At 35.1% G+C, this 72,089-nt stretch overlaps 2 protein-coding genes and 1 non-coding gene across 10 annotated transcripts; 2 read left to right on the forward strand and 1 right to left on the reverse strand.

Moving 5' to 3' along the window:
• The first annotated feature begins 36,324 nt into the window (after positions 1-36,324).
• LOC141724687 (phosphoinositide phospholipase C 2-like) lies at positions 36,325-46,392 on the forward strand. 8 transcript variants are annotated; one of them, XM_074526923.1, is made up of 10 exons: positions 36,326-36,731; positions 37,053-37,060; positions 39,905-40,107; positions 44,084-44,219; positions 44,344-44,589; positions 44,676-44,914; positions 45,032-45,149; positions 45,361-45,513; positions 45,608-45,694; positions 45,934-46,391. In XM_074526923.1, exons 1-10 carry the CDS (start codon positions 36,431-36,433, stop codon positions 46,225-46,227), a joined length of 1,785 nt encoding a protein of 594 aa, XP_074383024.1. In that variant the 5' UTR covers positions 36,326-36,430; the 3' UTR covers positions 46,228-46,391. The 8 variants fall into 8 exon arrangements, with proteins under 8 accessions (XP_074383025.1, XP_074383024.1, XP_074383019.1 ...); XM_074526924.1 differs by lacking the exon at positions 37,053-37,060 and having other exon boundaries at positions 36,325-36,719; positions 39,900-40,107; positions 44,679-44,914; positions 45,934-46,392; XM_074526919.1 differs by lacking the exon at positions 37,053-37,060 and having other exon boundaries at positions 36,588-36,727; positions 40,006-40,162; positions 45,934-46,382.
• Positions 46,393-46,401: 9 nt separating this feature from the next.
• LOC141724689 (rhodanese-like domain-containing protein 10) lies at positions 46,402-49,951 on the reverse strand. Its single transcript, XM_074526925.1, has 2 exons — positions 49,456-49,951; positions 46,402-46,672 (listed from the first exon to the last, which is right to left on the reverse strand). Exons 1-2 carry the CDS (start codon positions 49,896-49,898, stop codon positions 46,471-46,473), a joined length of 645 nt encoding a protein of 214 aa, XP_074383026.1. The 5' UTR covers positions 49,899-49,951; the 3' UTR covers positions 46,402-46,470.
• Positions 49,952-62,553: 12,602 nt separating this feature from the next.
• LOC141663058 (small nucleolar RNA R71) lies at positions 62,554-62,660 on the forward strand. The gene has a single exon (XR_012551144.1). It is a non-coding gene; the product is annotated as a small nucleolar RNA R71 (small nucleolar RNA).
• The last annotated feature ends 9,429 nt before the right edge of the window (positions 62,661-72,089 follow it).

The raw sequence follows: 72,089 nt of genomic DNA on the forward strand, positions 1-72,089 counted from the left end.
TGCTTGGCTTCATGAGCACCAGTAGACTTTCCTTGTCCTGAAGAAACAGATCTTTTAGAATGTTGAGGTTGTTGAGAAGTAGGAACAATTGGAACATTGGCAACCGGATTTTTATCACCATCAGTATCTTTATCCTTCAACTGAATAGAGTCAGGTGTACATTTTGTGGCAACTATCTTCTCCCCCTTTTTGGCATCAGTATTTGAAAGAAGAGAAAACATGGCATCCAGTTTATCAACCATAGAACATACTTTATCTTCCAAAGAAGAAAATCAAGAATCCATGTTTTATTGAGATTGAACAACAGCTTTAATGGCATTTTTCACACTTATGAGTTCAGCTGAAGAAAGTGGATTAATCATGAATGCATCAATCTTGTCCTTTAAACTAGCATGAGATTTTTTTTCATATCAGCAAGTTCAGAATGAATCCATTTCATATAAATAGTAGAAGCCTTAAGATGCAATTTCAGATCAGGATTGTGAATTTCATCATAGGCCCTGTGAATATGTTGCATACCAACAACATATGAGATAGAAGTATTTGCATTTCTCCATTTAAAATCCCATTCAGTCTTTCGAAAGTGCTCAGCATCAGCATTGAAATAAGAAGGATTTTCACTGAAATGGGAAGAAGAACCAATATTGGACTTCTTAGATACATCAATAGCAGTCTTAAGTCGAGCTGTGTCAGAACCATCATTATCACTATCATCATCAGAAGCAGAACTAGACAGACCCTCAGAAGAATTTGCAGAACTAGGCAGAATTATTTTGCCTTTAGAAGAATCCTTAGCAATAGGTGTCTGTTCCTGATGAGATCCTGAAACATAAACAAGGTAACACCTAAATCTCTCTTTTATTTTCAAGTGATCTCATCACTTCTTACACAATATATTACTTTTGAGAGTAATATTTTTCTCACAGAAGAAAGTTTATAAGTAAAGAAACACTTATAAAATTCTTTTCTCAAAGTTACCTCTCATTTTTCCAGTACAGGAGACTGCCCCTCAAAAATTTTATTTTCTCTCATAATATTTTCACACAGTCTCACAAAAAAGCACAATCACACATTTTTCAAAGAAATAAGAGATGGCTGAGAGGAGTAGTATGCTTGTCATATAAATAGAGGTAACCTCAAACAAGAGACTATTTATAATCATACAAATATGAGAAACAATGTAAGAGAATAAATAATACTTGAAGGTGAGTCCTCAAGTGGAAGTTATAATAATGGAGGAACAAACAACACATCAGGAAGTTTTAGCAAACGAGTCAGCAGCAAGAGATCATCAGTATTAGTTGTTGCAGTGGAAGGATGAACAACATCAGGATTTAATGTAGCATAAGGATTTGACTTGTCAGGAGGATGAGATAGGCCAACATTAGTACTTTGAACTGATGGTTCTTGTGGGGCCTGAGGAACATGAGCTGCTTCAGTAAGTGTTGGTGAAGGCTCTTGTGTACTCTCCTAAAAAATAGGATCATTGATAACTGCATTCACCTTTGACAATACATCCTGATGATCCTACTTTTCCTTCAGTAGTTGCTCAGAATCAGCAAGAAGATCACCTTGAGAAAAATCAACAATGATTTGTGCAGCCTCTTGGTCTGCATCTTCCCTTTGAGAAGATGGTTCTTGTGTGACTGGATGTGTCTCAGTTGCTAAATCCCTTTGAGACTTAGGTTCTTCTGGACTGACATCCATAGCAGAGGACTGAGCCTTTTTCTTCTTTCTGATGTACCTAACCACGTCGTTAGCTCTTTTTTTCAACTTGCTCTTGGCAGCTGTCTTGGGCACAACAGTTTCTTTGATCACTGGAATATTTTTTATCAAAGCACTAGCATTACTAGTTGGCTTCTTTTCATCCCTTTTAATGTGATCAGTGATAGCTTTTTCAGAGATTTGAAACACAGAGAGTAATTCATCATTATCAAATTTAGCATTAGAGCATAGAAAATTGAAAATCAATTTAAAAAATCTAGTATAACCTATAACTCCTGATGTATCTGCTCTTCTAGTAATTATGAATTGAAGTATAGTATTACCATAGTCAAAATTACCAGAGTAAAGGAGAGAGTACCCAATTTTTAGAGAAGTAGATGGAAGAGCATCAAAATTTGTTATTTTATTCAAGAAATACATGCTGATGCAGTCAAAGAAGAAATTCCATTCTCTCTTCAGTTTTGTCCTTGTTAGTTTGCCAATGGTTGTGATTTCACCTTTATAGCTCAAGGTCCTTAGCATATCAAACAGCTGCTCAGTTGCATAGTTATCTGGAGCACCATCACAAGCAGGCAATCTCAAGGCTTGAACCAGGACATCAGCATCATCCTCATACCTGCGTCCCTTATATTCAAAAAAAAAGTAGTGTTTGTTTCATTAACCAGATTTGTATTCCATACCTACATTACAGCCCTGTATGACACCTTGGTAGGATTTGTAAGAGCATACCCAATTGGACATTGGAGTCAGAAATCCTGAATATCATAAAAAGATTTTGGAAACTGCTAATGTGTAAGCAGAGCCAAATAGTTATTGGTGCCAAAGGTGTTTCCATGAATGATAGTGGTTTGGCTGATGAATGGTGAAACTTCAGAAGATGACATGATGTGTGTATGAGTTGAGTAAGGATATGGGTATGATGTGGATAGTGAGGTTGTGTGTATGATGATTTGTGGCACTGAAGTTCTTGTGAGTATATAGGTTTGCAAAGTTGAATTGTGTAGAACACACACACACGAAGAAGGAAGCTTAGTGAATTAGACTTCTGACAGATGGCAATTACTGAGTAATAGGATTTAAAAGTGGAGTAAAGTGCCGAATTAACAACAAAATACGCATAACTTTTTCAAGAAATTACTGTGTGAATTTGTTCAACAGATAATCCACTATTAATCAATAATTAAGTAAGATATTCAATTGCAGTACTAAGCAACTTAAAAATTATGTAACAATAATATTCTAAATTAGAATATGATGACCTGTCGTCAGTATTTGGAACCGCTTATCTGTCATGATTTGACAATCTCAGGATTTATCGATTCAAATTCATCCAGTATTTGTCAAAAATGCAAACTCATTAGAATACCACAATTTAATCTCAACAACCATCAAAATATACATAATACGTGTATGATTTAGAGATTAATAGGCTACAATCAAGAACAATCACATGCACACACAACTAAATAACAGAGATTAAATCTTGTAAACAAAAATTTCATTAATAGATCAAAAGATTACATTTCATGAAATTTTGATTACATGCATGAGAGATTACAAGAGTATCCTAGTCTAGTAGATAAGAACTTCAATAGCCTTGGTCTAAGAAGCCTGACAAAGCTGATGGTGAACAGTAACAGGCAGAGGATTTTTGTACTTCTTCTTGCTTTCAATAAAGAGAATGGCTAGACGAATAATCCTCTCTTACTGACGAAGGATACGGAGATGAAGCTCTCTTTAAAAGCCCAGAAAGTGAGTTTTGGTTACTTCTGGGAGTTGAGCCCAAATGTCATTTGGAATGGCAGTGATATGCCAGGAAGTTTGTACTCCAGCATAAAAGAGTGTCACATTATTTGTGTCATAGTTGTAAAACCAACCGAAGTTCGCCATTGTTTGGGAGTGAAGGAGATGAAAAATGAATGTGATTAGAGAGTTTTGTGTTTGGGAAGATGTGATTAGACTAGCTGATGAATGGTGGTTTAAATAACCAAGAGAGAGAGAGAATATGAAAGGACTAAGGGTTTGGTTAATAATTAACTGGGGAGTTAATTGAATGATTTAACCAAAAAAATTTAAATGATACGCGTCTCCCTAGACTGATTTGTAATTATGACAAAGATATATGTATACATGCACACTTTAGCAAATAAATTACTTAATTGAACATGCATATAGAGAAATACATCATTAATTCTCAAAATAGTATCTTTAAAAATATTCAGGACATCATCATGATTTGATGAATTTATATCAGGATTTGATCAAATAAAATAAAGGTAATTTTCTGTCCCAACTAACCATACCAAGTTCATTGAAAAGCTTTGTAAATGTTGCTTCAGGTAATGGCTTTGTGAAGATATCAGCCAGCTGTTGATTAGTAGGAACAAAATGAAGCTCAATTGTCCCTTTCATGACATGCTCTCTTATAAAGTGATATCTGATACTGATATGTTTAGTAAGAGAGTGTTGCACTGGATAACTTGTCATGGAAATAGCACTTTGATTATCACAATAAATAGGAATTTTAGAAAATGATAATCCATAGTCCATGAGCTGGTTCCTCATCCATAATAACCGAGCACAGCAGCTTCCAGCTACAATATATTCAGCTTCAGCAGTTGAAGTAGAAATGGATTTCTGCTTTTTACTGAACCATGAAACTATTCTACCTCCTAAAAACTAACAACTTCCAGAGGTTCTCTTCCTGTCTATCTTGCATCCAGCAAAATCAACATCTGAATATCCATATAATCCAAAATCAGATTCTCTTACATACCATAGACCAAGTGATGCAGTGCCCTTGAGATATCTAAAGATTCTCTTGACTGCAATAAGATGTGGCTCCCTAGGATTTGCCTGAAATCTTGCACACAAACAGGTGGAAAACATAATGTCTAGCCTACTAGCCGTTAGGTACAAGAGGGAACCAATCATACCTCTGTAGTTTATGATATCAACTGCTATACCTTCATGAAGGTCAAGCTTTATAGCAGTTGCCATTGGAGTAGTTGCAGTTGCACTTTCTTGCATATTAAATCTTTTCAACAGATTCTTTGTGTACTTGGACTAATTAATGTAGATGCCATTATCAGTCTGCTTAATTTGCAATCCCAAGAAATAGCTCATCTCTCCCACCATACTCATTTGATATCTTGATTGCATTAACTTTGAGAACTTATCACACATTTTTTGATTAGTTGATCCAAAAATGATATCATCCACATAAATTTGAACTAAAAGCAGAGTTTTACCTCTATTCAGATAAATTAAAGTTTTATCTATTGTACCTCTTTTGAATCCACTTTCAAGTGGAAACTGAGCAAAGGTCTCACACCATCCTCTAGGTGCTTGCTTTAGTTCATAAAGTATTTTATCAAGTCTATAAACATAGTCAGGATGCTTAAGATCCACAAAACCCGGTGGTTGTTCAACATAGACTTCTTCTTCAAGTTCTCCATTAGGAAATGCACTCTTGACATCTATTTGAAAGATGTTAAATTTCTTGTTTGTAGCCTATGCCAAGAAAATTTTGTTTGCGTCCAGTCTAGCAACATGAGCAAATGTTTCATAGTCAATTCCTTCTTGTTGGGAATATTCTTTAGCCACTAACCTTGCCTTATTTCTGACAATGGTTCTATCAGAATCAGTTTTATTTCTGAAGACCCACTTTGTACCTACAATTGACCTGTTCTTAGGTCTAGGCACCAGCTTCCATACTTCATTCCTTTCAAATTTATTTAACTCTTTTTGCATAGCAATAACCCAATCTTCATCCTTAAGTGCATCTTCTATTTTTTTTGGCTCTTCCTTTGAAAGTAGATTGTGATACAGACATTCATTTTGAGTTGCACTCCTTGTCTTTACACCTTCATCGGGATTTCCAATGATCAGATCAGGAGTATGATCTTTGGTCCATTTTCTGGCATTAGGAAATATCCTTCTTGAGCTAGATGCTCCTCCTAAATTATGTGCCTCATCAAATGCATTTGAGACTCCCCATGAATCAGTGTTGTTAACTTCTGATGAAGAATTAGGACTTGACTCATGTTCTCCTGATGTTGAATCAGTATTAGATTCTGAGTGATCATATTGAGAAGAATCTTGAGTTGACTTTTCAGTGTTAGTACTATTAGTTGAACCTTGTTGTTGCCCCCCTCAACATCTGCAAGTTCATTAGTACAATGTTCATCTTCAAAATCTGAAGGAGTATCAGGATTTCGATCATCAGTAATTGATAATCCATTAGAGTTTGATTTAGATTCTAACAGTGCATTTTCATTTGCAAAGATCAAACTTTCATGAACGTCTTCTTCAAAACCAGAAATCTTCTTATCATCAAAAGATACATTGATAGAGATAACTACATTATTTATTCTCATATTGAAAACCTTGTATACTCTTGATGGTGAGTAACCAACAAAGATTTCTTCATCAGTTTTTGATTCAAATTTTCCTAGCTGATTAGTATGAGTTCTCAGAACAAAGCACTTACATCCAAATACATGGAGATGTTTGAGACTGGGCTTCTTTTCTTTCAGCATCTGATAAGGAGTAACACCATGTCTGTTTATCAGTGTGATATTTTGAGTATAACATGTTGTGTTTACTGGTTCAACCCAAAAGTAAGTGGGTAGTTTGGCTTCTTCTAGCAGAGTCTTGCCAGCTTCAATCATGATTCTGTTCTTTCTCTCAACAATACCATTTTGTTGAGTTTTGTTGAGGTATGCCAGGAGCTGAGAATTATTGTTGTATGCCTTTGTACTTACAGAATTCCTCCATTTTTGAGTTCTTGAACTCAGTGCCATTATCACTTCTCAGTATTTTCACTTTGAAGTTGGATCCATTCTCAATTTGCCTTACATGATCCAGAAGAATTTTTGGAGTTTCATCCTTCCTGTGTAGAAAATAAACCCAAGTGTATATAGTGAAATCATCAACAATTACAAGTGTGTACCTTTTCTTGTTGATAGACATTATGTTCACTGGTCCAAAGAGATCCAAATGTGACATATGATATGGTTCAGTGATAGAGAATTATGTTTTACTTTTGAAGGATACTCATCTTTGCTTGGACTTTTGGCAAGCATCACAAAGACCATCAGATGAGTATAGCATATTTGGTAATCCTCTTACTAGCTCCTTCTTGGCAAGTTCATTGATTGAATTGAAGTTGAGATGTGAGAGCTTCTTGTGCCAATTCCAGCTCTCATCTACTGATGCCTTAGAGATAAGGCAAGTAGCTTCTTGCTCAAGACTTTCATGCATCCTTGCTTCATACATGTTACCATGTCTGTATCCCATTAAGATAACTTTCTTTGTCTTGTTATGAACAACTTCACAGTGAGAGCCATAGAACACCACATGATAACCTCTGTCAGTGATTTGACTGATGCTTAGTAGATTGTGCTTTAGTCCTTCCACCAAAGCTACATTCTCTATTACTACTTTTCCAATTACCAAGTTGCCATATCTCAGAGTGTGTCCTATATTTCCATCCCCATAAGATACATCTGGGCCAGCCTTCCTCTCAAATTCTGACAGCATAAATTTATTTCCAGTCATGTGTCCTGAACATCCACTATCCAAGACACGAGTATTTTTCTTGTTACCCTGCAATCAGAGGAGTGATTAATTAGATGAATTTTTAAGGACTCACACTTGTTGGGTCCTTATTTTGGACAACTTAAGTTTCTGTGATTCAGAGTTATTTCTGATAGTTTTTTCTTTATCAGAATTTGTCTTATCAGAAGTAGATTTAGTAGAACTGGCAACATTAATCAAATAAGCAGTTTTATTGAATTTTGGCAAAGGTTCATAGAAATTATGATACAGCTTATGGTAAGAACTACAATTGTAAATTGAATGCCAACTACTACCACAATAAAAACAAGGATTTTGTGGTTTGTAAAATACAGATCTACCCCTAACATCAGACTTAGGAATAACAGTTTTCTTTTTCTTACTCATCCCGCAATCAATAGAAAGATTATTAGTAGTACCATAATTAAAACAAGTTTTTCTAGAAGCATTGGGAACAAACTTATAGTTAGATTCCTTAGAAATACCTTGCTTATCATTCATGTTTCTTTTTGGACTTTTTACTTGAGGTTTGTCAGTAACCTTGGGTAATTTCTTTTTCAATTGTCTTTTAGACAAAAGTCCTATGTTCTTTTCTTTCATAACAGTCTTAATGGTCTCCTTGTTTTCCTCTCTTTGAGTTTTATCATTTACTACCTTTTCTTGGGATGCTGAGGTTGAACCCTTCTCAAAAGTAAATTTGGGTTCATCAACTTTTGAAGAGATAAACTTAACAGGAGTCTTAAGGGTAATTTTATTTTCAATGTCAACATCCTTAATTCCATCTACATAGCCAAGACATTCTCTTCAGTTTTTCTTACAAATTATCACATGAACCTTTCTTCCTGAATCGGTCCAGGCTTTAAGGGTTTTCCTCTCATTTTCTAACATATTATACTTAGCTTCTAGTATCTTTGTTGTAAACTTTCTCACATTCATTTTGAATTTCAATCTGATTTACTAAGTCAAACTTTAACTGATCATTCCTAGATTTTAAGACTTCATTTTCAGTTAACAGTCTATTATTCTCTAGAATCTTATTCTTAAAATTTCCATGGAGAGACTTAAGAATAAATTTCAATTCAGATATATCTTCAGTATCAAGAGAGAAGAAAGAAGTTGATACCTTAGAATCAGAGGAAGCATGAGTATCAAAACTAGCCATCAGTGCATAAGATGTTTCTTCATTTTCAGAATCAATAGAATCCATCCAATCCTTGCTTGATGTAATCAAGGCTTTGTTCTTCCCTTTGTCATTCTTTGTCTTTTTACATTCTGTAGCAAAGTGACCAGGTTCATCACAGTTGTAGCACTTGATCTTTGATCTGTCGACTTTTCCAGCTTTAAACTCCTTTCCTTCTCTTCTTCCAGACGACTTCCTTTCTACTCCAGTAAACTTCTTCCTGAAGCTTCTTTTCTTCTAAGACTTCCTGAACTGCATCCTCTTGAAGCCCTCAACTAATAATGCAGCTATCTGCACGATATCAGAATCTGTCATGTTCTCATTAGTTTCAGAATTAGTATAATCATCAGGATTTGATGATAAATCATCAGTATCTGATTCTGGCAGATAGTTCTTTTTCCTTGCAGCTTCAACTGACCTGTCTTTTGAAGCTTTAGCATTCACTTTCAAAGCAACTGATTTTCCCTTGTTGCTTTTCCTCTCTTTCCTTTGCTGAACTTCCCAATCATGAGTTCTCAGCATGCCATAGATTTCATCCAGAGTGACTATTTCCAAATCATACTGATGTCGTATGATTGAAGTATGAGTCTCCCATTCCTCATTCAACGCTCTCAGAAACTTGGTGTTTGAATCTTCCAGATCGTACACCTTTCCCACCAAAGATAGGTTGTTAAGCAGAGTGAGAAACCTATCATAGATGCTAGTGAGACTTTCATCAGACTTGGCTTCAATATGTTCATATTCTTGAATTAGAACAGCTCTTCTGTTCTTCTTGATGAACATGGTTCCTTGACATTGAGTATCAAGGGAATCACAGATCTCTTTGGTAGTCTTGTAGGCTATAACCCAGTTTAACATCACAGAGTCAAGACTGTTATGCAAAATGTTTCTTACCTTTGCATCCTTCAACACAACAGCTTTCTCTTCTGGTGTCCACTCACTCTTCTCCTTCAACTGAAGGTGTTCAACAACAGTAGGAGTTGAAGGTACCAATTTTGTTAGCTTGTAAGGTCCATCATTGATTACGTCGAGGTAGTCTGGATCTATAGCTTCCAAGTGCATGAGCATATTCACCTTCCATGTAGGATATTCAGTCTTTTTTAGAATGGGGATTTTGATACTTTCATACTTGTTCAGAGACATGTTTAGATCGATTCTGATAGTAAATTATCAGTTCGCTCTGATACCAATTGTTGCCCAGTAATACTATAATTGTTTAAGGGGGGTTGGATACAATTGTATAAATATTTCGAACAAGTATAAAAATATAACATTTCTTTATTTTTTTGATAAAAATTTTTACAAACTCTCTCAAGAAATACTGATATTCTTGAGAGCTTCTAGGTCGTACAATACTCGAGTTAATCACTATGTGATGACCTAAACTGTGTTTATATAACACACAGTTGCTATACATCAATCTAAGATATGCATTATCAATTACTAACAGAAAATGATACATATCTTTAACTGAATACATAAAGTCCTATTACTCATAACGTAATAAATATCCATCCCTCAAATAAGGAACATAATCAATCTTCACAGTCGACCGTCTTCAGATGCTGATGATATGTAAATACTGATGATGCATCAAATCCTGACGACACATCAAATACTGATGACATCTAAAATACAGTCAGATCCTGAGCTTCTTTTGATCATTGAGAATCAGCACGTAATGGTTGTTTTTTCTTCTGCTTCTTTTCTAATGAGATCCTTTAAGTAATCAAGAATTTCAAGTTCTTCTATAATAGGTGTCCCACTTAGAGCTTCTACAAGTTTGAGTCTGTCTGCCTTTGGATAACCACCGTCTAGTAAATCAATCCTAAATCTTGTGAATGTGCCTGCTTTGATGTTTAGAAATTTTCCATCTTTAGAGATTCTGCTCATTATTCTGGCCTTGAGTTTGTCTGATATTTTAATGAACATTTCAATTTCCTCATCATATTTTCTTTTTCTTTCCTCATACTCAGCCTCATTCCTTTTTCTTATTTCCTCTCTTTCAATCAACCACTCAGCCAAAACTGATCTCCATGCTCTTGTAGAAGTATCTTTATCTTTTAGCAGACTTATCACTCCCTTGATTTCTGTGGGAGAGAGAGAGAGTCCATTAAGGCATAACCAAGGAATTGTGAAAGACCCATCTTTAAAGTAAATTTTTACTTTCCTTAGAGATACAACCCAGACTCTAACTTTTTCCTCAGCTAGTTGTTGAAAATAATTTTCATCTGAGATGCACCAATTTAAAGGTAGAAAGTTATTTTGCTTGAAACAGTTCCAGATGACCCTTTCAGTGACTTGTACTTTTTCAGCATCCCTAGACTTCTTAGGTTTCCTCCCAACAGTTTTGTAGTGAATTTTGAGTGAAGGCTTGTCTAAAGGTAAGTTTGTGATTTTCTTGAGAGATGTTTGGTTCGAGGTCATTGGTGTTTTTAGGAAGGTGTTTGCAGTTTGTTTGTATAGAAACTTTGGCTTAGAGGTTAGAGGTGGTTTGATGATTGAGGATATTGGCTTTGAAGGTTGATGTTGGTAAGACTGCGTAGCTGTATGAATAGTTACGTGATAACTCAACATGATAACAACACTAGAACAGGACAGGTTAATAATACTACGTCTACACAAGAAATCAGGAAGAAAGAAGACAAGGAAAATACAAAGAATTAGAAGATTAGAAGAAGGCCTAAACTCTGTCTACAGGTCACTGAAAGAAATTCATTAATATGATCATGTCTCAGTGAAGAACAAAGGTTAAAGACTTTCAGGGTTTCAGAAATGTTGAAGATTCAGTATACAAGTGCTACCGGAAGATTTCAGTGTATTGGCATTAATTGAAGATAGACAGTGTTCGAAGTATATGAATCTGAAAAATTGAAGACATGGTATAGACAGAGGTTAATGAAGATGTTGTCTAAAGTACCATAAAGGATTCTAGTGAAAGTACCGATATTTATTGACAGTCAGTGTCTGAAGCGATAAAGTTGTTGCAAGCTTAACAATTTAATCAAGGCTATAATACGAAGACCTGAATCGGGGTTAGTCATCTGTGAACCAGACCAGTTGCACTAGGCGTCAACAGCTCGTGAAAGGAATCTGGGTATTATTTATAGAAGGATTGTTAAGTTGAGGAACGTACTTGGATTGAACAATTATGTGTTAAAGTACGAGAAGAGGTGCACGGGATATACTGCTAAATAGCTCAGGGGACTGGCGAAGCTCAAAGTTTAATTGTTAAATTAAATAAATTTATGTAGTGGACTTTAATATAATTTATTTAATAAACTTAAAATGATTTATCTTATAAACTTTAAATAAGTTTATTTTATAAATCTAAATTATTTTATTTATATAAGTCATATTTAAGTTTAGTTTATAAATTAATTTAGTTACAATTTAAACTTAAAAAGAAAAAAAAAAGAAAAAGGAAAACAAAAAAAAAAGAGAAAAAGAAAATACAAAAAGAAAATAAAAAGAAAAGAAATAGAAAAAGGAAAAACAAAAGGAAAAGAAAATAGAAAACAAAATAAAAAAAATCAAAAAAAAGGAAAAGAAAAGATAACCAGGGGTGACAATGGTCGCCACAGGTGTTAGTAATTTTGTTAATTACATTAGTTGTACTATAGTGCTACCCTACACCTGTCGCCACAGAGAAGCTACAAAATAAACAAGGAAAATTAACTCCCTGTATCAGCCTGGTCGCCACAGAGGTTTTGTTAAGGTTATATCGCCACAGAGCAAAACTAATTCCTCATGTACACCTGTCGCCATAGAGTTCTATTCTCTCCTCAACCACACAATTTTATTGGATAAAGTCTACACTTTGCAGCCGAAAGAAGCAACCATTCATTTTTTTGGGGATTAATTTCTGTTCATCTTCTCTCCCAAAAGAGAAGTGAAAATGGCAGCAATGATTTACAAAGAAGTTCAAGCTTCTTGAATATTCGTTTAACTTCTCACTGGAGTAATGTTATAATGCCCGATTTAACTTTTGTATATTCTTAGGGGCATTATAATCGTTACCCGGTAATTAAATCCTAGTACAAATAAAAGCTAGATCACTGTATAGGATTTGATTTGTAAATCATAGTAGAAGCTAGGAACTTTGTTGTTCTTAGATTGTAGCCGATTAATTTATTTACCGGAGTGTAGCAACACCTTCGCGGATTTATATATGAATATATACTTCCCAGAATATCTTGTGTTCCTTGTTTTAATCGTTCCAAACACTATTCCTCTCAAGAACACGAAACCACTAACCGAGCACTAAATCTTTTATCCGCTAAAGATTCGAAAGAATTTTTAATTTAGTGATTATCGTCTTTAACCCCCCCTCCTTCTACGATAATTCGAGACCTAACAATTGGTATCAGAGCCTACTGATTGGCACACAAATCAGGATCATTAAAATTAATTCATTTTATAAATTTAATTTTAAAAATAAGTTTATTCTATAAGGTGATTGTTTTTCTGGCTCCTGTTCGAAAGATTCGAACAGGATTTACGACCTCGACCTTGATCCCGGTCTATTAGGACGAGTTAATTTTATCGGGGTTAGATTTGGGCCTGGCCTTTTCCAAATTCTATTTGGGCTTTGAATTGGGCCTTTTCTAATCCGACTTCGATTTGGGCCTAGGCTTTTCCTAATTCAACTTGGATTTGGGCATGGGCTTTTCCTAATCCAACTTGGATTTAGGCCTAGGCTTTTTCCTAATCCAACTTAGATTTGGGCCTAAAACCTGATTTGAACTTTCGAGAACATACCGCTTTCCTCCGAAAACTTTTAATATTCCTTTTAGAAGGTTCCGGAAGTTGGGCTTTCCACTCTTGGGCCTTGATTTGATGGTCCTTTTGTCCCTTCATCTTCACTTCCTTCCTTATATAAAGGAGTGAGTAGAGTCAGTCACTCCTCACTTCTCATTTCTAAATTCTCTTTCTCTCTTCTTCTCTCAAAGACCTTGGAGGTAAAAAGGTATAACTGTAGGTTGGAGTTTTCGAGCCTCGAAGCCTTCGCTTTTAGCAACCCAGTCCCCTTTTTCCAGCATTATTTCAGGTAAATACCCTCTTTTCTTACTTTTATTTTCATGCACACTTTTGTATAAAGTTTGTGTTTTAAAATTGTTTTATTTTCCACCTTTTTTCAGATGGCAGATAAGAGAATTACCCGTTTGGCCAAGATGAATGTGGCCAAAAAGTTGAACAAATTCCTCATCCGGTCACGGTACACCTCTTTGATTGATATAATCAATACACGAGGGGACGAGTACCCGTCCAACGCACACCTGGATGCGTTTGACCACGTCAATACTTTCCGGGCTCCAAAGGAGCTAGACAAGATGAAATCATTCTTCAAGATCAAGGAGCCGTTCAAACTAGTTCCCGCAGGTCCGGCCGACAGGGCTTGCCACAGGAAAAAGGATGCCTTATGCGTCTTTAGAGACACCTTAAGGGCAGGTAATAGACTTCCTTTCCACCCTTTCATTCCAGTTTTACTCGCAGATATGGGCATCAGCCCTTTCCAACTTCCTCCTAACTCTTGGAGGTTGATACTATGCTATTTATTACAATATGCCAAGCATGATGTTCCTCCTACGGTCGCCGTGTTTAGAAAGATATTCCAGTTCAAAAATAGCCCCGACAAGAATCCGGGGTGGGTTTCTTTGAACCAGCGCCCCACTGTCCCTCACAGAGGGAAGTCCATCCCTGAAAATAACTTGGGGTGGAAAAAAGAGTTTCTTTATGTCCTCTGGGAAGGCGGCGACTAGGGGACTCTCTTTCGCTCCTCCTTTGGGCAAGTTGTGGATGGGAGCCCGAACGACATTATTTTGACTGAGGAGGAGACCAGGGCTTTCAACCTCCTTACCTAGGACAATGGGGCGTCACATTCCTGGGACCTCATTAGAGAGATAGTTCTTGTTGAACGCGGTCTTTCTCCTGTTTCTAAACAAGGTATGTTTCCTTCACTTTAATTGTTTTATGTTGCCCTTACCTTTTATTATCTTTCCAATCCCTTTTCCTTTAATTTGTGCAGTGGCTGAGAAGATCGAAGAGGCTACCAAGCCTAAGGACCTGGAAACAACCAGGATAAAGCGCGCTGGAAAGGTCTTCAAGGACCCGCGCCTTGGGGATCACTTCCCAGAGTTCCTTCTTCAAGAAAAGGAAGGAGACGAGGAAGGCCCCAGCCAACCCTTGTGTACAAAACAGAAACCAGGGGCCTTATTCCAGCCTGCCTGGGGAATCCGGGGAATGGACTCGATTGTTGGTAATACAAAACTCGCCAAGGAATGGTCCATCCATTCTATTTCCCCTGTAGACTATCATGATCTTGTCCTCCAACAGGACTTGGAGGCTAATGAGCTTTTCGGTGCTCAGGCCCTAGCGACGGTACATCTTTTTCCTTTTGTTACCTCTTTCCTTATTTCTTACTTTCTCTTTATCTCTTGTAGGCTAACGTCCATTTCCAAGGGGCGCTTCACCAAGCTAAGGCTTGGAAGGTTGGCCTAGAGGATACGACCAAGAAATTGGAATAGGCCAACCAAGAAATTGAACATCTCAAGGCCCAACTTGCCTCCTCAACCTCTGACTTGGAAACTGCTCGGGCTGAGATTGTGATTCTCAAAAATCAAAAAGACAAATCCTTTGACGCCTGGATGGACACTAAAGAGTTTCAAGACTTGATGATGGAGCACAACGCCCTCCTCATCCAGTTAGTTATAAGGAAGGCTGGGATGCTGCCATAGAGGCTATCCAGGACGAGTTTCCTGAGATTCTTGAGAAAGCTCCCTTCCCATGTCCTGTAAAGGTCCCAACACTTGGAGGTGTTTCTAACAAGCTAGCGGATCTTATTAAGGAGGGTACTTCTGCGTCCCCAAGCAAAGCGCCATCAGGTTGTCAGGGCCAAGGTCAGAAGAGGAAGGAGCCTAAGTCCAACTCTGGAGAGGAGGAATCTTCTTCTGAGGAAGAGGCCGAGCCTAATATAAAGAAGGCCAGGGTGGAAGAGGCTCCAAAACCAGCATCCCCAAAGGCATCTGAGGCGTCTGAGGGTAGTTCTGAGGAGACCTCTGCGGAGACTTCTGAAGAAACTTTCGAGGGGCCAACTCAGGAGACGTCTGAGGAGACTTCAGATAGTGGCTTCCAAGAATCTGAGGCTTCTAAGGTCTAACTCCCTTGCCTTATGTATTTTACTTTTCTTCAGACATTTTTAGACTTTGTAATTGACTTTGGATGTTTTTACTTATTTTTCTAATAATTCAATTTCAAGTATTATCATAGTTCAACCTTTCGAGTTTCCGAACTCTACTTTATAACTTGGTTTTGTCTTTCATAAACTAACAATCCAACAAGCTAGATCAAACTGAACGTTTTTCATTATAACTTGGTATTTTCAACACCTTACACGAGATGGGTTCAACCCTGATAAAACTAAAATATATCTACTATCGAATTTATAAAAATCCTAAGCAAGAAAAGCTTTAAGGTGCTTTTAAACCTACTTGTCATCTCGACAAGTGAGAATCATGCTCGATTATTTTACACATAGTAAACCTTCAGGTTCTGTGCATGCCAGGTTCTTGGGACTTCAAAACCATCTATAGTCTCCAGCTTGTAGGTTCCTCTTCCTTGAACACTTTTGACCTTCTATGGCCCTTCCCAATTTGGGGCAAGTTTTCCTTTCTGCCCAACACCGGAAGCTTCTACCTTCCTCAGAACCAAGTCACCTTGCTTGAAGAACCTTTCTTTAACCCTTAGGTTGTAGTAGTTAGAAGCCATTTTCTGATATTCCACTATCTTCGTATGTGCCTCGTCTCGTACTTCATCAATTAGATCCAAGGCTAATCTTTGCCCCTCCTCATTTTCCTCGGCATTAAAAGCTTGGATCCTAGGAGACGAATGTGATACCACAGGAACAACCGCTTCTGCCATATATTCCAATATGAAGGGAGTCGCTCCAGTTGTGACTTTACAAGTAGTTCTATAGACCCATAGTATTGGGAGTATTTTATCCACCCAATTATCTCTTAATTTCTCGATCCTCTTTTTCAGTCCATCTAGGATTATACGATTTACCACTTCCGCTTTCCCATTGACCTGCGGGTGAGCTACGGAGGTAAATCGTAACTCAATCTCATTCTCCTCACAATACTTTTTGAATTCCTCATTGTTGAACTGTGTTCCATTATCGGTAACCAAGATTCGGGGAATTCCATATCGGCACATGATATTTTCTCACAGGAATTGTGCAACCTGCTTAGTTGTGATCTTAGCCAAAGGCTTAGCTTCGATCCACTTAGTGAAATAGTCTATGGCTATAATTAAGAATTTTCTTTATGTCGTGGCCATGGGGAAAGGCCCAAGTATATCCATTCCCCACATAGAAAAGGGGATGGGAGAGTTGATGGAAGTCAGCATCTCAGGGGGTTGTCGAACAACCGGTGCATGTTTCTGGCAACGATCATACTTTTTCACATAATCTTTGGCATCGGCCATCATCTCCGGCCAATAAAAGCCTAAGCGGGTTATCTTATGAGCCAGTGCTTTACCCCCCAGGTGTTGCCCACAGATACCTTCATGTACTTCTTCAAGAGCCGAGTGCGCCTCATCGGGCCTGAGACATCTTAAGTAAGGAACCACATCTTTTGTACATAATCCCATCGTTCAAAGAGTATCTCATAGCTCGAACAACCAACTTTCGTGCTTCAGTCACATCATTTGGTAGCCACCCAGTTTGAATTTGGGCCTTAATGGGATCTATCCATGACTTCTCAAGCCCTATAGGAGCTACAAGCTTAACATCAATGCTCCGTGTTTTCAAAACACGGAAGTATACACTTCCTGAACTTTCCTCTATTTCTGATGAAGCAAACTTTGACAATGCATCCGCCTAGCATTTTCCTCCCTTGGGATGTGCTCAACATGGCATTCATCAAATTGAGTCATCACATCCCTTACTAGGTGTACATACTTAGCCATTGTATCATCCCTTGCCTCAAACTCTCCCTTGACCTGGGATATGACCAACTTCGAGTCTCCACAGACTTTTAAGTTCTTGACTCTCAGTGTTCCTGCTAGGCCGAGGCCAGCTATCAGAGCTTCATATTCTGCTTCATTGTTTGTAGTTGGGAAGTCTAGCTTCATAGCATATTCAATCAAGAACCCATCGGGACTTTGCAAAATTAGCTCTGCTCCGCTTGAATTTGTTTTTGATGCGCCATCAAAATAGAGAACCCAATACTCCTTCTCCTTAACAGCCTTCTCTTCGCCTCCTTTATCACCTTCTGTGTCTTGTGGTCTAGTATCTTCCTGCCCCCCGACTTCTTGGTTGGGTATGGTACATTCCACCATGAAGTCAGCCAGTGTCTGGACTTTTATTGTCGTTCGTGGCTTGTACTTGATGTCAAATTCTCCCAACTCTATTGCCCACTTAATTAGCCTTCCACTAGCTTTGGGACTATGGATAATATTTCTCAAGGGTTGATTTGTTAGCACTTCAATCTTATGAGCTTTGAAGTAAGGACGCAACTTCCTTGAGGCCATTACCAAGGCCAAAGCGAACTTCTCGATAGTTGAATAATTCAACTCTGCCCCATGCAGAATTTTGCTAACATAGTACACGGGTTTCTGGACTTTAAATTCCTCCTTAAGTAACATAGCGCTCAAGGCATTTTCTGAAACGGCCTAGTACAAGCATAAAGTTTCATTCAGAGCTGGCTTGGCCAACAACGGGGCCTGATCCGTATATTTCTTTAATTCTTCGAATGCCTTCTGGCTTTCCTCAGTCCATACAAAATCTTTAACCTTCTTCAAGGACTTGAAGAATGACAAGCACTTGTCCCCAGATTTGGAGATAAAGCACCCCAATGCAGCAACCCTTCCAGTGAGCTTTTGAATATCTTTGATAGTCTTTGGGGGCTCCTTATCCAAGATTGCCTTTATTTTATCGGGATTGGCCTCGATTCCTCTTTTGGAGACCATGAGTCCCAAAAACTTTCCAGATCCCACTCTGAAAGCACACTTTACAGGATTTAACATCATCTTGTGGTATCTCAGGACCTCAAAAGCTTCCCTCAAATGGGTTATATGGTCAGTCTTTACTAGACTCTTGACTAACATGTCATCGACATAAACTTCCATGGTCTTTCCAATAAGATCCTTGAAAATCTTATTTACCAACCTTTGATAGGTGGCTACTACATTCTTGAGACCAAACGCCATAGCAAGATAACAATAAACACCAAAGTTAGTGATGAATGATACCTTTGGGATGTCGTCCTTGTGCATCTTGATCTGATTGTATCCACTGAATCCATCCATGAAGCTCAACATCTCATGTCCAATAGAAGCATCTATGAATGTATCTATCATTGGCAATGGGAAACAGTCCTTGGGGCATGCGTCATTCAAATCGGTGATATCCACACACATCCTCCATTTTCCATTAGCCTTCTTGACCATCCCAGGGTTTGCTAACCATTCCGGAAATTGTATCTCCTTAATGAAACCAGCCTCTAAGAGCTTTTCTACTTCTTATTTAATAGCTTCTTGCCTTTCTGGAGCAAAGCTTCTTTTCTTCTGTTTCACAGTCTTTCGATTTGGATCTACATTCAGCTTGTGAGTGATTAGTTTCGGGTCTATGCCTTGCATATCAGCTGCCGAACATGCAAACACATCATTGTTTTTTTGCAAAAAATTTACCAACTTCCCTCTAAGGGGTTCCTCTAGTGTTGCTCCAACGAAAGTCACTTTTTCAGGATCATCGGGAACCAAAGGTGTAACGCCCTCCAAACCCGGGGTATAAGTCTAGGGGTTACGAGCTAATCACCAAACCTGTACAATCTTATTAATAAATAATAAAGAAATGAAACTAAACCCTTTTAACACTAACCAGGACCTTTTTAGGTTAAAGTATGAAAACAAGAACCACTAACTACTTTTATTACAAACCAACATTCAAAATCTCACAAACTCTTTTTTTATTACAAACCATTGTCTAATTCATTTTAAACTAAGTTCATCTTTTATTCAAACACATATACTATCTATCAACACTCCACCTGCTCGGGCAACTCAAAGCTTTCTTCCTGGATTGGGATCAGCACCTTGGGTATGAGAGGATCCCGAGGCTTGACCCGCTTCTTTACCCCTCGAGTCCTGATGGGTTTCATATTCCTTCTTAACTGAAAACAATAAGGTGAATAACAACAAAAGGGGTGAGCCAAAAATTGCTCAACAAATCCACAAAATATAAATAGTGTTAAAGCAATTTAACTGAATCCGTAACCCAGGTATATCTGCAAAGATAGAACCTCACGAGAATAGAAAGAAGACCATTACTGGCGAATACAAACGAACTAAACTGGACTTAAGTTCGCAGCTATACCCTGTTGATCAGCCAGGATACAGTGCAGATCTATATCTCACTATATAGATCTCGTCGGGCACCCATGCACTACGGCCTATCTCAAGGATCCGGTTTTGTTCCGGTCCTTAGGATTAAGTAAACTTAATCCCCAAAGTAGTATTATCCAGTCCCTGGAATAGCAACCGGAACAATCGGTATGCTTTGATATATTCTAATCACCAGAATATATCAATAATTGTGAATGACAATTGGAAAATGAACAATGAATTCAAATGAAAAGAATAAATCAAGAATCGAAATGGAATATGAATAAGAGAATTAAAAGAGTACAAGTGTAATAAAAATTTGAAATGAATATTACTATTCTAAAAGTAGAATAGGGGAGAAACTTGCCTTCTACGCGACTTACTGTAATTAAATCATTTTCGTCTATCACCTACTTGACCTGCCTTGCTGGCTTAGCTTCTATTAGCAAAATAGACTGGTTAAGTCATTTTGTACTTCAATTGCATCTTGAATCGACTTCATTTCGTTCCTATTATCTACCCATGCGCTCATGACTGACTCTTATATTACATATAAGCAAGTAAGACTCGATTAACCACATAATACACATAAGCACATAATCATTTTTTTATAGTTAAAATAAATTTTAGAATCAAAATCGACTCGCTGATTACTCCGTTGATCACCTTTTGCCTCATTTCCCATTTTTTCCGGAATTCTTCGGACTCGTCTCGGCACGCATTTCGACTGATAATCAAGTAATTAATAAAGTCAACTAATTTCTAGAAGAAATTAGGTCTTCATATTATTTTTAATGAAAAGAATTTATTTTTCTGAGTAAAATGGCTTTCATTTCGCCCAATTCGGACTAACGGTTGAATTATTATCAATTAAACACTGATAATTCAATTTATTATTCAATATAAGTAATTATTACAAATTTTTAAATCCTAAAATAATTATTTAAGAAAAATCAAAGTCAAAAATAATTTTTTTATAATTTTTGAGTTAAAATGAATAAGTTAGGATTTATTGAAAGTTATTTGAATAAGTTAGGATTTATTGAAAGTTATTTGATTAATTATCGGAATAATTAATCACTTTTAATGATTTAATAAATAAATAACTAATAAATAATTAATAAATAATTATTTAATAATGTAAAATAATTAATCCCTAATTATTAGGATTAATCACAATTTATTAGAAATATTTACAACTTATCGTTATTTATTCGATTAGATCGATTATTTATAAATAAATAATCGATATCATTAACTGGTACGTTAATTATTGAATAAATGAGTTGTTATTCGAATCATATTTCAACTCAACGATCCACTACTCGTATTTCTACGAGTTATTCGCGTTTCTCGCATAATTATCGAAACATTACGGTTATTATTACAGTTTATGCGACTTAAATTAACTATCTGTATTTAATTACCCGCTACGAGTAATTATTACGATATTTTACGAACAATTAACTATTGTCTCAATAATAATAATAATATTAATAATCGAACTTATCGTTCAATTACTCGTATAATTACGAGTTATTCGTTTTATTCCTCTAATTATCGAATCTTAATTATTAAATAATTACTTAATTACTAAATAATAAATAAATAAATACTTAATTAAATCACTAAATTCGAATTTATAAATTAAGAAAATAATTTAGGAATTATTAGTAATATTTTTCAGAATTTGAAACTGATTTTTAATTGATTTTCAGAATTAAAAAACTAATTTTATTTTATAAAAATATAATTAAATAATTAAAAATCCAGAAACATTTGTCAGAAACCAACCATCTGACAAAACAGATCAAAACCGGGTCAACCACACGGGTCAACCGGGTCACCATCCGGGTCATGTAGAACATGACCAGATTTTTTCCACAATCCGGCGACTTCACCGGATTCCGGTGATTCAATTACAACCCCAAATCAACACCGTTTGATACGGTTCTTGGGTGCTTTTCATTGCAAATCAACACAGCAATCTAATCATAATCAAAACATCCCGGAATCATCCCTGTAACAACTTCTCCGGCCAAAATCAATCAAACACCGACTTCAACTCCGGCCAAAAACCCATCTTTTGATTCTGTAAACAAAACTTAACGTTCTATAGTGCAAATTAAAGCTAAGAACATATACAATCAAAGCCCTAACCTTTCAAGAACCAAAGATTCACATAAATCATCGAGTTATAATTTGAAAATTCGGTATAAACCCTAATAATCGAACTTTGCTATTTAGGTATCGTTTCATCAATTAAACACCATGAATCAACTATAAATCACATAACCAAGCTATATCAATCATCAAAACATCAAAATAACCCTGAAATCAAAAAGGCCTAATTTGAAGATAAACCCTAGAAATCAAAAATCAAAAACTACGAATTAAAACTTGAAATTGATGCTAGAAATGGAAAGAACATATCAAAACCTTTGATTTGGTTACTGGAATCACACGATTTGACGAAGAAATCAGCTGGAAAACACGGTTTAATTATCGACCCGATTCAAGTTCTTCCCGACCCGAATTTCAGAGAAAATTCTGATTTTTAATGATTTATTAATTATAATTAATTAATAATTAGGCTATTTATAGTAGTAAAATTAATACTCCTAAATAAAATTAAGGGGCTAATTATACACCTAATAAAAATATTTGGCCCTAATTTTCATAATTTTTGGGTATTAAAATTTAATTTATAATTATTTATATATACAATATATATGTCAAAATTTCCCAAAAATTGTGAATAATTCAAAAATACAAATAAATGGTATAAATAAAAGTCCTATAATTTTATAAAAATAAAAATATGATTTTTGTGGGGTTTTTAACAGCCAATGGGGCCCAAAAAAGTCATTTTTCGTAAAACGAGAAAATTTATAAAATATCTAGATGTTCAGAATAATGCGATTGTAAAAGCCGTTTGATGAAAAATAAGGCCCATTATTTTATTTGAAATACTGGCTTTAAAATCATTGTTTGGGTCGTAAAACGTTTGAAATGAAAGCTATGAATGTGAAATAAAATATCTGGAAAATACCTTAAAAATACAAAAATGACACGGAATACAGATAACACATAACAATTAGGGTTTAACAGATAATCACACATAAATGACACATTAACATACCATATTTATTATAAATATAATATAATACAGGCGTAAATTTTCCAGTCGTTATATTCTTCCCCCCTTAATAGGATTTTGTCCTCAGAATCTTCTACGAAAACAAATGAGGGTATTTCTCTAACATTTCACTTTCGAGTTCCTAGGTTGATTCTTCAACCATAGGATTTCTCCACAACACTCGCACTAAATATACAGACTTATTTCTCAATAATTTCTCTCGCCGATCTAAAATCCTTACCGGCTGTTCTACAAAAGACAAATCAGGTTGGATATCTATCGGTTCATACTCTATTACATGCCTGGAATAAGGATTATATTGCTTAAGCATCGACACGTGAAACACATTGTGAATATGTTACATATGAGGCGGTAAAGCTAATTCGTACGCAACTTTTCCCACTTTCTTCAAAATTTCAAATGGTCCGACGTATCGTGGCTTCAATTTACCCTTATTGCCAAATCTGGTCAATCCTTTCCATGGCGATATTTTGAGTAATACGTTTTCTCCTTCCTGGTAGTCCATATCCTTCCTTGTTTGGTCTGCATGTTTGCGTTGCCTGTTTTGCGCTGCATCGAGTCATTTTCGAATGAGTTCAATCTTTTCTTTAGTTTGTTGAATTAATTCTGGACCCAAAATCTTGCGTTCTCCAACTTCATCCCAATGTACTGGTGATCTGCACTTTCTTCCATATAATGCTTCGTATGGTGGCATTCCAATGCTTGCGTGATAGCTGTTATTATAAGAAAATTCCACCAAAGGTAAATGCTCATCCCAACTACCTTCGAAATCGATCGCACAAACTCATAGTATGTATTCAATTGTTTGGATAGTTCTTTCTCTTTGCCCGTCGGTTTGCGGATGATAAGCGGTACTCATGTTTAATTTTGTTCCAAGGCATTCTTGAAATTATCTCCGAAATCTTGAGTTGAAACGAGGATCTCGATCAGACACGATAGATATTGGAACTCCATGTCGCATCACAATTTCCTTGAGATATATGTGCACTAGCTTGTCGAGCGAAAATCTTTCGTTAATTGGTAGAAAATGTGCCGACTTCGTGAGTCTGTCGATAATTACCCATATCGCATCATGATTTGCCCTAGTTCTTGGTAGTCCTACTACGAAATCCATCACTAGATGTTCCCATTTCCATTGTGGAATGTCTAACGGTCGTAATAATCCGCTCGGACGTTGATTTTCCGCTTTAACTCGCTGGCATGTGTAGCATTTATTTACCCATTCTGCTATTTCCTTCTTCATGTTCGGCCACCAAAAGTTTTCCTTCAGATTGCGATACATTTTTGTGCTTCCTGGATGAATATAATACTTCGAACTGTGCGCATCTCGCATTATTTCTTCTTTTAATTCTGCCACATTAGGGATCCAGATTCTCGATGCAAAGCGTAAAATTCCTTCATTATCTTTCTGAGTTGTGATCTCTTCTCCCGTCAGGTTGTCATCTTGGCCCATCACTTCTTCTTGACAGCGGCGAATCTTCTCTAACAACTCTGGTTGGAAAGTCATAGCGTAGATAGCTTCTACAGATTCATTGGAAATACGAATCTCGATTTCCAATTTGTCGAATTCCTTGACTAATTCTTCGCATGAAGTTAACCGATTCAATCTTTCTTTCCTGCTCAGCGCATCTGCTACAACATTTGTTTTCCCTGGATGATAACTTATCGTGACATCGTAATCTTTAATCAATTCCAGCCATCGACGTTGACGCATGTTCAATTCTTTTTCCCTAAAGATATACTTCAAACTTTTATGATCTGTGTAGATTTCATATTTTTCACCGTAAAGATAATGTCTCCAACGTTTCAACGCAAATACTATCGCTGCCAATTCCAGATCATGTGTAGGATATTTCTGCTCATGAGGTTTAAGTTGTCTCAAAGCATATGCGATGACGTTACCGTGCTGCATCAATACACATCCTAACCCGTGATACGAAGCGTCACTATAAATGATGAAATCTCCTTGCTCATCTAGCAATACTAGTACCGGTGCGGTTACTAACCGATTCTTCAATTCTTGGAAACTTTCTTAGCATTTATCATTCCATATGAACTTTTCACTTTTTCGAGTTAACTTGGTCAACGGCGTTGCTATTTTCGCAAAATCTTTAACAAAACTTCTATAATATCCTTCCAATCCCAAGAAACTTCGAACTTCCGTCGGGGTCTTTGGTCTTTCCCAATTTAACACAACTTCAATCTTTGCTGGATCGACTTGGATGCCTTCTCTACTGATGATATGCCCTAGAAATTGTACTTCCCTTAACCAGAATTCACATTTTGAGAATTTCGCGTACAGTTGCTCTTTTCTCAGAATTTCCAAAGTTATCCTCAAGTGTTCTGCATGCTCTTCTTCCGTCTTGGAATAAATCAAGATGTCATCAATGAATACAATCACAAATTTGTCCAAATATTTCTTGAATACCCTGTTCATTAAATCCATGAATGCAGCTGGCGCATTTGTCAAACCGAATGCCATTACCAAAAACTCGTAATGCCCATATCTCGTACGAAACGCAGTCTTTGGAATATCTTCAGCTTTAATCTTCAATTGATGATAGCCTGATCGCAAATCTATCTTCGAAAACCATGCAGCTCCTTTTAGCTGATCAAACAAATCATCAATTCTCGGTAAAGGATACTTGTTTTTGATAGTGAGCTTATTCAACTCCTGATAGTCGATGCATAATTGCATGTTGCCGTCCTTCTTCTTCATGAATAACACCGGTGCACCCCATGGAGATACACTAGGTCGTATGATACCTCGGTCTAGAAGATCTTGCAGTTGCATTGATAATTCCTTCATCTCGACTGGAGCCATTCGATATGGGGCTTTCGAAACTGGTTATGTGCCTGGTGCTAGATCAATCGTGAACTCGATTTCTCGATCTGGCGGTGACCCTGGGAGCTCGTCTGGAAAGACGTCCGGAAATTCACACACAACTGGAATGTCTTCTATTTTAGGACTTCCTTTTTCAGTATCTAATATATAAGCTATGTACACTTCACAACCTTGTCGAAGCAATCGTTTGGTCTGCATTACTGTAAGAAATTTCTTTCGCTATTTTTCGCCCTTGAATGTTACCGTTGCATTTTCCGTAGTTCGCAATTTGACTTTCTTATTTGCGCAGTCTATCTGAGCATTATGACATGCTAACCAATCCATTCCCAAAATGATATCGAATTCTCCTAGCTTAAAAGGAATTCAGTCTACAGAAAAATAATGTCCATCTATTTCTATATCACACGCAGGACACACGCGATCCACTGGAACTTGGTCGTCATTCGCTAATTTTATAATTAACGTCTCGCCCAACCATTCGATTTCACAATGTAATTTATCAAAAAATTCTTCAGAAATAAATGAACGGGTAGCTCCAGAATCAATTAATACTTTTGAATCTACGGAGTTCACTAAAAGCGTACCTGCGATCACACTTGGACTCTGCACTGCTTCTTTCATTGTCATGTTAAAAGTCCTTGCTTTGGGTTGATTCGGCGGCGATGGCGGAGGTAATGCTAATACTTTCGGAATACTGGCTGCCATTGCTGGTCCTTTACAATTTCTAGCGATATGCCCTTTCTTTCCACATTGGTAGCAAATAATTTCTGTTGTTTTTCCTGTTGGATATTCATTAAAATAGTGCCCTTTTTGCTTGCATTTGAAACATATCACATCTGCTTTAATACATACGCCGGTATGCTTGCGTCCACAAGTTTTGCAATACGGCACTGGAACCTTAACAATTCCCTGCTGCTTGGAGGCTTGGAAACGATTACCTGCTTTTTGTGTACCCTGTCCTATCCTTTTGAAAATTCAAATTTGCCCGGGCTTGAAATCCCGGCTTCCTGTTGGAACGGTCTTGCAAACTTCCCTGTCCTCTGTCTCGTTGAGATCTTTCACTTTCTCCTTCGATGATCAAGGCTTTCTGGACTACAGCGGTATATGTTGTTAATTCAAAAACTGCAACTTGTCCACGGATCCACGGTCGTAATCCCTCTTGAAACCTCTGAACTCATTTCTCTTCAGTGTCCACCTGTTCTGGGACGAACCTAGCCAACTCATTAAATTTGGCTTCATATTCTGTCACAGACATACTTCCCTGCTTCAGTTCCAAAAACTTTATCTGCATCTGATTCCTTACATAGCGAGGAAAATGCTTCTCTAAAAACAACTCTTTAAACCTATCCCAAGCAATAAAATCTTCACCCTCTAAAGCCTTTTTAGATTCCCACCAATAATTTGCCTCTCCCTTCAACAAGTAACTAGCAAAATCAGTCTTCCGGTCCTCACCTATCTTCACTAGTGTAAACGCTTTCTCTATTTCTTTTAACCAGGTGGTGGCTTTAATAGGATCAGTAGACCCATCAAATTCAGGAGGTTTAACTGCATGAAATTGCTTAAAAGTAACAACAGGTAATGCTGGTGGTAATTGAGGCTCAGGACGAAGTGGCTGTTGTAACATTTATTGTTGGATTTGCTGTTGTTGATGTTGCATCTGTTGTTGCATCATTACCATCTGTTGTTGCATCAGATGGAATATTTGGTTCATGGTCTCATTAGTCTGACCTTCGGAATTGCTGTTAGAGGTCTCAGCCCTAGTCTTTCTTTTGGTGCCGTCTTCTTCTGATAATAAAACAAGTGATATTTCTTTAACAGTTTAATAAACAATTGACAGTATGTAAGGAAAACAATTTATCATGTATTAATAACATGATTTATATAAAGAAAACAGTTACTGAATGTAAAAACTGGAAATGTAAACAGTTAAATAAAATGGTTGTTATTTTCTTTTTTTCTTTTCTCTCCATTTTTTTCAACAGGAATTATAATATGAAAAGCTGTAAAACAATGAAGTGAAAGTAAATACTGTAAAACTGTAAAGACTGAAATTTAAATAAAAGAAATTTGGAAAAGTTCAGTTCATATATATGTGACACCAACCACAGGTGTAAATGCTTGATACAAAAAGTCTCGTGCTACTGGTAATCACTACGGCTACAAGTCATACTACCGCTATAGGTTAAAATCCTACTACAGGTTAATCTACTAATACACGCATACACATTACTCACTAGGTTATACTATGCTGCCTCTATATACATCTGTACTCTGAAATCACTGTCTCAAACTGTCCCTGTCTCAAAACCCAGGCGGAATACGCCTAAGCTCCTCTCTAAGTGCCTGGACCAAAGTCTGTGCCAAGCGGAATATCCGATAGAACTCTGTGAAAGAAGGTGGTCCCTCATGGGTCAAATCATCAAGCTCCCAAGTAGCGCTCATCAACACCGACTGCAATCTCTGTCTCATATAGTAATCCGGTTGTAGGGCCGCTAACGGTCCTCTGTCCCTCTGGTCAAACAAATGCATGATCTCTCGACACTGTGCCCGCCAATACTCCGCATCATCCCTCATAACTCTATACTCATGGTATGGTACCATATACGGCTGAGCAACCTGACCTACTGACTCCTGTGAAGGAACCCTCGGTATACCTGCACCCTGCTGTGGTAATCCTAACTGTAGATCCACCTCATGCTCTCCCATCCCCTCGACTGGAATCATCTGAAACACATCCGGCTCTGGGGCATGCACTGGTATAGGAGGTAGTAATGGTGGTGGTGGTAACTCCTGCTCAATACCCGGTATAAACTGATGCTCAACTGGTAAAGGAACCATCGGCTCAAAGAACTCAAAGGGATCAAACATCTCTATGGGGTCATGAACTATCCCCTGTACTGGTGGTACCGACTCCTGTGGCAATGGTGGTGGAGGTGGTAGAGGAGGAAACATGTACTCAGATACTGGAGGTATAACTGGTGCTGCTGGCCCGGTGACTGTCCTCTCGGAAGACGCAGAATAACCAGAAGATGCCATCTGATAATATACCAAAGAAAAGAAAAGGTCACTAGACAATCCTAAGATTTATACTTCCCTATTCTAACCTGACCTAAATCCTAACACTATTCTTCCTATTTGACTATTCCTATCCTATGTGATCTCCCTATCTTATCTTAATCCTAATGTTCTTGTTTTCAGGGACCAAACCTATAGCTCTGATGCCAAACTGTAACACCCTCCAAACCCGGGGTATAAGTCTGGGGGTTACGAGCTAATCACCAAACCTGTACAATCTTATTAATAAATAATAAAGAAATGAAACTAAACCCCTTTAATACTAACCAGGACCTTTTTAGGTTGAAGTATGAAAATAAGAACAACTAACTACTTTTATTACAAACCAACATTCAAAATCTCACAAACTCTTCTTTTATTACAAACCATTGTCTAATTTATTTTAAACTAAGTTCATCTTTTATTCAAACACAAATACTATCTATCAATACTCCACCTGCTCGGGCAACTCAAAGTTTTCTTCCTGGATTGGGATCAGCACCTTGGGTATGAGAGGATCCCGAGGCTTGACCCGCTTCTTTACCCCTCGAGTCCTGATGGGTTTCATATTCCTTCTTAACTGAAAACAATAAGGTGAATAACAACAAAAGGGGTGTGCCGAAAATTGCTCAACAAGTCCACAAAATATAAATAGTGTTAAAGCAATTTAACTGAATCCGTAACCCAGGTATATCTGCAAAGATATAACCTCACGAGAATAGAAAGAAGGCCATTACTAGCGAATACAAATGAACTAAACTGGACTCAAGTTCACAATTATACCCTGCTGATCAGCCAGGATACAGTGCAGATCTATATCTCACTATATAGATCCCGTCAGGCACCCAGGCACTACGGCCTATCTCAAGGATCCGGTTTTGTTCCGGTCCTTAGGATTAAGTAAACTTAATCCCCAAAGTAGTATTATCCAGTCCCTGGAATAGCTACCGGAATAATCGGTATGCTTTGATATATTCTAATCACCAGAATATATCAATAATTGTGAATGACAATTGGAATATGAACAATGAATTCAAATGAAAAGAATAAATCAAGAATCAAAATGGAATATGAATAAGATAATTAAAAGAGTACAAGCGTAATAGAAATTTGAAATGAATATTACTATTCTGAAAGTAGAATAGGGGAGAAACTTGCCTTTTGCGCGACTTACTGCAATTAAATCATTTTCGTCTATCACCTACTTGACCTACCTTGTTGGCTTAGCTTCTGTTAGCAAAATAGACTGGTTAAGTTATTTTGTACTTCAATTACATCTTGAATCGACTTCATTTCGTTCATATTATCTACCCATGCGCTCATGACTGACTCTTATATTACATATAAGCAAGTAAGACTCGATTAACCACATAATACACATAAGCACATAATCATTTTTTTATAGTTAAAATAAATTTTAGAATCAAAATTGACTCGCTGATTACTCGGCTGATCACCTTTTGCCTCATTTACCATTTTTTCGGAATTCTTCGGACTCGTCTCGGTACGCATTTCGACTGATAATCAAGTAATTAATAAAGTCAACTAATTTCTAGAAATTAGGTCTTCATATTATTATTAATGAAAAGAATTCATTTTTCTGAGTAAAATGGCTTTCGTTTCGCTCAATTCGGACTAACGGTTGAATTATTATCAATTAAACACTGATAATTCAATTTATTATTCAATATAAGTAATTATTACAAATTTTTAAATCCTAAAATAATTATTTAAGAAAAATCAAAGTCAAAAATAATTTTTTTATAATTTTTGGAGTTAAAATGAATAAGTTATGATTTATTGAAAGTTATATGATTAATTATCGGAATAATTAATCACTTTTAATGATTTAATAAATAAATAACTAATAAATAATTAATAAATAATTATTTAATAATTTAAAATAATTAATCCCTAATTATTAGGATTAATCACAATTTATTACAAATATTTATAACTTATCGTTATTTATTCGATTACATCGATTATTTATAAATAAATAATCGATATCATTAACTAGTACGTTAATTATTGAATAAATGAGTTGTTATTCGAATCATATTTCAATTCAACGATCCACTACTCGTATTCCTACGAGTTATTCGCGTTTCTCGCATAATTATCGAAATATTACGGTTATTATTACAGTTTATGCGACTTAAATTAACTATCTGTATCTAATTACCCGCTACAGGTAATTATTACGATATTTTACGAATAATTAACTATTGTCTGAATAATAATAATAATAATATTAATAATCGAACTTATCGTTCAATTACTCGTATAATTACGAGTTATTCGTTTTATTCCCCTAATTGTAGAATCTTTAATCATAGTATTCGATTAATTTTAATACTTAATTATTAAATAATTACTAAATAATAAATAAATAAATAAATAAGTAATTAAATACTTAATTAAATCACTAAATTCGAATTTATAAATTAAGAAAATAATTTAGGAATTATTAATAATATTTTTCAGAATTTAAAATTGATTTTTAATTGATTTTCAGAATTAATAAAACTAATTTTATTTATAAAAATATAATTAAATAATTAAAAATCCAGAAACATTTGTCAGAAACCAACCATCTGACAAAACAGATCAAAACCGGGTCTACCACACGGGTTAACCGGGTCACCATCCGGGTCATGAAGAACATGACCGGTGAATCAATTACAACCCCAAATCAACACTGTTTGATACGGTTCTTGGGTGCTTTTCATTGCAAATCAACACAACAATCTAATCATAATCAAAACATCCTGGAATCATCCATATAACAACTTCTCCGGCCAAAATCGATCAAACACCGACTTCAACTCGGCCAAAAACCCATCTTTTGATTCTGTAAACGAAACTTAACGTTCTATAGTGCAAATTAAAGCTAAGAACATATACAATCAAAGCCCTAACCTTTCAAGAACCAAAGATTCACAGAAATCATCGAGTTATAATTTGAAAATTCGGTATAAACCCTAATAATCGAACTTTGCTATTTGGGTATCGTTTCATCAATTAAACACCATGAATCAACTGTAAATCATATAACCAAGCTATATCAATCATCAAAACATCAAAATAACCCTGAAATCAAAAAGGCATAATTCGAACATAAACCCTAGATAATCAAAAATCAAAAACTACGAATTAAAACTTGAAATTGATGCTAGAAATGGAAAGAACAGATCAAAACCTTTGATTTGGTTACTGGAATCACACGATTTGATGAAGAAATCAGCTGGAAATCACGGTTTGATTCTCGACCCGATTCAAGTTCTTCCCGACCCGAATTTCAGAGAAAATTCTGATTTTTAATGATTTTTTAATTATAATTAATTAATAATTAGGCTATTTATAGTAGTAAAATTAATACTCCTAAATAAAATTAAGGGGCTAATTATACACCTAATAAAAATATTTGGCCCTAATTTTCATAATTTTTGGGTATTAAAATTTAATTTATAATTATTTTATATATACAATATATATGTCAAAATTTCCCAAAAATTGTGAATAATTCAAAAATACAAAGAAATGGTATAAATAAAAGTCCTATAATTTTATAAAAATAAAAATGTGATTTTTGTGGGGTTTTTAACACCCAATGGGGCCCGGAAAAGTCATTTTTCGTAAAACGAGAAAATTTATAAAATATCTAGATGTTCAAAATAATACGATTGTAAAAACCGTTTGATGAAAAATAAGGCCCATTATTTTATTTGAAATACTGGCTTTAAAATCATTGTTTGGGTCGTAAAACGTTTGAAATGAAAGCTATGAATGTGAAATAAAATATCTGGAAAATACCTTAAAAATACAGAAATGACACTGAGTACACGTAACACATAACAATTAGGGTTTAACAGATAATCACACATAAATGACACATTAACATACCACATTTATTATAAATATAATATAATACAGACGTAAATTTCCCAGTCGTTACAAAAGGAATTGAAACCAAGTCTTCTGCTGGTTTCCCTCTTTTCTCATCATTCTCACGGACATCCAGATCTTTAATAGGCAGAACCTGCCCTCCAACTCCATCTGCCCTAAGAGAGGCCACATAGCAACTCTTTGCCATCTTTTAATCTCCTCTCTCTTCACCAATCCCATTCCGGGTGGGAAACTTCATCACTGAATGGTAGGAGGAAGAGACTGCCTTGAAGGCATGTATCCCTGTTCTTCCCATGATCGCGTTATAAGTTGAACTAGCCTTCACCACCACAAAGTCCATCATCTGTGTTGCTTGCCTTGGTTCCTGACCTATGCTCGTTGGCAACTTAATTATCCCTTCCACGGGGCACTTCACTCCTGCAAATCCATATATCGGCATATCGGTCGGGGTTAATTGAGAATCATTGTAACCCATCCTTAAAAAGGTATCATGGAGTAAGATGTCCACCGAGACACCGTTATCTATAAGGACCCTCTTCACCGGGTTGTTCCCTATTATTGGTGTTATGACTAGCGGGTCATCATGAGAAAATTTCACACCCTCCAAGTCAGAATCATCAAATGCCATTGTCAATCATGTCCTAGCCCTCTTCGGGGCTTCCCCAATAATATGCATAACCTCTCTAGTATACGCTTTTCTGGAGTTCCTGGATAATCCAGCAGCATTTGGCCCTCCAAAGATTGTATTTATCATAGGCCCTCGGGGTCGCGGTCCTTCAAAGATTGCATTTATTACTGGTCCCCTAGGCTGGGGATTCCGCCCCTGATCGTCTTGGTCCCTCCTACGATCTTCAAAGTTCTTTCTCTCATTGTTGTTCCTATCTCCTCCATCTCCAGTGTACTTGCTCAATCTTCCTTTTCGAATGAGGAACTCTATTTCATCTTTTAATTATCTACACTCATCGGTGTCATGACCATCATCCTTGTGAAACCTGCAATATTTGCTCTTATCTAGCTTGGTAGGATCAACCTTTAGGGGTTTAGGCCAATGAATATCTCTATCTTTCTCAATTTCCATCAATATCTGGCTTCTAGGAGCATTCAACTTAGCATATTCAGTGAACTTTTGCCCAGGTCCTCCCTTCTTCGGGTTGAATCAGTGTTTTGCTCAGTTCTGGGATACTTGTCCTTAGCAATATACTCCAGATCAATCTTTCGCTTCTTGCCACCAGCGGGCTCGTTATTCACTACTGTCTTCCTCATGCTCTCATCCACTTTAATGTATTTCCCGACCCTATCTTGGAGCTGCAACATGCTTTCAGGGTGGCGCTTGGCCAAGGACATCTTGAAGAACTCGTCCCTAATTCCCCGTTACAGTGCTATCATAGCTACCTTGTCATCAAGGTCCGAGACTTTTAAAACTTCCTTTGTGAAACGATTCAGATAGTCTCTCAAGGATTCCTTCGCCCCCTACACAATGCTCATGAGGGATGCTGAACTTTTCTCATGCACTCTCCAACTGATGAATTGCTTAATAAAAGCCTGACTTAGTTCTCTGAAGGACCCAATAGAATTCGGGGGTAAACGACTATACCATCTTTGAGCCATTCCCGACAGGGTTTGAGGAAAGGCCCGACACTTAATAGCGTCGTTCACGGGCTGCATCGACAGTGCATTAGAGAATGCCCTGACATGATTAACGGGATCTCCGGTGCTATCATAAGCTTTGATGGTGGGCATCTTGAACTTCCTTGAGATATTGGTGCTCATTATTTCTTCAGTGAATGGTGGAGTAGGATCATCAGGATCTCCAAGAGGAAGAAGATTGCTTGGATCAGCTCTTGGGACAACAGTCCTTCTCTGTAGCGGACGATCCGGGTCTATGATTGGAGGAGGATTTCTTCCTCTTGGAGGTAGTAGGGGTCTGGGGGCCTGGTGCGCCTCCAAGTCGCGCTTCAGCCTTTGAATCTCAGCCTCATGAACCCTGATTCTCTCCTGCACTTCTTGGGGATTCGTCCCTCGGGTGCTCCTGGGACGTTGGTTACCATCAGGCATCGGCTCTTTACCAGCACGCCTCCTTCTTGGGGCCACTTCATTATCCGAAGATTCGGAGTCTCTCTCAGTATAAGGATTAGAAAATTCCTGATCCTCTGGGATAGGAGCCAAACCTCGTATGTAGGGGTGTTTGCCCCCGTGCTTCACTCCGTCCAGTATGTCCACTTCCTCTAACCTCGGGGTACAGGGGCATTCCGTAGGGGGGATTAGTGGTAACAATAGTTGAATATTCATACCTTGCGGGCTGAGAGTTCACAGGTGCATGTATCTGCTGAAGTTAGAGATTCGTCTCTTGAGGAGCCGGGGGGTTCGTCCCTTGTAGAGCCGGGGGATTCGCCCCTTGTGGCTGAGGCTCAGTTTCCCCTATCGGGGTTCCTCCTTGGGTGGAGGCATAGGATGAGTGTGGGGTATCTCCACCATCGACGAAATCGTTTGAGTTGTCCCACCTGGTGTTCCTTCAGGGGCGCTGTGTCCACCCGATATTCTCGTCATGGTTGTTGTTATATTTTCCCACAGACGATGCTAAATGTTATGGATTAAAAACTGAGGGTGTATTAACTGCTGTATTTATTAAAAACTGAGGAGTTCAAGGCCTTTAATGGCTGCTCTCATGTTTCGTAACTTAACTCTGCCTTTACGAGATGCCTACGTATCTCTGCGAATTAGAGAATCATGCCAAAAAACGTACTTCTGATCTGTGGGGTGAGACCCCTTATATAGATATTGAAAGTCCTTGAATTGGACTAGAGTTAGGAGACTTGGTGGGTAAGTCTCTGAATTAGAATGGACTTTGGAGTCTTAAGAAGGAGGAAACTGATTCCTTATCCCATAAGGCTCCTTAGAGGCCAATGTACAAGAATCTATATCCACATTAGGACTCATCTTGACAACTGATATTAATTAATTACGAAATTAATTAATTATTCAGGATTTTGGGCCTCGTTAGCTGGGCTTCGTTACTGGACCACATCAGGTCTAATTAATTCAACATTAATTATATTCCTAGGCTAATTTTAGACCCATATCAATAATATTTTTAGCGGGATCAATAATATTTATTATTTGATTTTAGCCCGATTCTTCAATCCAACTAATTATATGTAGTTTTTTAATTTTATATTTAAAATTGGATCAATATATTATATATGTTCAGTTTTAATATTAAGATAGATATAATATATATAGTTATATATTGTTTTAAATGATGAAATAGTAATAAATATATGTCATAATGAGTTATACTAATTAATACATTCATATTGATTGTAATTAATACGTGTATAATAAATGAAAAGTTATGAGGGGTATTTTGATAATTTTATAAGGAATAAAATGTCTGAACCCATAGTTGCTGTATTATATATATAATAAATAATAAATAATAGATTACCTAAACTGTGAATCACCCAATACCAGTTCTTTTCGTTACCCCACGAGTCGTGTGTATATAACATTGAACACACACACTACCTACAGAGTCATACACTTCCACTTCCACAGGGGAAAACACACACACACTCTCTCTCTCTCACGTAGAAGGATGTCAAAAGAAAGTTATGGAGTATGCTGGTGTTTCCGGCGAAAGTTCAAGTTAGGCACCGCTGAGCCACCTGAAGAAATCAAAGAGCTGTTCAAAGTTTACTCAGAGAGTGGTTTGATGAGTGCTGATAATTTAAAAAGGTTCATGATGGAGATTCAGGAAGAAGATGATAAGATGACGAGGGACGAGCAAGTGGCCGATGGTATAACGGAGGAAGCACTTGACAATCACCACCACCACAAAACTTTCTTTCGCTATCTTGTCAGTGACAGCAACTCTCCTCTCCCTCCTCCCAAGGCATGTTGTAATTTCATTTTGTTTTTATAATTAATTGTCTTGACATAGTAATAATCAAATCATTTTTTTTATGCACAAAAACTGAGTGCCAATTTTATACATCTACTGCTAATGCTATCCTGTATAATCTTCATTAATACTTGAGAAAGTGATAGTGATACCATCAATTCACCGCTAGACTCCACCCAACTATACACACATAGTATATAAGTAGAACATGTTGGCTATTTAACAGTATTGTAATTGTAAAGCATGATTTAATTGTAGTATTTCTTTTTGTTGCCTTTTGGTTGTTAATCTTAACTGTTCTTTAATTTAATTCAAGCGACTCATGTAATTGGGCACTTTGTATCTGTTAGTCCAGGTAAATTCCAGTAACTTAAAAAAGGGGCACTCTAATTTTTTAATCTACACGTGAAATACGACAAAGACTTCACACTTTCTGATAAAAGGCTTAACGCTAACTATCATCAATTTTATCTGATTTTATAGTGATTCTCGTATGATTTTTCTTTATTTTGGTTCTCTATTATGGTGATTAAGATAGTTCTTATATTTATGGATGTTATTAAAAATTGAGGTCATTTATTTTCTTCGTTATAAGGATGTTATCTCATGTAATTAACAGTTTATCCTATATCATCCCAAGTCGTGGTTCGATCCTCACATTATGCACCAACTCTATCTCTTTTTTTTTAATAGAACACCAACTCTATCTCTTAATTCCTTTTTTTATAATAATTTTAATAAATTATTACCTTTAAAAAAGAAAGATGGTTGCTCTCCCGTCAAACACTTGGGCGGTCCAATATTTCAATGTCAAAACTTCTTCTTGAACACTAACTCTATCTCTTAATTCCTTTTTTATAATAATTTTAATAAATTATTACCTTTCAGTTGGTAAGAAAGAAAGACGGTTGCTCTCCGGTTAAACACTTGAGCACTTGAGCGGTCCAATATTTCAATATCAAAACTTCTTTACATGAATGTGCATTTCTCAACATTCATGTTTGTTTGGTTTCTTTTTTATATATTTTAATTAGATCAGTTCCCGGGCAGATGCCCGATTATAATATAATTTTTTATAAAATTATATTTTGAAGAAGTTTTAGTATGTATTATACCATGCATATGTTGCTGAGAAACGTAATAAAATTATAAATATAAACACTTAAAATTTTAAGTGAATGACACTAATTATAATATTTTTGATTATCAATTTTTTATTAAATTGTATAAAAATAGAAAAAATAGATTAGTAAATATTTAAATTGTTGGAATAGAGAGAATTGGTGGGGAGGAAATGAAAAATAAGGAAAGGAAATGAAAAATGTGAAAGAGAGTGAATGAGTGGAAGTTATAAATGGAAGAGAGAGATTTAGAGTGGTGTATTCATCAAAATTTTATAGGATTTTCCTAGATTATTGAAATCAAGAGGTATTCAATTTGGATTAAAAAAAATCTCTAAAATCTGATAGTATTCAATAAAGATTAGAAAAAAGTCTTTTAAAATCTGAGCGTATTCAATTTAGATTTTAAAAAGTCTACTGAAATCTGGCGGTATTCAATTTGGATTTTTAAAAATCCATCAAAATCTGGTGGTATTCAAAATTCCGTGGATTTTATTTATTTGAAAAAGTGATAGATTTTGATGGATTTTCTAGTTCATTTTTAATTTTTTGAAATCTCTTTAAAATATATGAGATTTTGAAAGATTTTTGGAAAATTTCACAAAATCAGGAAGACTTTGCAAGATTTTTTTATCAACTCCGTCAAAATTCACGAACCAGTAAAATCAGCGAAAATCTTTCAAAATTCATGGATTATTATCAAATTTTTATAATCTGAACTGAATACACCCCCTTTAAAGTATAATCAATTAGGGAGTAATGTTGGTGGAAGACGACATCATGAGTTTGCCTGATAAGATATGATGATGTCATCATGACATCAGCTATCATGACATTTACTCTGTTTTAGTGGTATTTTTTAAAAGCAAATCTAACAATATTCTACTAGATGCTTTATAAATATAATAAAATATAATGTCCTAATAATCTAATTATTAAGACATGATTTTTGCATATTAACTCCAACAATATGCCTTATAATGGTGTCATATTATTAGTATAATATTATATTTGAATTACAATGGAAGGGAAAAAAAAGATAAGAGATAATAGATGTGTAAAAAAAGAGGGTAATCAATTTTTTATTGATATAAATTAAATAGGGTATGCCTAGTGATACCTTATTTGATGAATGTTCGACTGTTTCAAGACACTACTAGAACATTGTTGGAGCACTCATTTATATAAAATATCTCAAATTCTAATTTAGTTCATGAGTTTAGGTATTGTTGGATTTGCAAAAAAGAAAGAGGGTTGCTCTATCTTAAGACCGTCCAATATTTTTTTAATGTTAAGACTTCTTGTTTACATAAATGCTACTATTGTTTTAACTTTATTTTAATATTTTAATCATGACCTTGCAAGTTTTCTAAATAAGTTTTGGTATAAATTCAATGCTTTATTATTGATTAAATTTATCTTTAAATATTAAATTATTAAAGAAACCAAATGACTATATTTATATTTATATATTAAATTATAAAAGAAACTAACTATTTAGCATATGTAAAATTATTAGAGTTATTTATCATAAATTGAAATATTATAATGATCATAAATTGTTACTCTATTTAAAAAATTTCTCAAATACTAAAACTCATTCATAAGTGAAAACTATAAAAATAAATTCCGGTTTAGAAATTTTTACTAATTTTATATACCAAACAATATTATTCATTTAGAATTCAGATTCTTAATCACTTAGATATTTTAACTATTTAGTTAAAACATAAAATTAGTTTTTCTTTCTTATCAAAAAATTAATCTTTCTCAAAAATTGACTAATTTAATTAGTACGATTTGCCTTAAATAAATTTCTAAAATAAATACTTTTTTACAAAAATGTACGCATTTATATACTTCGTTTTATATAAAAAAGTAATTATTTTTAAAATTTTAACACACTAACTAACCTTAAATATCATAGATAAGTACTTGTATTCAATAAAAAAAACAGTTACGTACTTTTTAGGAAAATAAATATTTAAGTAATGCTTTTAAGGAGAGCCAAACATGTTCCTTTCTAAAACATAAAATTCAAATAAAGAAATCTCTCACAATACGGCAGGCGATGCCTGTGTCACACTACTACATATATACCGGCCACAATTCATATCTAACAGGGAATCAACTGAACATCAATTGCAGTGATGTTCCGATCATAGATGCTCTGCGCAGAGGTGTAAGAGTGATTGAACTGGATATGTGGCCTAATTCTACCAAAGACAATGTCCACATTCTTCATGGAGGGTACACACCTGTGGCCTAATTCTACCAAAGACAATGTCCACATTCTTCATGGAGGGTACACACCTCATATCTTGTTATTGCTTTCACTATGCACACTCAAGAGGCAAGTTCTAAATACCACAATCTGTATAGATGTGTCATATGTGGACAAAAATACCATGGCTGGGGAGAATAAAAGATTGGAATTTAGGGATGTATATAGCTTTAATGAATTCAAAAAATATAGAAGATCTGGATTATGTTTTTGAATTAATATCAAAAACAATTGTAGGAAAAGCAGCATTTTGGTTAGAAAATATTATTTATGAATTAAAAGGACAAGTAAGAACGTATGCTAGAAGCTGGAAAGATACGTTAAACGTATTTGATATATTACTAAAAAGAGAATTTCTATGAGAAAGGTGGTTTGTAGCTCAAGAAAATATAACAGTAGAAAGAAAATTAGAGATAACAATGTATCTAAATAATATGAAATGTTGTAGGATTAGTAAATTACCAAAATATACCATAAGTTTTACTAAATTCTTTTATGAAGCTAAGTTTTTACCTAATGAAAGCTTAGTATATCAACAACTGTATTATGATCATTTACCTTCACATTATAATACCGAAATAACTAAAGAATATAATAATCTAGAACCTAAGGAAAATACATTAGGAGAGAGAATTAGATTATTAAGAGCATATTTAACTCGAAAATGTGAGGAATATAGTATTCAACAGAGAATTAAAAAGGATAAAAAACAAGGATTAAGAGAAATCTGTAATTTCACAGAGAAAAATTAATATTTGGATGTGATAATCAAAATTATAAAACTATAGAAAAACAGATTATAATAATCAAAATGAATATTATAAAAAACAAAATAAAACCTATAGACCTTATAAACCATTTAATCATAGATTTAAAAGAAGAAAATTTAAAAAAGATAGAAATACTCCTGAAAATAGAAAGAGATTTAGATATAAGAGAAAGTTTAGAAAAAGAAATAAAACAAAAATAGCAGATTGTAAATGTTGGAACTGTAATGAAAAAGGACATTATGCAAATAAGTGTCCTAAATTACAACAAAAAGGAGTAAAATACATAGATACTACCGAATTAATAATGAAATTAGAATACATAAGAGAAGATAATAATAACTGGTATGATGAAGAAGTATTCTATATAAGTGAAACAGAACCAGAAGAAATAAATTATATAAATGAAAATGATAGTAATGATGAAAGTTTAACTACTGAATAGAATAAAATGGTAGCTATATATATTGAAGCACATGTAGAATATAAACCTACTAAATATATAAAACAAAAGATATTTATAGATAGCGGAACAGATATTTGTTTAGCTAAAGAAGAAGTATTTACTCAACACAAATGGAAACGTACTAAAAATAGAATAGTAGTAACAAGATTCAATAACCATAAAAAAAGATAGATATAATAGCAGAAAATGTAAGATTTATATTAGGGAAAACAAGGTTTAGGTTACCTATAATATACCAAGAAAATAATATGAAACAACAAATGCTACTAGGAAATAACTTTTTAGATTCTTTTAAAACTCAAATAATAAAACAAGATAGGATAAGTCTGTTAACACCTTGTAAAAAATGGATAGTATTAAAAAGAATAGTACCTGTAAAATCAATAGAAATAAGTAATATTAAAATAGAAAGAAAAACTAATTTAGAACTATTAAAACAAAAATATTTAAAAGCCTTAGAAATAAATTTTGGGGAACATCCAATGAAGCTATGGGAAAAAGAAAAAATATACGCTGAAATAAAACTGACAAATCCTAATTATATAATTAGAAACAGACCAATAAGATATAGTCCAACAGATCAAAAGGAGTTAGAAGTTCAAATAAAAGAATTATTAAATTTAGGACTAATACAAGAAAGTAAAAGTCCGCATAGTAGCCCAGCGTTTTTAGTAAGAAATCATAATGAAATAAAAAGAGGAAAAGCTAGAATGGTAATAGATTATCGAGAAATAAATAAAAAGACTTTATTTGATGGATATTTCCTACCATATAAAAGAAATCTAATAAACCAAACAAGTAATAAAAAATGGTTTAGTAAATTTGATTGTAAAAGCGGATACTGGCAAATAAAATTAACTAAGGAATCCAGATGTTTAACAGCATTTAGCGTACCACAAGGACATTATGAATGGATAGTACTACCATTTGGATTAGGAACAGCCCCACAAATATTCCAAAGAAGAATGGATAAAATATTTAGAGAAATGAATGATTTTATTCTAGTATATATAGATGATATATTAATATTTAGTGACAATTTAACAGATCATTCAAAACATCTAGATATATTTATTCAGACTATTAGAAAACATGGAATCCTATTATCAGAAAAGAAATCAGAAATATTTAAACACAAAATAGAATATTTAGGATATATTATAGATTCCGAAGGAATTCAATTACAAGAACATATTTCAACAAAAATAAAGAATTTTAAAGAAACTTTAGAAAATAAAAAAGAAGTACAACAATTCTTAGGAATAGTAAATTACGCTTCAGATTATATAAAAGACTTACCAAAATTAAGAAAACCTCTAAAAGATTTAATAAAGAAAAATAAAACTTTTGAGTGGAAAGAAGATCATACAAATGCAATAAGAGTACTAAAAACAAAGGTAGAAAATTTACCTAAAATACGATTACCTAAAGATACTGATCAATTAGAATTATTTACAGATGCTAGTGATATAGGATGGGGAGCAGTATTAATAGCTTTTGAAAAAGATGATATTGATAAAGAAAACCCTTTAATATGTGGATATGCAGCTGGAACTTGGAAACCCAATGAAAAGAATTATCATATTAATGAAAAGGAATTATTAGCGGTAAAATTAGGAATTAAAAGATTTCATTATCATTTACTACCTGTAAAATTTGTTGTAAGAACTAATAACACTCAAGTAAGATCATTTATATTCAATAAAATTGACCCTTTACCAGAATTAAATAAGAGAAGAAATTGGCAAGCATTCTTTAGTTATGATTTTATTATTAAAAATATATCAGGTACTAAAAATGTTCTTGCAAATTTTCTTAGTAGAGAAAATGGACAGAGATAACAAGAATATTCAACCAATGGAAATGATACTTGAAGAAAAAAAGAGGAGAATTGTAACAAAAGATTATCAGTATTGTTATCAGTTTAAAAAATCCATCACTTGCTTAGTTATTTTCTCTCTGAGTTTTCTTATACAAATTTCTTTTCTATATACATTAATGGCAAGCTAAAAACCTCACCTCTGCAATCTATAACAAGATAACATACAGTTTATATATATATTTAAGCTGAAATTCATATAGATCGAGTACCTAATAAACATCTACTATTATAATAATTATAAAAATGAAGAAGCAAGGAACGGTAGATAGTCCGTTGAGACGCCTGAAGTTGCAGAGCCCAAGATGACGGGGAAGTCGAAACAGGGGCATAGCATTCACCGGGGACTCCGGTGAGCTGTTCTTGATTCATCAACTTGATAATTATTTAAATGGTTTTTGCTTATTTGGTATACGATTAATATGTTAGGATGTTTAAATATATAGAAATAACTGTCATGTTTAAATTGTTATGGATTGTAGAGAAATTATAAAAAAATATGTTTTATGATTTATATATCTGCGTGTCTTCCCTCTTTAGGGTTATCTGATATAGAAAACGATCCCCAATCAATTTGGGTCATATGTGGACAAAAATACCATGGCTGGGGAGAAATCAGCTAAACTACGGAATCAACTCTTGTCTATTTCGTAAAAATTAATATCTTGCATTGCACAAAGATGCACATGTATTGCGCATTTCCTTCCTTTTAGAAGATAACACAAGTCTCACGTATTGGATTCATGTGGTATTTTGGGTTGATTTTTCGAATTGTTGTATTTCTGATCAAGGTTATCCAAAATGTGGTGATTATTGTTTTATACGCGTAGGACACTGACCACGCCAGTGGAACTAATGAAATGCCTAAAATCTATAAAGGAGCATGCTTTTGTGACATCCGAGTATCCTGTGGTACTAACTCTAGAAGATCATCTTACTCCAAAACTTCAAGCTATAGTGGCCAAGGTAATTTCTTGCAGTATGAAAAATCACAAATCTACGAGAAATTACTCAGTGATATCGAGGCAGGGAACACAATTCCGGTTTGGTATTTTTTTCTTCCTGTAACATGATATCAGTTCGATCTCAGATGGTCATTGAAACATTTGGAGATTTACTCTATACATCCAAGTCAGAAAGTTTTCCAGAGTTTCCTTCCCCGGAGTCATTGAAGAAACGGATAATTGTATCAACTAAACCACCAAAGGAGTATCTTGCAAGTGATAGTTTAAAAGTTGAACAGAGTGATATTCAGAAGGGCAGTAATTCTTTCGAGAAAAAGGGCTGGGGTACGGAAGTGTCGTATATGAAATCAAAATTTGAAGGTTTTGATATGGTATACTATATTCTTTTAGCTATATCTTTGAATTTCGGTAACTAGTCAGTTTCATTTCCTGCAATGAAATCAAGTTCAAATGACAGCAGAAGTATGAAGCAGAGGAAGCAGAATGTCCCTCGGAGGATGATTTGAAATATGGGAATGCCAACTTGAAGGAAAAACCTGATCCCGAATATAAACATCTGATTGCAATCCGTGCAAGGAAGCGAAAAGGAGGAATTAAGGATTGGTTCCACAACGATGCTTCTTCAGCCACACGGATCAGTTTAAGGGAACACAATCTGGAACACGCTGTTATTAATCATGGAGCAGATGTTATCCGGTAACTATATGTTTGTGTTGTGAAACAATTTTACCTATCTGATTCTGTGTATACATGCTTCTTCGAAAAAATGTATTCCATATTATTAATAACTTTATTTTCATGAGTTTTTTTAAGGTTTACTCGAAGAAATCTGCTTAGAATATTTCCAAAAGGTTCGCGGGTTGATTCATCAAATTACAATCCACTGATCGGATGGATGCATGGAACGCAAATGGTTGCATTTAACATGCAGGTTATCCTATACCTGAACTCTAATCAAGGCGGTATTTTAAGACACTATTAGATGTGATATATAAAGCTACTTATAGAAGTCATAGTACTTCTCTTGATTGTACTTCTCTTGATTGTCTCTGTTTCTGATATTTTGCATCATCTGTCAAACACATGAAGATCTGACCTTGTGCAAAATGAGGGGTACTAAATGCCAGTGTACTCTATAACAGGGGCATGGGAGGCCACTTTGGCTGATGCAGGGGTTTTTTCCAGCCAACGGTGGGTGTGGTTATGTGAAAAAACCAGATATTCTACTGAATGATAGTTCAGACAATGAGGTTTTTGACCCTAAAAGGAAATTAGAAGTAAAACAAACTCTAAAGGTGGTTATGTCAACCATATTCTTTTGCTTTTATCTTTGAAGTTTGACACATCTATCGTGACTAGATGTCCCTTTAACCTGCAATTAACGTTCAGGTAAAACTGTTCATGGGAGAAGGCTGGCATTTGGACTTCAAACACACCCACTTTGACCTATATTCGCCACCAGATTTCTATGTGAAGGTACCAGCAATGCACCTTTCCTAGTTTTGTTGAATTCATCCTTTATATATGGCAAAAAAAATTACATGGGCTGTCTAAATATCTGGCTGTGTATTATGTGTTTGTTTTCAAGGGACCTGCTTACGTTTCTATTAGATAATGTCACGTGCTTAAACAAATTTAACCAGGATTAGGCAGGGATATATCAGTTACTGGTGGTTCTCTTAAATTAATAACAGCGTTGGAATTGACACAAGCAGGTTGGAATTGCGGGAGTTGCTGCTGATTCACTTATGAAGAAAACAAAGATAATAGAAGATAACTGGATACCGACATGGAATGAAGAGTTTGAGTTTCCCTTAACAGTTCCGGAAATGGCATTGCTTCGGATTGAAGTACATGAGTATGACATGTCAGAGAAGGATGATTTTGGAGGGCAGACATGTTTACCTTTGTCAGAATTAAAAACAGGAATTCGAGCTGTACCCCTTCATGATGAGAAAGGGAACAAATACAAATCTGTGAAGCTACTCGCCCGTTTTGAATACGTCTGATACAAATCCATTATTACTATTGCTTTTCTTGTTTATTAATCTTCCTCAATACTGTTTGTTTTTCTTGGGTGCATATCGAAACTTTCTATTTTTGTTTATGATTAACAAAGCGGCGCCATTGATATGTTGGGGGATGCAGCAGTATGCATAACTGATCTGTGTAAAGCTGCGAGCTGCAAAAATGAAAGCTTAACTAGATAACTACTAAAACGAATGATCTTAACAATTTTGATGTCAATTAAATCAACTGTCTTTGCCAACAGCTTGCAGTAGAATAAGAATTTGAAGGAAGTAGTATGAAACACCGCCTATAGTAGCATACTGCAACTTCTCACTCCCTTGGATATCTCCAAAATCTCCATCTACTGAACGGTTGAATCCTCCAACCAACCATCCTAAATTCTTGTATCCTGCCCCATGTAGCTTCGAAACAGCCATCAATGACCTGCGCATATCACAAACAAGAATATTAACCCTGTCCCTGTGTCAAAGTACTAGTGACATCACTGCATACTCACAGAGTACTCGCTGGATCTTCTCGGTGCTCTCCCAAATTAGAGTTGCAAAATTATAAAGCTATTTCAAGGCCGAGCAAAAATTAACCAACTAGAATTATTTTTCTTACGGAATCTCCAACCCCATCACACTCTTTTCATGTGATTTCTACACCAAAATGATATACTACTAAAAATTGCACTTCTTTCAAACTCAACTCCAACCCACTTATACCAATTTTTTTCTATCAAATCGGTTACACTAAATTTTACACCAAAAAATTAGTTTCTTGTTTTATACAGGCTATTTAATTGTTAAAATATTACAATAAAATACAAAAATAATAAAGTTAGTGTTATACTCCCTCCGTTCCTTTCAATTATTTACATTTTTTAGAGAATGTCCGACACGCATTTTAAGGTGCATATAAAGTATAGTTCTGTAATTTTTTTTTACAATTTTGTTTTTCTGAATAAAAATTAAAACATTAACTTTTTTTCAGAAAAAGAAAATTGTAAAAATAAGTTACATAACTATACTTTTTATGCACCTTAAACTGCGTGCCGGGCATTTACTCAGAAATGTAAACAATTGGAAGAGACTGAGGGAGTATAAAAGGAGAAAATTTGGTTTAGGTCAGAAACATAAAAACAACCTAAATAAATATATATATGCAAGTGCTCAGATACAAACCAATATTAGAATACAAACTATAAACTGAATAACAGCCACACGTTTAATCTCTTTCTCTCTCCTCCATATCCATGTATATATTTTTTCCTTCGTTTTTAATTTGACTTTTCCCGTTAGTCGGTTAAATATTTTTTAAAAATAATTGCACCATATTTTTCTCCATCTCCCACACATCAATTTGCATAGCATATTTGTTATATTCTGACGACAAATCAGTATTTAATCTTACCCGAATCAGTAAGCTGAAATCAGTACTATTCTAGTAACTAGCAGATATTAGTGATTCTCGTAGATATAATTAGTGATTTATCGTCGAAATATATCAAATATGGTATTCATACCGATTGTTGGAGGATGCAGAAAAATACAGTGAAGTTATATTTTAAAAAAAATTCATCAATTGACGGAAAAAATTAAATTAAAAATGGAGGGAATTAGGTAGAGTTTTGTGTGGGAGAGTATATTTAAATTGAGTGAGGTACAGTTTGTAGTTTGTATATTAATTTAGTTTGTATTGGAGTAAGACTCTCTATATATATATATGTATATAGGGGAAAATCAAATACACACTAAAATTAAAATAAAAACTAGGAACTAATCTAAGTCATTAGATCTACCTAATCTAATAGTCCCCTAAATCACCCCACCCAACTACACCCTCCCACACCCAATTTCAGCTTTTCCCCTTCGTTTTTAATTTGATTTTTCCAGTCAAACTGTAAGTTTTTTTAAAATCCGATTTTACTGTATTTTTTTACATCTCTTAACGATCGATTTTTATATGTGTTATATTTCGAATTAGTTTTTTTTAAAATAGATTTAATTTCTAATTTATATTTTAAATTGGTTTTTATTAGAGTATCCCCTATGTATATATATTTAAAAAATTAAAATATTTGGTGTGACACTAAAATATTATAATTTTTAGAATTGGAGTTTGAGAGAAATTTTATACTAAAATTAAATTTAATTGAATTAAAGTAAAAATTTGAAGCCGAACATAATCTTACCCTTTAACAAATTACTATCATTACCAGATTGAGGGTATGCAGTTGCCTGTTGCACAACTAACAAGGGAGGTTCATTTAGTTCGTAAACAAGTAGTACTCCTATTCTTTCATCATAACATCAATAAATCATGATTAAAGAGAGACACGTATATAAACCAGTGTTCCAGAAATCGCTAAGCTTGCCCGGGCGGTGATGATGCCTTCGAGAGATTAATTGGCAAGTCGGAGATTAATCGGACCGATTAATCGAAATATTAATCGGAAGAATATAAATATTATTTTAAATTTTTATAATTATATAATAATTAACATGTCAAATATTTGTTTGAAAAAAGAAATTAGAATGGTATTAAACAATATCTACACATTTGACATGCGTTATGTACTAATTATTGAGTTTACAATATTAACTATATTTTAATTTACACTTTTAAATTAATTATAATATATTATTTTTATATTTTAAGTGAGAAAATAAATATATTAGATTACTTGTTACTTCTTACCAATACTTTATATTATAAATTGACATGATATTGTGTGAAATTATAAAATTAATGATTTAAAATTATAAAAACGTAAAAAAAATATTTTTTTAACTATTTTTCGCCTAGACCGCCTATGACCGATTCTAGCCCGCCTAACCCGCCTAATCCCGATTTTGACCCAATTTTTTGAAAAAACGCATAAATCACCGCCTAACTCCGAGTCGGGACGTTTTACCACCGCCTAACGCATAGGCGCCGCGTAGACCGATTTTTAGAACACCGATACAAACACAATAATTGAAAATAGAGGTCCTATTAAATCTAGATTGAGTGCACCTCAAATTTTGGCCAATAAAACCACTCCACTTCAGATTAATCCTAGTTGGATAAATGAGTAACTACTATATGCCGGTCTCGGAATATGTAGACCCTTTTTCGAAATGACACTGATGAAAAATTTAGAAACGGGAAAAGAAACGAAGGAAATGGGAAATGTAAAACAAATAAAAAATTTACCATATAAAAAAATGAAATTTTATTACCTCAAGCCTTCTCCACAAGACACAAGAACCTTACTATTCTTATCACTAACCAATCCCTCAACTTCATCAACAAACTGAGGATTAATCATAGTAAAATACTGACCAGTCCAAAGACCAATGTATCCAAAATGAACCCACTTCTTCAAAAGAGTTACAATGCTATTATCCATGTCCTCAACAAACAATGGCACGTGCAATGACCCAGAAACACGTGCCTTCTCTCTTTCCCACTCTGGTCTTATATCCAACAGCATGTACTCTTCAGCTTTCATGACCATAGCTGCTTCTTTGGGCTCCACTGCCCGGACTTTGCCGGACTGGATCAATTCCTTGCCGGATATTGCATGTACTCTGAAAAGTGATGACCGGAAATGAGTAGTGGGGCCTTTGGTTCTGAGTTGATGGGGTGTATACGGATAAAGATGGTTCAGTTGGATCGCCATTATCTTTTCCTTTCCTCTGTTATCTTGTGGGGAAACTTTATAGTTTACGGGAGTACCTATTATTCTTATCCATTTGTCATTTGTTTATAATTTTTTTGTTATTTTTGTTTATTTGTATTTTCATTCTAAAATTAATATCATTTTACTGTTAAATTTTGATGAAATAATATTCGATAAAGTAATAATTTTGGTAAAATAATATTTTTATTCGGTTCCAATATAATTGATACAATATATTTTAACTCCCGGTAAAGTTATAAACTCGCTAAACTAATATTCTTTATTGGTCCCGACCCTATTACATTAAAGAGGTTTAACTGTAATATAAAAATTCAACTACAGTTAAATTTTTATTAAATTTTTATTAAGTAATGTTTGACAAGATCATAATTTCGCGTAAGTAATAATTTTTTTTTTATCTCGGCCAATGCTGTATTCGCTAAAAGAATAAGATGATAAAAATTAAAAAAAATAATAATTAAGAGCTCAACAAAAACGTAAATACTAACTCAGAATTTTATATATTTTAATATAAATAACTATTATAATATTGAATTTCTTAAAAAAATAAGAACCTATAGTGGCTTTTTTCTTTATACCACCAAAATCAAAGTTAACTTTATTCTTGATTTTTTGTAAAGTATAAATAACACCTATATATTTTGCTAGTTTTGTAATAAATAATTGTTACAAGGTGTTGATGGCATGAAATACTTCCTTTTTTATAATAGGTTTGGGTTCCGTGATCAATTTTTCCAAATCATTACTTCCTCCGTCCCAATTTATATGTCATGTTTGACTTTTTGCGGTCAAATTGACTCAACTTTGACTAAAAATTTCACAAGTGTGGATTATCGAAAATATTTATAAAAAATATATCATAAAGAAATGATGTTTAATGTATTTTAATATATATTTTTCAGTTTTTTAAAATAATGAAAAAATAAATTTTATTTACGATCAAAATTGAATTAATTTGACTATTAAAAGTCAAACAAGACACATAAATTAGGGAGGGAATATTGTTTAAAAGATATCCAACATCCTTCACTTTTTTTGTTGTTGAGAGGTAACTTTATCTAATTCTTGCAAATTCTCATTTGTTTCATCAAACTCTTATTCATCATTACAAATATATATAGACTCAAGTTTTACGAAGACCACCTTTTTATTGAAGACCACGAAGATCATTTTTGTTCTTCAACTAAAATCTTGCATAAAAATATTACAAAATATATCATTTTATGCATTATGTTATACATAGATCATTATTTTATTCAAAATTTTGAATATCATACATACACTGCATGTAAAACATTACAAAATATTTTATTTTAAGAAACATATTTAGTTTGCAGAACATTTGTTCAAATTTCTAAACATACACATTATACTTATTAAATTTAAATGATCTTCAATATTTTTAATGAATTAGTGATATTCATAAAATATACTTCACAAACTAATATATTTCATAGTGTTTTGATTGCAGAACATAGGTGATTTCCGAGGTCTCCGATAAAGATGTGGTCTCCTTAGAACTTTATATATATATATATATATATAGAATTAGGAGATAATAGAGAACAACAAGATTAATTTTTAAATTCAAATACAATATACCTAGATTAGTATTTTAATTTTACATACGTTGTATCATTAAATGTAAACATAATTTTTTTTTAAAATTAAATATAAGGTTTAATGAGAACTAGTTTAGCCAAGTAACCTAGTCACTCAATAAAACACTGTATTAGATAGTATATGACTAACTAAATTCAATTTTAACTTTTACCCGATAATGACTTAACATTTACAAATTACGCATTCACAATTGACAAACTGTTTGTAACTATATACACTCTCTAATGGTAAGCTGTTATTGAATATATAAAAGTAAATTGCGAAAAATAAATAAGAACACACAAAATTTTATGCAGGTTTGACCCCTAATTCGTCTACGTCCTGTTCCCTTACCAACCCAGTAAGAAAATATATCATTGATCAACAAAATACGCTTGCTGGAACAGTTTCTTCCCCTTGACTAAAATTTTACTTGAACTCCAAGTTTTTTTAACAAACTTGCCCCCTTAAACACTGAATTTCTTTAGTCTCACTCCCTGAATTCCCTAGTTCCTTAAACATCTTGCTTCCTAAAACAATGAGTTCCCCAAAGCACTATAATCCACGATCACCTAGATCCCCTTGCCACCATTTCATCAACTTCTTCATAATATGAACAGTAAAAAATTTGCAATAAAGAGTATACACCTTAAACCACGAATTCTCTATATAAAATGTATATGATATATATGTAAACCCAGAGAGAATTGTATCAATAGCTTTTTTAAGAATAAGTGCAGATAATTGTTGTTCATTAGCTGTATGAAAAGCTTGTGGCCAATGTTATATATTTAAGAAAAATTTATATTATTTTAAAGAATTTATATCATATTATTGTGAGGAATTTATATTAATTTCCTATAAATTTTCCTTCCTCATAAAGTGGTCTATAGGAAACTCAAGAGTTGAAAAACTTACCTGATTAATTCTGTTAGATATAATTAATTAAGGGGTAAATAAATTATGGTGAGATGGATGGTCCTCTCCCAGTATATATACATATCCACCTTTTCCATCAAAAGCGTTGGACTTATGAAAACTCTATGATAACACATAACTGATGTATATAGAAAAGAGAGAGAAACTCATATTTCTCCATTTAAGCACCAACGCACAAGACCTTGTTGCACTCAAATAATCATCACCATGTCAACTAGTATGTTTTCTACTTATCTGTGATGATCATATAGTTCAAGATCAGTGGAATTCTGTTAGTATTCTTTTGCGTTGCTTCTAATTATAACATAACAGTGTTATTAATTATTACGTGATTGTCAACATTCATTTAATTATAGTCTCACATGTGGTATCAGAGCCAACGGGTTGCAACAGGAGAAAATGTTTCATCAAAATCTATTCCTTCTTGCTGGCAATAGCCTTTAGCAACCAATCTGGCTTTGTTCCTTACTACTATGCCATTTTCATCGATCTTTTTCTGAATACCCATTTGGTGTCTATTGGATTCTTTTCTTTAGACTTGAGTACCAGCTTCCATATTTTATTCCTTTCAAATTGGTTTAGCTCCTCCTGCATAGCTAAAATCCAATCAGGATCTAACAAGGCTTCTTCTACCTTCTTTGGTTATTTCTTTGACAGAAAGCTGCTGTATAGACATTCTTCTTGAGTTGCTCTCCTGGTTTGAACTCTCAATGTTGTCTTGATGTGTGATTGAGTTTTGATTGCTGGAAACTTCCCCTGAGTTTGAGGATCTTTGATTTGAGAAACGGGTACTTTCTATGGGTGATCTACCTTGACTTCCTGCTCCTTTTGATAACCCGACGGATGGTGAATTTTGAGTACCGACGGATGAGGCAGGTTGTCTTCTGACGGATAACACAGATTGCCTTCCGACCGATGAAGCATTATGTAACTCGACGGATGTTGAGTTTTGTGCTTCATTGGTGGTAGATTTGTCTGCATTATCCTTAGACACTGTTTCTTGATCACTCTCATCATCACTTTCATCACTGACCATCTCAACATTGTCGAATTTGAGGCTCTCATGGTAATCTCCATCTTTCAGTCCTTCAATCTTTTTATCATCAAACACAACATGTATAGATTCCACAACAATGTTGGTTCTTAGATTGTAGACTCTATATGCTTTACCAACAACATATCCAACAAAAATTCCTTCATCTGCTTTAGCATCAAACTTCCCATTTTGATCAGTTTGATTTCTCAGAATATACCATTTCAACCAAAGACATGAAGAAAGTTTAGAGTTGGCTTCTTGTTCTTGAACAATTGATAAGGAGTCACGCATCTTGCTTGATTAATCAGAGAGATGTTCTGTGTGTATCATGCAGTGTTTACAGCTTCAGCCCAAAAATATGTTAGTAATTTTGATTCTTCAAGCATTGTCCTTGCAGCTTCAATAGTTTCTCTTTATTCTTCTTCCAGGCTTCATCACAAAAAGACTCAATTCCTTGAACTTTGGTGATTTGAGCATGAACATCCGTGGATGTTTTCCATGCTTTAATCACCTCTTGTTCACGCTCGAGCTGCTTCTTCAAAATTTCTTCCTTTTTCAAGGACTCAGTTAATTTCTCCTTGGCAATCTTACACTTAATTTTTAGTTTCTCAAACTCAACAAACTGAGACTCAAGCACATTATTCCTCTCACTTAAAAACAAGTTGTTTTCTTTTATTTTAGCATTTTCTTTAGTGAGAGACTTAAGTGTAACACGCAAATGATACAATTCTGTAGACATGTCATTTATGGCATCATTACACTCAACTTTAGATAAATGTGCAAGGTTTGTAGTGATTACCTGATTGCTTGAGGAACTTGTCTCTGTTTCATCAGACTTGGCCATTAGGGCTAGATTGGCATAGCTGACATCTTCATCTTCATCCAAACCATCTGCTGCCCAGTCATTCTCTTGTGTAATAAAAGCCCTTTCCTTTTGTTTGAGTAGATCAAAGTATTTTTGCTTATAATCCACAGACTTAAACCTTTTCTTACAGGAATCTAACTTTCTACACTCATTTGCAAAATGCCCTGCCAAGCCACATTTGAAACATTTGAATTTTGACTTATCCACCATGTTTCTATTTGGCTTGGCTGCTCCAAAGTTCTTTTTGAACTTGAGCTTGGCAAATCTCCTTGAAAGGAATGCTAGGTGCTCATCAATGTCCTCCATGTCATCTTGGCTCAATGATTCTTCACTTTCTGCAGCTAGCCCCTTACCCTTATTATCACAGACCTTTGAGGTTGATTCTACAACTTCCATCTTCACTTCCTTCTCCTTTTCCAGATCAGCAACTAGTGCAATGGATCCTCCTTTCTTCTTTCCTCTCTCCATTCTTTCATCCTGCTCTATCTCAAGCTCATAGGTCTTCAGAATGCCATACAGTCTCTCCAAAGTAAACTCCTTATAATCTTGTGAGTTTCTTAATGAGACTGTCATTGGTTTCCATTCCTTTGGAAGAGATCTGAGAAATTTCAGATTGGAGTCTTTAGTCTGATAGACTCTTCCATGCAACTTAAGAGCATTTAATAGTTTTTGGAATCTACTAAAAATGTCAGTGAGTGACTCACTTTCTTCATTGTATAAATGCTCATATTGCTGAATCAGGAGCTGCATTTTATTTTTTCTTACTTGCTCAGTGCCATCACAAATTATCTGTATTGTGTCCCAAACTTCCTTGGCAGTTTTGCAATTGATGATGTTATCAAACATGTCTGCATCAACACCATTGAACCGAATGTTCATGGCCTTGTTATCTTTCTTGACTTGTTCAATGTCGGGATCAGACCATTCATGCCTTGGCTTTGGAACAGATGGCTCGTTTCCTGTTGCAGCTCTCATTGGAACATGAGGGCCTCTTTCTATGCAGTCCACATAGGCCTCATCTTGATAAAGCATATGAAGATGAATCTTTACCTTCCAATGATGGTAATTATCTTTATCAAGAAAAGGAATCTTGACTCCAACATCTTTTTTGTTCATCTTGCTGAATTTTTTTGATCTTTAAACTCTTTGTAGATTAAGAGCTCGCTCTGATACCAATTGTTAGTCCCTTAATAATATAGCAAGAATTACATAAGGGGGGTTGAATGGAATTCTTGAACCTTTTTCTCGAAATAAAAATGTTCAACTCGATTATAGATATATTTGTTTTGATTAGCACAATGCGGAATGTAAACTTAATTGAATCAAAACATAAGTAATTAAAAATAAGAGTCTTTAAAAACTTTCTGGTGGATTTAAACAATTCCACTAGAGATATATATTATATATCGAGAGGACTTTGTGTTCAAGAATGCTCACAACTGCTTACAAATTGAACTACTGAGAATACAGGAAATGCTAAAGATTCTGCTTACAAAGATTTCTCTGTTTTTGTGTTTCTCAGCTATCTCAGTTGATTTTCTATTTGCTACACTCTTGGTTTATATAATACCAAGATTACAAAGTCAAAAAGACTGAACAAATATAAAAACTATCAATCTTAAGCTTTGCTGCTTTTCGTCCTCTATTTCCCAGTTAATGGGCTTCCTTAGTGTGTTTGTATACATTTCGACGGCTGTGTGTCAGCTTTCACTGTTCAACTGTTGTTTGAATTTTTCATATGGTCATCCGTCGACTTTCAGAACATCCGTTGATGGTTTAATTGTTCATCCATCGACTGCTATATTAAACATCTGTTGATAGTCATTTGATCATCCGTCGATGGCTTTGTTAATCATCCGTCGATAGCTATTTTGGCACTTGACTCTATTTCACTTATACAGAATTACAAGACATCATTTATGTACAATTAATCAACCTATTCTGCATATCTAGTTAAAGTCAACATGACTTATATGCTACTACAGATTCCATACAAAGGTGCATACATAACTGTGCTACAAACTTATTATTACATAAGCTACTCACTCGATGGATAATAAGTTAATCATCCGTCGGGACTATAATGAGTTATCCATCGGGACTATAATTCTTATCCGTCGAGTGCTACATAATTTCACTAAGTAAAATCTACTTAGATGTTTTGTTTATGAAATCATCAAGTACACAACATATGCACAACAACGTTCGGGGAGATTGTTAGCGAGGATATGTCAAGCATAATCGAAAGTCTAAATTAGGGTATTTCGACTTTGTAGGTGCTAGTCAGAAAGCCCAGGGGTTGGCGTTGGATAACTTAGTGGACAGTCAAGAAGCTCAGTAAGGTTACAATCGAAGGACCTGCGTGTTGGAGTCGAATCCAGGGTAATCTAGTGGTTAGACATTAAAGTCTAAGCGTTCGTGTCGGCTCAAGGTCAATTGATATTATTTGTAAAGCTCTGCAAGGCAAGTACCCTGACCCTTCTTTTATGGTTCAGTATATATGAATAGTTGTTGTTGTTTTATTCTCGTAATGGAACAGACGCGCTTTAAGTTACGTATCCCCTGTATTTGAAAATGCTGTTTAATATGTTTTTTAGGGAAAAGTAACTTCTGAAAATACCTATCTCTAAACGTGATTGAAAGGAAAGGAAGTTTTGAATAGTGTGCTATAACATAATTGGTTTTGAAAAAGAGATAGGTAAAAGTGATTTTGAAAACTGGATAAAACGAATCAGATATTGGATAACGTTGCATAAGTGGCTAGTTCGGTTGCGCGCCTTACATAACCGATTAGTCCAGCATAGATAATCAGAGACCTAGCTAATCTCTGCGGATCCGATAATTTTGTGTGAAAGCCCAATCAGCTTTCCTAGACATTGTGTGTGATAGCCCGGCCAACTATCCTAGATAATTTGTGTGGAGGCCTGATCAGCCATCCCTAGATAACATCCAATATATATCTGATTTTGATTTAGTGGTTCCCGTAACGGAACATATGATTCTGTGGTTCCAGTAATGGAACCAGTGATTTTGAGGTTCCCAGAGAAGAACAAGTTTTATAAGTCCTGTGATGGGACCAGTTTTATGGTTCCCGTAACGGAACAAATGATTTTGGGGTCCCCGTAACGGGACAATGGTTTTATGGTTCGTGTAATGGAACGGAAAGTTTAAAAATGAAAATGGCATGCTAAAATTGAACTCTGGTATTTATGCACATCACACGACAGTTGATTTTGTTTTACAGAGCATGCTAGTTTTGATATCCAGTTTATACCTATTTTACATGTTTCTGGCAAGTTATGATTTCTGTTCCTATAACTGTTTATCATAAACTATTTTTGATTATTATTCATATAGTGGTACTGCTGAGCAATTGATTGCTCACCCTTGCAAAAATGTTTTATATATATTGTAGATAATTAGGAGATTCTTCAGTGGTAGTCGGGGCAGAGTTCCAGCTTCTTCCGTGTCAGGCTCCTCTGAGGTAGTTGTGTTGGACCAAGCGGGTCTGTTGAGTTGCTGAATAAAGATAGTATTGTTTGGATTGTCTTTAGTAAGTTGGTTTTGTGAAGGTTGAAAACTAGGTCATACTTAAACCTGGAAAAGGTCTTGGTAAAGGGGTCGAGATTATGTATAATTAATAATTTGGGTTATATTGTTTATTAGTATTGTTGTTGGTGACGTCAACTCCTGACCCCGGGGTTGAGACCGTCACAATGAGTTCCAATGAAAACATGATAATAAAAAATAGAAGAGTATTAGGATTCAAAGAAAAATCGAAAACAAGCATCCAAGTATCAACTATATTAAAGAAAACGAAAGTCTTCTTCTCCGTAGCCGTCTCGTGCTCTCTAGGTCTTCGTATTGCTCTCCCTGGTCTCTTTTTTGTTTAAAACGTCTTTTTTATTGGTATATATGCCCCTAGTGGACCTGGACCCTCAAAATCATCAAATTCTACTAAAATCAGGATTCTGGGGCAAAAAGGGCGGGGCGGCCGCGCTAAAATCAGCGCGGGCGCGCTGGTTTGTTGGCAGAAAGTCGGTGTAGGCGCGCTTAGGTTTCAAAGAAAAATCGAAAACAAGCATCCAAGTATCAACTATATTAAAGAAAACAAAAGTCTTCTTCTCCGTAGCCGTCTCGTGCTCTCTAGGTCTTCGTATTTCTCTCCCTGATCTCTTTTTTGTTTAAAACATCTTTTTTATTGGTATATATATGCCCCTAGTGGACCTGGACCCTCAAAATCATCAAATTCTACTAAAATCAGGATTCTGGGGCAAAAAGGGCGGGGCGGCCGCGCTAAAATCAGTGCGGGCGCGCTGGTTTGTTGGCAGAAAGTCGGCGTGGGCACGCTGGTTTGGGGGGCGGCCGCGCAAGGTTTCTGGATTTTTCTGCTGATTCTTCTTTTGGCCGTATCTTGAGTTCTGCTCGTCAGAATTAGGCGATTCAACTTACCTCGCGAAGCTAACGAGATTCTATTCAACTTGAGAATGGCCTAGGCTTCCAGTTCTTAGCTCTTTTCAGAGTATTTACTTGAAAAGCTCGTTTCTTCATTTAACTAATGCCTGAAATGCCATAACACAAAAACATATAAAAAATATCAACAACTTAAGTCCAAAACACCAACTTAAGCTTGTAATGAAGCGTTCCAATTAGATATAAAATTCACTTATCACGCCTCCAAACTTGAATCGATGCTTTTCCTCAAGCATAAACAGACTCAAAAACTATAAAACATCCTAATGTATGAATGCAACTACGTGAATGCGACTAAATGACAATGCAATCGATCCCCTCAGAATAACCATAACCAAAAAACAAGCGAATGCCTCTAAGAATGCAATGACTTAAAACAGAGTTCAAATAAGCCCCACAAACCAACTCGCAAACCAGAAATGTGCATGTGTGGATGCTTAACAGATATACTCTCGAAACTAGATCAATAACCATAACTTATCTACCATCAAAACAATCACAAGTTTATAAACATAATAGATGTTAAACGCATAATGACTCACAACACCTTCTTCTTACTAGAGTTATACAAGAATTCACGCTTTTATTGAACACATAACAAAGATGCTTATTTGACCGTGCAATGAATGAGGTCCCACAAGACTTATAGAATAATATCCATGTAGTGAGCGTTAGGTTAGCGGATCCCAGACTATACAAAGCCTTAGGTCACTAGGCATAAAGTCCCCTAGAACTTAATAACTCGAGTATTAAAAAGCTCACTCTTAATCAATTATGCATAAATACATACTTTCTTTTCTTTATTTTTCTTTATTTTTCTTTATTTTCTTTATTTTCTTTTTTTTCTTTTTTTTTCAAGGATTTCTGAATGAGTGTGTTTCGCTCCATCTCATTCAACCCTAGACTACTCATAAATTATGAGCCGGCTACTAGCCATTTGACGCCTAGCCTAACTAGCATTCATATCCAAGTTTTTCCCTAGATTAAAATTCAGTGTTCTTACGTCATTACGAGAATAGCAATAATTCTAAATATAAATAAGTGATTCAATCTTAATAATTAAACAAATATGATCATGATCTAGCTCAAAAGCAAACCTATAAGACTTGTGATTTTTTTTTCTGGAATGCAAATCAATTCATTAAGACTTAAAAAACCCTCTATTCGTCATCACCATACTCAAACTAACATTAACTTATCAGATAGCAATAGCTCAAACGAAGGGATCATGGTATATGCATGCACATGCAATTATATGAACTCACATAAAAACATAAATAAAATATCCTATATGAACCATCATGCAAAAATATGAATGAAATATAACTAAACATGTAACATGAATCTATATGAATCTATATTGACACACACAAACTAATCCTTAGATTATCACCCCAAACTTAAAATTTTCAATGTCCTCATTGAAGGTAATAATAAGGATTTCATGCATACTTAGTTAGCGGGAGGATCACCCTTTTTGGATGGAGGATCAGGTGGCCAATCTACCTCGACACTAGTGTCTCAGAAAATAGTACTGAGAGCGTGTGTTAAATCTTCAGCAATACGTCGGTGGATGTCATGCATGGCCTCAATACGCCGAATAAGCCTTCTGTACTGTGCATCACCAAGACCAAACCTATCAACTGTCTATGGTGCACGAAAGGGACCCTCTGTAAGCATAGGAGGAATCGTCCAGTCACCCTTTAGATTATCATAGATATAATCTAACCCCTTATCCGGGAGTGCACCTAAGAATGCTTAACTCAAGTGATCTGGTAGTGGGTTGAGCTTAAGTGTGAGAGCTTCTTATATCGACGGCTCGAGACGCTCCTGAGAAATTTTCAGGTCTACTAACCCAAGAGAATCAAATGGAATATCCAACTTCCTCTTCCACAGAGGTACATTGAAAACTTGCAGTTGCTCTGCTCCGTCTTTATCTTCATTATGATATTTCCCCGTCAAGGATTTCTCCAAGGTATCTGACTTTGGAAATTGCTAAAGCTCTGAATTCATGACACAGTCGATCCGCTCTACTTTAAAGCACTCCTCTTTAACTGTGGGTAACTTTATTACCTTGAACACATGACCTTCTGATCTTGAACCTTCAGCTTAAGCTCTCCCTTTTTCACATCAATCATAGTTCGACATGTAGCCAAGAATGGTCTTCCCAAGATAATGGGAATCTTCTTATCCTCCTCAAAGTCTAGAATGACAAAATCAGCAGGGAAAATGAGTTTGTCCACCTTGACCAAGACATTCTCCATTATACCTCGCGGATAAGTGATGGAACGATCAGCCAACTACAAAGAAATGTTCACAGGTTTTGGATCAGGTAGTCCAAGTTTCTTGAAAACTGACAAGGGCATCAGATTGATGCTAGCTCCCAAGTCACACAAACACTTGTCGAACGACAGATTTCCAGTGGTGCAAGGTATCGTGAAGCTTCCTGGATCTTTAAGCTTAGGAGTAGTTTCTGTTGTAGCACAACACTATAGTCTTCTGTTAGAGTAACGGTTTCCAACTCCTCAAGTTTTAGCTTCCGAGATAGAAAACCCTTCATGAACTTAGCATAGCTCGACATCTGTTCTAGAGCTTCAGGAAAAGGTATGTTGATATGCAGCTTCTTGAAAACTTCCAAAAACTTAGCAAATTGTTTGTCGAACTTATGCTTTTGAAGCCTTTTAGGATATCGTGGAGGTGGGTAGACCTGTTTATCCCCTGTATTACCCTCAGGAGGATTGCTTTCAATAGCTTTCTTCTTCGGTTCCACCTCGGAATCTTTCTGCACCACTTTTTCAGCTATAATCTCATTTCATGGATTTGGCAAAGGTGCAGATGCACCTGCATTCTGAACAGAATTTTCAGACTCTTCGTCTTGTTGAATTTGGGGGCTTGCGACCTTTCAGGACCTCAAGGTGATGGAGTTCACCTGTTCGTTAACTTCCCACTTTCCTGGATTGACTTCTGTATCACTAGGAAGCGTTCCTGATGGTCGATTCAATAAGGCGTTAGCAATTTGCCATATTTGGTTCTCCAGAGTCTTGATAGAAATAGCCAGGCTTTGGCATATAAGAGCCTGGTTTTTGTACATAAGCCGTAACTCCTCCAATTCAGTTTTTTCGTTCGAGGATAAACCTGCACCTCCATGAGTTTGTTGTTGAAGTTGGAGTTATTGTCTTGGTGCATATTGCGGTTGTTGAAAATAAGGAGGGTTGAATTGCTTTGCTGTGATGCATACTGCTGATAAGGCTATTGCATGAAACTCTGATTTTTGCTCCAGCTGAAGTTATGATGATTTCAGTTGTCAGGATGATAAGTGGCTAGAACTGGTTGCTGCGAGCTATGAAAGTTGCTCACAAACTGAGCTAATTCACTAGATATAGCGCATTGCTCCGTCACATGCGAACCTGCACACAGCTCACAAACACTAGTTATCTAATTAACACCATAGTTAGCCAGAGAATCGATCTTCATAGACAACGCCTTTGGTTGAGCAGTGATAGCCCTAGCTGTATCCACTTCTAGAACTCCTGCTACCTTGCCCTGTGGCAATCTCTGGGTTGGATACTGATATTCATTAGCAGCCATCAGTTCAATTAGACCATAAGCTTCCTTATAGCTCTTTGCCCATAATGTTCCACTTGATGCTGCATCAAGCATGGGTCTAGAATGTGCTCTCAAACCATTGTAAAAAATAATTGATGATCATCTAATCAGGCATGCCATGATGAGGATATTTCCTAAGCATCTCCTTGTAGCGCTCCCAAGCTTCACAAAGAGTTTCTCCCGATTGCTACGCAAATTGAGTAAGAGCATTCCTGAGTGCAGCTGCCTTCGTCATAGGGAAGAATTTAGTAAGAAACTTCTGAGCAAGATCCTTCCAAGTAGTGATAGAACTGGCTAGTAGAGAGTGTAACCAACTCTTAGCCTTGTCCCTCAGAGAGAATGGAAATAGTCTCAGTTTCACAGCATCTTCAGAAACATTATTGAACTTGAAGGTGTCACAAATATCGTTGAAATCTCTAATGTGCATATTGGGATCTTCTGTTGGAGAACCCCCAAACTGGACTAAATTATGTACCATCTGAATCGTGCTAGCCTTGATTTCAAAAGTACTGAAAGTGTTTGTCCTAAATCCAATCATGTATGATGAGTTAGGAAGAACTTTCTTGTATTCCTATTTGATTTCATTGAAATTAATAAAAGACTTGTTTTGGTTTTATTATGGGCTTTATCTACTTAAAGTGTTTTAAATAAGATGCTCCATAGTTTAGAGTAAAGCTTCTAGAATTATAATGAGATTATAATAGTGAGATCTAGAAGATGATAAGTCTAGACTTAAACAGTTCCTGATCATAGGATAACTAATCAGATGTTAGTGGATCCGTAAAGATTGGTACATACTATGCTTGCTCCCTTCAGGAGGATATCTGTTCTCATAGACATTTGTGTGGTGACACTATAGCTAGTATGTAGGTGCTTATTAGGGAATAAGTTCACTGAACATGACTCGATAAGTTGAACAACTAATGGAGATTACTCACGTGTCAATAGTTATTCACTGAGTGATAGTTATACAAGAGTCCTTAGACTTGAGATCATTAAAGTTATCTTGTATATAATGAACTATGCTTTGGTTTAGTCCTTAGTCTCAAGGACATCCATTAGGTCTATTCTGGGCATAGGGATTTGTGTATAGAGATAGTTAACGTCAATAGAGGATCTACCCCTTCCAGTATAGGAAGAGAATATCCTATGTTATTCTTAGTATGCGAGTTCTGGAATCATATGAACTTTGCATTATGAATAAGAAATCATATGATTAAATTTGATAGGCCTGACACGAGATCCATGCCTTGTATTTAATCAGGATATTGTAAGGGTAGAAGGAATTTATTGTACGGTAACTAGTCACTGACAGGTTCTTGGTATTCTAAGCAGTGAATTCATATTATCCGGATAGTCGCGATATGTTAAGAAGCATCACTCTCGATGTAGAATAAATATAATTAATCAGTTAATTATATTTAGTGAATTTTAGTATTCATGTAAATAATTATTAAAAGTTTATTATTATTTATTTCTTCTACCGGCATAATATTGAACCTACAGGGTCACACCATAAAAGAATATTTTCTTTGATGAAATAATGAGAGAGAGAATAATTTTCTAAATAGTTTAGAAAAAGAAATAATGATTAAAATAGTTTTAATTATTATTAAAGCATTTTATAAAGATAAAATGTGGGGCTAATATATATATAATTCTATATTATAAAACCCTAGGAGAGCCCTATAAATAGAATGAGATGGCTCATTTAAACACAGACTTGGTTTTGTGAAAACCCTAAGAAGAGCTAGCCTCCATCTTCTTCCTCTCTCTCTCTCCCAAAACTCCATTTTTATAAAAGCTTGGTTTTATAAAAAGCTTCATTGAAGAGGATCATTCTTGGTGGCTACCGGTAGAGTGCTTCACACACTGAGGAGCAACTGCTAGCAACCATATTATAAAGCTTCAATTTTCAAGGTATGGTTACGATTCCTCCGTTTTTCCGATTTATACATTTTTCTATATGCGCGATACATGATTTTTACGGAATAATTGTTATATCACGCTTCCGCTCATCCATAAATTACTTCATTGGCATCAAGAGCTAGGTTCTACATATAGAGATTCATATAAAAAAATTCAGATTTTTTTATGCATGTATGGATTTGTTATGATTTTTGCAAGTTTATTTAGATTTAATTATGAATTAATTCGAAATAATTTTTGCATAAGATCTTGACTACTGATCTGGGTTCTACAAGTGTTGTAGATTATCTAGGTATATTTTTCATAATTTTGTGATGTGTAGATTATTTGTTATGAATTTTTAAAAAATGTTTTAATTAAAATTCATGAAATGATTATGCATGTGAATAAAAATATGATTAAAATTTGCACAAGTACCCCTAGTTGATCTGATAATTTTCTGCTATTGCCTGATTTAAGAAATTATATTATTTTGATTTTTATTAATTTATTAATTAAATATTAATTTATTTATTAATAGTAAAATTAAAATAATAAAAATATTAATAAAAAGTTATTAATTAAGGGAGTAAAGGAAAGGGGGTTACCTTTTGTTTGTAACAGTAGTAAGCTGACAATGGCTGGAAGGAGACTGGCAACGAAAACAAATTATTTTTTCCAACTGTCTGCTGAGTTGGCACGTGTAGCGCAGTCGCGGGGGGGGGGGGGGTCGCGCATTCCGTGAATGCGTTACATACTGTTGCGCATTTACGGAATGCGTTACACACATTAATGGCTTAACAGTGTTATAACGCATTACCGGAATGCGTTATAGCCCTTGTAACGCGTTCCTGTAATGCGTTACAGCCCGTCTGTCCACATTAAATTTGATTTTTTGGGAGTTTCGTAACTCCGTTTTGGGCGTGCAATATATCGTTGGATTCGTTTTTCCGAGACGGATCTAATGGAGTGCTCAAATATTTTTTATATAAAAGTTTTGAACTGTTTATATTCCCGAAAGTGTTTTAAAGAATGTTTTAATTGTTTTAATTGCTTTTAAATGCTATAATAAATCCATAGATCATTATATCAATATGTGACATGATATTACTTGCATGCTTACTTGTTTATTTATTTTTATATATGAGATATATGCCTATGTTTACCATGCGATGATAGATTTAGGTGAACTTAAATCAAAATAAGGCGTGCTCTAGAAAATCTAGAATATGAATCGTTTCTTGCCTTAACAATAATATTATGAATACAATCATGAGATTCTTGTGTTTATGAAACACGTAATTAAATATGAATTTTCAATTTTGAGAGAAAGGATAATTCTGTCAAAAGCAGATTTCGATCTGTAAGAAAGGGGTATTAAGTGACGCCTCTTGACAATGCTCCCCCCGATCTGGGAATCATCTGATTATCGATTATTGATTTGAAATATTTAATTTTAAATGAAGAATCTCTTTATAATATGATTATGATTGTAACATAATATAATCCCTCTAAAATTAAATAATATCAAGTAGTAATTGGCCAATGACACAACGAGCTTGTGTCGGTCATAGCCTTCCAACATGGTAGAAAGTGGTTCTTATTTTTAAATCATTGTCGTTTCGTGCTACAGCCGAGGGCTTTAATTTTGAAATAAGAAATACTTGTCTATTACATAGAGATATGTACATTGAATTAGAATCTAAAGGTCGTTACGTGGGGCAGCCGTGGGCCGTTGGAGACTGATTCAATTGTACGAAATGTTGGGTTAGACTTGACTTAGAATATTGAGTCTGTTGTGCTACAGCCGTGACTCAATTATTCAAGAGGCTAAAGTTTTATTAGGGAATAACATAAGATGTAATTGACAAGAGTTGTCTGCCTATTGAACATCACATGACGTTTCGTGCTACAACCGAGGTTGTGTGATGGAATTAGGATCCCTATTCCTACCAGCATTATGAATGCTTAATTTTTCACTTAAGGGGGTTGCATAAATTAGATAAACTAGTGGGAGCCACTTATAAATAAAGACCCAATTCATATAGTGTTTTTGAAATGAAATTGAATATTTGCTAAGTGTTGTTATGTGTCCATAATTTACAGATTTACTATATACGTTATGTCTTCTGCACTATCACTCTGGAGTATACTAGATGCTCACAAGTTGACTGGTCCTAATTTTGCTGACTGGCTTCGAAACTTGAGAATTGTTCTCAGGGTTGAGAAGCTGGAATATGTGCTTGACTCACCTAAGCCTGCTGAACCTGCTGACGATGCACATAATGATGAATATGTTGTGTATCATAAATGGATTGATGATGCAAATATTGCTCAATGTATCATGCTAGCTTCCATGAACATTGAGCTACATAAGCAGCATGAGCATATGGATGCTCACATTATCCTAGCGCATCTACAAGAGTTGTATGATGTGGCAGGGAGGACAGCTCGATATGAGATATCAAAGGAGCTGTTCGGCTGTAGGATGTCTGAGGGATCATCTGTGAATGACCATGTAATTAATATGATTAATTTGATTGAACATCTTGGACAACTTGGTTTTGCCATGGATGGGGAGCTAAGCCAAGACTTGGTCTTGCACTCACTTCCGGGTTCGTTTTCGCAGTTTGTTGTGAACTTTCACATGAATAAGTTGGATGTCAGCCTGGCTGAACTCCACATCATGTTGAAGACTACGGAATCGAATTTTCCTTCTAAGAAGAGCTCTGTTCTTCTAATTGGTGAAGGTTCCAATCCTAAGAAAAGGAAGAAGAACCCTTCCAAGAAGAAGAAAGTAGGTGATAAAAAGCCGGTTCCACCAAAAGCTGAAGACCCCAAGAGCAAAGCTGTTTGCTTCCACTGTAACAAGGTGGGGCACTGGAAAAGGAACTGCAAGGTTTACCTTACAGATTTGAAGAAGAAGAAGGGTAGTGAGACTACCGCTTCTGTTTCAGGTATGTTCATGATTGAAGTGAACATGTCATTAAATCAAATTTCTACTTAGGTATTAGATACCGCCTGTGGTTCTCACATTTGCAATTCGTTGCAGGGACTAAGGAGAAGTAGGACTCTTGAGGAAGAGGAGGTGATTCTACGGATGGGAAATGGAGCAAGAGTTGTTGCTGAAGCTGTAGGATCATTTCATTTACATATGCCTACGGGCAAGACTATTATTTTAAATAATTGTTATTTTGTTCCCTCGATTGTGAGGAATATTATTTCTATTCCCTTGTTAGACGTGGCTGGATTTTTGTTTGTTATTCGGAATAATAAATGTTCAATTCTTAGAGATAGCATTCTTTATGGAAGTGGTATTTTAAATAATGTTCTGTATTATGTGACGTAGAGCATAATTTACTACAAATTGAACATACTAATAAAAGAAAAAAAGATGATGAAAATCTCACCTTTTTGTGGCACTGCAGACTTGGTCATATTAGTAAAAATAGACTGCGGACATTGCATATGGAAGGGTTACTTGACCCCTTTGATTTTGAATCATATCCTACATGTGAGTCTTGTCTATTGGGCAAAATGACCAAATCTCCATTTAGTGGACATGGAGAGAGGGCTACAGATTTGCTAGGATTGGTACACACAGATGTATGTGGACCAATGTCTACGCAAGCCATAGGTGGATTTTCATACTTCATTACTTTCATAGATAATCGATCTAGACTCGGATATGTGTATTTGATGAAACACAAGTCTGAAGCCTTTGAAAAGTTCAAAGAATATAAGCATGAAGTGGAGAAACAAACGAAATATAGTATCATAACTCTTCGATCAGATCGAGGTGGTGAATACTTGAATAGAGAGTTTCTAGATTATCTCAAAGAAAATGGTATAGTCTCTCAGTGGACTCCTCCATAAACTCCACAGTTGAATGGGGTATCTGAAAGGAGAAATTGAACTTTGTTGGACATGGTTCGGTCCATGATGAGCTATGCGGATCTTCCAGTATTCCTGTGGGGTTATGCATTGGAAACCTCAGCATATTTACTGAATAAGGTGCCTTCCAAATCTGTTCCTCAAACTCCATATGAGATATTGAAAGAATGGAAACCAAGTCTTAAACACGTTAAGATTTGGGGATGTCCAACTTATGTCAAGAAAGTTGACCCTGATAAGCTGGAATCTCGATCCGTAAGATGTAGTTTTGTGGGATATCCTAAAGAGACTTTAGGGTATTACTTTTACACCGATCATAGGGTGGTTGTCTCCAGACATGCTACCTTCTTGGAAAAGCAGTTTATCCTTGAAGGAAATAGTGGGAGCAAAATTAAACTTGATGAAGTTCAAGAAGCACAAACCACTACGGTTCAAGTGGAAACACCTGTTCAGACTGAACAACCTTCTGTGGAACAACCCATTCGTAGGTCAGGGAGAGTATTTCGCCAACCTGAGTGGTATTATGGCCTTGTCATTGAGAATGACAATGAGTTGTCAATCATTGATGATGACGACCCTATGACCTATAATGAGGCTATGAGTAGTGTTGACTCAGAGAAATGGCAAAGTGCCATGAAATCCGGAATGGAATCTATGTATACCAACCAAGTATGGACTTTGGTTGAAGCACCCGAGGGTATGAAGCCTATTGAGTGCAAATGGGTATACAAAAGAAAGATTGGAGCAGATGGCCAGGTGGAGACCTATAAGGCCAGGTGTAATAACCCCAATTTTTGGAAATTTTTGAAACCCTTATGAATAGTATTTTTGCTGAATGAGAAAACTTTTCATGCCACACTATGTAGGGGTTCTGTTATGGATATTCTGAGATTTTATTAGTACTTTATATGGTATATAAGTGTATGTAAAGATCGTCAGAATCCAATTCCGAACACTTTGATTTTTCCCGAAAATCTACCAAATACAGAAAGAATTGAGTATAAGGTAACAGAATAAAAATGATTTAAATTCAAGGATTATAAGAGAGGATCATGAAAGGAATATAATATATTGAGAAAGGTTAAAGAAACCTAAGTAATAAGATCCCGGGTATGATCCCTCAAACGATAAATGAAAACGAAAGTTAAGCGAACCGTATAACAGATCAGCGGTCATTAGGCAAGCAATTAGGAGTTAATCAAGGAGGTTAGGGATGATGATGTCATCAAACCAACAAGGTGTGGACAAGTGGAAGCATTATGACATGTGCAAGATGACATAAGCATGACAAGGAGTTTTGTTTTGTTGGTTGATTTTGGGCCATATAAAATTTACCATGGTAAAAAGCTAAAACATTTTCCAAGGCCAAAAAGGAGAAGCAACCAAGCAAATATCATAAAACACAAAAATTAGAAGTTGACTTTCCCATTTCAAGAAGAAAGCTCTCGGCTAAAACAAACCCAGCAACTTCAAACTGCCATATCTCCTTCAATACTCACTCAAAAGTTGTGTTCTATAGCTCGTTGGAAAGGTATTGAGATTTCCTACAACTCTTGTTCACAAGTCTCTTCCAAATAAGAAAGGTAAGACCCTCATTTTTACAGTTCTTTAAATCGGACTTTTAGAAACTTCAAAGCCTAACTTTGTGTTCTTGATTTCTTTGGAAAGATCAAGCTTGTAGGAGGCTCCCTAAGGCTTCCTAGAAACTTAACACCTCCCAAGGAAGGTACAAATCTTCACACCCTTTAGTAATAAATTTGAATGTTGAAATTTGGAGATGGTTTGGATGGATGAGTAGTAATTTGAATGATAAGCATGATTCGAGCTTAATTGTTAAGTAGTTTAGTTGAATTTGGAGATGTTATAATATATGATTGGATTGAGATCCTTGAGCTTATTATGACTGAAATCAGTAGCATTGATGTGTATATTGAGTTGTTGTTGATTGGTAGTTGGATTGATATGATTTGGAATGGTAAAAATTTGGGAAATCGCGTAAACATAGCCGTCGTAATGTCCGATTTACTTTAGACTGCTTTTGTTCATAAAATTAGGACCCGAGAACTCCCTGCTAGGTTTCGACCATTGCCATGTTTAGATAGTTCATGTTACGAGCTTCGTTTTGATATGTAGTTCGTTTGATTCCGATGTACGGTTTAGGAGGAACGACCATTTTAAGTAACGGCATTTCGCGACCGAATCATTACCCCTCGCCTTACTTTGAAACCTTGGTTAAGGACCTTAAAGGGTTAATTAGTGTATGAAACAATATGTTAAGTGTGTTAGGCAGTTGGTAAGACACTCGCGAAGGAATCGCCTTAAAACTCGTAATGGTTAAATTATTAAAAATGGTGCAGCCGAGGGTACTTGAGTGACTTAAGAGAATCAGTAAGCGCAAAGCAAGCGTTAAAGTCTAAGTTGGTTAAAGTATAGATTTACAAGTGACTTTGGTTTAATTCCAACTTACTTGTTGTTTATAGGTTACCAGACTCGTCCCGAGCCATTCGTAACCCCCAGTCGCTCAGGCAAGTTTTCTACCCGTTATACTGTTGTTGTGATGTATATGTGTATATGCATGATCTTGTGATAAATGCATATTTGTTATTAGCAAATTTTGCGATATATTGGAGCATGCTGATATGGTATATATGCATGTCTGTTTCGTAATCTGGTTATCTATCTGTTGATTTCAATGCTTATAGTTGCATAATACCTATGCTAGAAATAAGCAAGTGGTTGCGTATACCCTTAGTATAGGGGATAAAAGGTGAACATATTTCTAAACCGGGAGTCGATATTCCCGAGTATATTATATATATATTTATATATATATATATGGATATAGTTTTTTTTAAACTATTAATCGAATAAGGTTTATTCGATAACTTTTATTTTATTTAATGAATATTATTATGAATATTCATTCGAGGGCTTATGACTCCTTTTATTTTATTTAATGAATATTATTACGAATATTCATTCGAGGGCTTATGACTCCTTTTATTTTATTTAATGAATATTATTACGAATATTCATTCGAGGGCTTATGACTCCTTTTATTTTATTTATTGAATATTATTTGAATATTCATTCGAGGGTTTATGACTCAGTTTATATTATTTAATGAATATTATTTGAATATTCATTTAAGGATCTATGACTCCGATTATTTGCTGAGATATATTCTTTATTTTATTAAAGAATAAGGTGTCGATAATCAAACTTATCTTGATTATTCAAATAAAGATAGTACTTTCGTATAAGTATATCTTTGGTTATTTAATACTCATTTCAAGTATAAATTTTACAACTTCTACCTCAATTATTTGTATAAAGATTATTCTTTATGGGAATATTATTTGAATAATAATATTCAGATATTTTCTAATATACTGGGGACTAATTTACTTCATTAAATCAGCTTTACTCCAAACACTCTTTAAAGTGTTTTCGAGTCTTCAAAATGATTTTTAAAAGTTAGAGCGGATCCCAAAACTCATTTTTATATTTAAGATCTTCCTTTTTAAGGGGATTTAAATACTCGCTCAAAACCTGAGGGATCCGGCTCTGTGGTGTATTTTATATTCGCAACAAGGTTGCAGTTTTGGTAAATGAATTGATTACTTACCCAACGTTCGGGAAGTAAGTCCATCTATTGAGTCGGCATAAGCAACATGGGCTCAGTGGGCGTCCATGATAGTGTAAGTGGCTCAGTGGGAGTCCATCAAATGCATAAGTGGCTGAGTGGCAGTCCAGCATAAGGTCCTATTGCGACCAGGGTGATGACCAGTGGGGAATTCGTCCATCTACTAGTAGAATAGGTTACTTATTGGTATCTTTGCCTGAT

The sequence above is a fragment of the Apium graveolens genome, chromosome 5 (assembly GCF_009905375.1).
Source record: "Apium graveolens cultivar Ventura chromosome 5, ASM990537v1, whole genome shotgun sequence".
Lineage (NCBI taxonomy): Eukaryota > Viridiplantae > Streptophyta > Magnoliopsida > Apiales > Apiaceae > Apium > Apium graveolens.

Bases quoted from the DNA above. Each gene is read 5' to 3' on its own strand.
- LOC141724687 (XM_074526923.1), top strand. From the start codon at position 36,431: ATGTCAAAAGAAAGTTATGGAGTATGCTGGTGTTTCCGGCGAAAGTTC. The intron at 44,220-44,343 runs GTAATTTCTTGC...GTTCGATCTCAG, and splicing joins TTCAAGCTATAGTGGCCAAG to ATGGTCATTGAAACATTTGG. The intron at 44,915-45,031 runs GTAACTATATGT...AGTTTTTTTAAG, and splicing joins CATGGAGCAGATGTTATCCG to GTTTACTCGAAGAAATCTGC.
- LOC141724689 (XM_074526925.1), bottom strand. From the start codon at position 49,898: ATGGCGATCCAACTGAACCATCTTTATCCGTATACACCCCATCAACTC. The intron at 46,673-49,455 runs GTAATAAAATTT...TGATATGCGCAG, and splicing joins TCTTGTGGAGAAGGCTTGAG to GTCATTGATGGCTGTTTCGA.